The 72,089-nt window shown below is 41.4% G+C and overlaps 2 protein-coding genes across 2 annotated transcripts; both read right to left on the bottom strand.

The window, feature by feature from the left end:
* Positions 1-672: 672 nt before the first annotated feature.
* Positions 673-36,742, bottom strand: LOC149284774 (headcase protein homolog). The gene is made up of 4 exons (XM_089496240.1): positions 36,535-36,742; positions 10,096-11,136; positions 5,804-5,958; positions 673-837 (listed from the first exon to the last, which is right to left on the bottom strand). The coding sequence occupies exons 1-4, from the start codon at positions 36,740-36,742 to the stop codon at positions 673-675; spliced, it is 1,569 nt and encodes a 522-aa protein (XP_089352366.1).
* A 10,488-nt stretch (positions 36,743-47,230) lies between these two features.
* On the bottom strand, positions 47,231-48,039 carry LOC149284775 (costars family protein ABRACL). The gene is made up of 2 exons (XM_089496230.1): positions 47,979-48,039; positions 47,231-47,415 (listed from the first exon to the last, which is right to left on the bottom strand). The coding sequence occupies exons 1-2, from the start codon at positions 48,037-48,039 to the stop codon at positions 47,231-47,233; spliced, it is 246 nt and encodes an 81-aa protein (XP_089352356.1).
* Between the last annotated feature and the right edge of the window lie 24,050 nt (positions 48,040-72,089).

Genomic DNA, 72,089 nt, shown 5'->3' on the forward strand with positions numbered 1-72,089 from the left:
ACATTTTTTTTAAAAAAAGAAAATGTGTAAATAAACATCATTTACTTATAAATGTGCACATACTATGTATGTATGTATGTATGTATGTATGTATGTATGTATGTATGTATGTGAAACCGCTTATGTTTTCATTAATTTACTCAAAATATAAAAAAAATAATTTTAAAATGTTTTTAAATAATAAACCTTTTGTTAATACAAACAAAGCTAATTAACAATACTTTCCATTTTGTTCCAATTTTTCAGACACAAAAGAAACAACTAAAGGACTTAAAATGAAAACATGGGAACAAAAATCAAAACTAGCTTTAAATTATTATTATTTTTTAAAAAAAATCTAGATTTACTTTGGTGATTTGTTTTTCCTTAAGTGCTGAGTCAAGGGTGTGAGCTAGAGTAAAAGCAGAATGCATGCCAAAAAACAAACTGGACAGGAAAAAAATACACTTTGCTGGCAAAAGATTTACATTCACTCGTCACATTTCAATGTAATATTTCCAAGGGAAAAGGGTAAACAAACTATTTGCACATTTTAATGAACCAATATAAAGAAAAAAGCTTCAGTTGCTTTAAGTGGAAAATAAGTTTTTTTATATACAATATTTCCTATAAAATATACGTATCAAAGTAGTAATACCTATAAAATGGCTATTACTAAAACAAAAGCTTTCATCAATAAGCCTCAAGAACTTTAAATGAAGAGAATGGCTTCACAAAATGGTAGTCTAGATTCCCGCAGTGAGGGCATTGCTGAACATTGCTGTACTCCGAAAAATACTGCATTCCGATGCGGACATCTATGACTGGCTTCCCACAGTGTTTGCAATTCAGTCGGGCCTATGGAGGACATGCATAAACAGAGTGGTAAAAATTTTGAAATAAAACAAACAGCAACAAAAGATAAAAAGGCTTACAAAAATAATTATACTTATTAAAAACTGTATACGGTAGTGTTCAGAATACTATATATGCTTTGTGCCGTTAGCATACCTGATTAAATACTGCATTACCTACATTGCATCTTCTTTCATAGAATTTAAACTGATGTGAGTAGAGCCTAAATTCCTTAAAATAAAGTATTGTATATAGTAGTGCTCCTCACATGTTTGGCCCACTCAGTTGGTTGATCTCTCTATACGGCCATAAGATATCAAGTACATTAACAGATTTTTGCAACAGGCTAGAGGGGTACTACATGACGTTAGCACTGGGTAATAGGTAGTCTTGTACCTTGAGGAAGTAAACACGCAGATTGCGTATTAGCTGCATATCTTATCAAAATATTGTGACAATATACAAGAAAAACACTGTTACAAACTCATTAATGCAACATTATCATAATACATACTTGTGCAAATAAATAACACTAAACTGTAACAACCGATAGAAGGTCTCAACATTTATGTTGTCTCTAACCATGTCATTTCCAAACATGCATCAGTGCAGCCTGTATTTCTGACAAAACCATTGAGCAGTTTTCCGATTAATACATTCCTTATTTCTCGCTGCCTCTCCTTAGTGCCACCAGGAATGGAAAGGAAGCATAGAATTTTTAAATGTTTCCACGTCCATTCCATGGTGGCACTAAGGAGAAATGGCTCCGCTTATCAGGTAGAGCAGGAACAAATAAATTAAGGCCTCCCTTTACATATATATCTTCCAAACAGAGTCTTTCAATAAAGCTATATCTAGTCCGTAGCGTCTGGTAAAGATGTGAAGACTGCTCCAAGTGGCCGCTTTGCATATGATGGCTTTTTCCACTCCGACTGATTCTGCCCATGATGAGTAAACTGCTCTGGCAGAGTGAGCTTTTAACTCGGTAGATAATTTCTTCCCCGCTGCTATGTAGCTTTTAAAAATTGGAGGTCCCATGTAACTACGGACAAGGTGGATCTGGGTCTAATCCTACACACACCCTTACAGAATCTTCGGATCCGTGTATGATCAAAAAAGGAAGCGTCTACGGCAGCACTCAAAGCAGAAATCAGAACCTTGATGGTAGCCAGGCTAAGACCCACGTCAAACCTCTTCTGAAAAAAAAAATCCAGCAACTTGGGAACTGAAGGTTGCAATGTGTGTTGTAATTTGGAACCAATTCTGGGTGAGAGCTTCCAATCCTAGATGATTTCCGATAGGGCAGAGAGAAAAAATATATATATTTACCTTTGCATTTAGATGGGAAGCCATGAGATCCACTTGCGGTATTCGTCACTTGTCTGTGAATTCTGAATGTAGACGCCATTCTCTTTGAAGAACAGGTTGACGGCTTAGAAAATCTACCTTTATGTTTAATGATTCCCCATTGTGGATTGTGGAAAGGTCTAGTAGATTCTCTTCCGCCCTAGCAAATTCAAGCTGTGTGGCGTTCCACTCATTTGTTTTTGATGCCACGGAGTCTGTTTAAAAAGGCAAAAAGTGGAGTTGTCAGACAGGATGCGTACACCTTGATGGTTCAGTAAGTTTCTCCAGAGCTTTCAAACTCTCCACACCACCAGAAGTTATAGGTAGTTTATACGTAGGTTTGTTTCCTGTGTTGACCAAGAGCCTTGAAGGGAGCCACTCTTCCAGAGTGGCTCCCCAACCTTGGCATCTGTATAAACTACACTTCAGTGAGGGGAAGACCTAGGTTGACCTCAAAAGAGATTAAGATGGTGGTTACAAGAGAATAAAGAGGCCAGGATCTTCAGAGGAAGGTGCACTTTGTGGTGCAGGGTTAGAGACATTCGGTTCCAGCTGTGGAGCAGTATCTAGGATCATTCCTAGAAAGATGTATTTTGGATGTATTTTTCGAGATTACTTTAGATTTATGATTTCCTGGGCAGAGCAAGGGTTGGTGTAGTAGTTGAGGCCAGTAACCAATTATCCAGATATGGAATGACCTTGATGCTTTCTAGTCTGAAGCATGCAGTTAAATCAATATTTGTGAAGATATATTGAGGAGATGCCGAATGGCAAAGATGAAATTGTAAATGTCAAATCCCTGTAGTTGGAAGGTAGAGTAAATTGAAGAAAATTCTGGTAATCTTTCCTGATGAGGACATGTAGATATGTGACCTGAAGATCAATGGACACCATGAAGTTATCTGCTAACAGTTTTTATGGACTCATCATGATTACCGTATTGGCTCGGATATAGGCCGCCCCCGTGTATAGGCCGCACCCTAAAAGTTTGGTGCTTTTTTAAAGAATTTTTTTTTTTCATAGACATGCTGCCACTCTGTCTCGCCCCCCCCCCCGAGATATGCTGCCACTCTCCCCCACCCGAGATATGCTGCCACTCTGTCCCCCCTCGAGATATGCTGCCACTGGCCTTCCCCTGAGATATGCTGCCACTGCCCCCTCCCGAGATATGCTGCCACTGTCCTCCTCCTCCTCCTCCCCCCCGAGATATGCTGCCACTATCCTCCTCCTCCTCCCCCGAGATATGCTGCCACTCTGCCCCCCCGACTTACCAGAGCAGACTCCCGGGTGTCTTGCGGGGCCGGTGGGCGACATCTACGCAATACGTGTATACAACGTCCGGTGCCGGGACTCAGCGGATGTGCCGGCACCGGAAGTTGTATACGCGTATTGCGTAGGTGTCCCCCGCTGGCCCCGCAAGACACCCGGGAGTCTGCTCTGGTAAGTCTTGGGGGCAGAGGTAAAACGCATCGTGCGGACGTTCACCGCTGCCGGTGAACGTCTGCACGATGCGCTTAGACAATCTCCCGTGCCAGCACTCCCCCCGTGGGAAGTGCTGGCAGGGGAGGCTGTCTGAGCGTATCAGAGAGTAGGATACGGGTCCCCTGCACCGCTGCGGGGGATCTGTATCCTAACCCTGCTGCCTGCCCGGCGCCCGGAACTGCATGTCCCGGGCGTCCGGCGCTAGACCCCGAATATAGGCCGCACCCCCACTTTAAAGACTTAAAGTGGGGGGGAAAAGTGCGGCCTATATTCGAGCCAATACGGTATGTGATCTGAAGGGTGCGTCCCCTGAAGTTTTGGGAACAAAAACCAGGAAGGAGGTGCCCAAACCACTTTAAAGGGTAGGAACGTGTGGGAGAACCGTCTTGACAAACTCTTTTATGACTCAACACAATCACCGTTTGAAAATGTCTATCGTATAGCCACAAAGGATGATATTTAATATCCATGGGTCTGGGGTGATAAGAGCCCATTAGTTGTAAAAGTCTACCCTCTACTGGGATGAATCACCTCTTCCTGTGCCTCTTGTTGTATCCCCAGAAGTATAGTTTGTTATAAAATGAACGATACATGGAGCCCTCATCCGGAAGACTGTGACAGTCGGTTCGTATCTCCTCCACCTCGGCACTGAATACGTTCTTCCCTTGACATGGAATTCCACTAAGCCAGTTCTTGGAGAAATTTTCAGCTGCCCGTTACTTAAGCCAAACAGCCCTTCTGGACATGGCAGACAGGGCCGAAACTCTGGCAGTACTGCACAAGTATTCCATGACAGTGTCTGAAGTCTACTGGTACGATCGTGTCTGCTATTGTCTTAGCCACCAGGAATAGAAACTAGTTCTTCTAAGGCTTATTGTAACCAGATTCTGACAGCTCTGAAGTTGAAGCAATAGCAATCGTAGGGCCCAAATTTGAACCTGCTGCGTCAAATAATCATTTATTAGCGTCTCTGCTTGCTACTCTACTACACTAAGGATTGAGGGGAGCGAATCCAAAATAGATAGGAGAAAACACTGTAGAGCAGGGGGTCAACAATCATGGCTTATATCTAGGAGTCAGCCAATGAAAATCAAGTTTTTATTTTCATTTATTTTCCCCCTGGTTTGCAGTTAAATGACGTTTATTGAGGCAGTACAACATAAATACACACCTTTCTAAAGTGCTGCAGTTAACCCTAGTTAACTAGAAGTGACTTCTAATCTCTGCAGGAGCATCAGGGTTCAGCGCACAAGTTCCTGGGGAACAATTTCTGGTTTTGCCGTGACCAACCAGTCATTAATTGTCAGGATACCAGAATCAAGACAGAGACGAAAAATGCTAGAAAACACGCCTTTATTAAAAAAAAATTAAAAAAAAGTCAAATAAAAAACAGAAGGGAAAACGAGAACAATGCAGTAGTCAGGAACCGGAGCAGGTAGTCAGACGAAGCAGGAAAAGGAGTATGGAAAACCACAATGTCAGGAACAAGCCAAAGTCAGGAACCTAAAGGATAATCAGCCAGGCCAGGTCATACACACGAATCCACAGAGAGATAACGGGAATGTGCTTAGAGGTCTGAAACTGCTTAAGGGCAATGAGCAACTAAACCAGCAAGTTAAATATAGGCATAACTGGAAGGAAGAGGAGGGGTTTAGCTAGATTCAAAAGCTATAACTGGTAATAATTATGGTTTGCTTTAAACAGTTAATATTTGGTAGAAATGTTTTTACAAAATGCGCTTTTAATAGGTTAAACATTGACTAATAAAACTGAACTAGTGAGTTCAAAATTAAGTTGCCAAAATTTGTGTTCAAATTAGCATAGTGTTTTCAGAGCTGGGTTTCATAGCGCTTACCTTCTAACTTCATGGCACACAACAAATACACTATCACAGCGATATGCTGAAGACTTGAACCAACAAATACACCAAGACTGGATCCATATTAAATTTCAGACAACCCATGTACCGCTGCCCAAGTTTAAGTTAGATGTTTTGTGGTTAGTATAGCTTTTGCCTTGATAAAGGGAGCTTGATATTCTGCTTAAAGGATGAGCTTTCAATAGTATTATATTCATTATATAATTAGGAATATAAAAAATAAACATTTGCGTGCATTACAAAACTTTTTACAATACTAACCTGACAGCATGGAGAAGCAGCCAATATATCATAAGTATACATTGTTCCCAACTGATGCCAACTTCCATCCCATCTCGATTTGCATTTAATGCAGATGATTTTATGAACTCCTTCTAAGCAGTCCACACAGACAGCATATAAGTGCATCAGTCTGCCTAAGGTGAAAAATAGGAAAACATTCAGAAACAAACAGTCAACATAAACTTTTAACCCCTTTGTGACAATGGCTGATTAAACATTTCTGTGGTGCTCGTGTTTAGCTGTAATTTTCTTTTTTCCCCGTCTACTGAATCCACACAAGCTATATATTTGTTTCAAGACAAGAAGGGCCTTCTTTAGATGCCATTATTTTGATTGTATCATTTACTATAAAAAAAAAGTATAAAATATGATGAAAAATTTATATAACATTTATATCATCTATAAAAGCTAATGAAAAGAACCTGCTAAACAGATTCTATTTGTCCTGAGTTTACAAAAAACTTTTTTCTGCATGTTATGGGGCAATTAATACAAGTAGCGTTTTGCTATTTCAAAACCATTTTTTCCAAATCTGGTAATTCTTCCCCCATGTGCTATTTCTGGTATCTTTGAAGCTGGCCAATGCAATTTACCCCATCAAACCATATATTTTTGAAAACTAGACACCCCAGGGTATTTCAAATGCTAGTATTTTAACTCTTTCCATGCACCAATTCTACCACCAGTCTCATCCAAACTTTGAGGTAGTCTTTTTTTCCCACACACATTTTAATTTTACTTCAGGTATGAATAAACAGGTCCTGGTATATGTCATTTTCACACAACACCCCAATATGTGTTGAGCAACATCTCCCGAGTACAGTGATACCACCCATGCATGGGTTTGCCTGGTTGTTTGGGGGCACAAAGGGCCACATTTGGGGCATGCACATTTTTCAATGTTGAACTTTGACATTTGGTGATCCACTGCCCATGCTCTATTTAGTACATCTTTGAGCCTGACCAATTCAATGTGCCCAACAAAACCATATATTTTTGAAAACTAGACACCCCAGGGTATTTCAAATGCTGGTGTTTTAACTCTTTGCATGCACACATTTTACTACTAGCCTTTGTCAAAACTTGCAATAGTATTTTTTGTGTGTATTTTTCCCCTACACATGTTGTACTTTAGGTATGAATTTTCAGCTCCTGGTATATGTCACATCCACACAACACCCCAGCAATATCTTCCGAGTACAGTGTTACCCATGCATGGGTTTGTCGGGTTGTTGGGGGGGAGGGCTAAAAGGCCACATTTGGGACTTGTGCATTTTTCACATGACCTTCTGGTGCTTATTCATTGAAGCTCCGAGTGAAGTGCAGGCAGCAGCAGCTAAGGTCCTCCACCAGCTGCCCCACTAGACACCAAGGAATCTGGAGCATGGGGAGAAGTCTAAAGAAGCACTGGTAAGTCGGGGGAGGGTAAGAGTGGCATATGGGGGGGCTTTAAAGGGCTTTCTGGAGGCAGAGTAGAATATTGTTTTTAGAAAGATGGGCTCCATTGACTTGCATGGAGAGACCCTCTGTGAAACTTATCGATATCGAGGCATTATAGCAACACTGTTTGGGCGCAGAAAGTGAACGTAGATCGCTTTCTGCACCCGTTTAAAGCCATCAAGGGGTTAAAAGTAAAAAAAAAAAAAAAAAAGTGCTTTTCTGTTAAAACATCTATTTTATGCATAATACAACATTTTCAGATAGCTGCATATATAGCTTTGGTATCATTGTCAAAGTCAGCTCAGAGTGGTGTTTGTGCAGGGAAAGCCAACCAAAATATAACATAACTGACAACAATGGGACCTCTAGGTCTACAGATTATTGGAGTTAAATGTGATAAAACTAGGTTTTCTTCAATGTTAACCTTAATCATTGTATATAGCACTGTATTTAATGGTCAAAGAAAAAGGTCCTGTGGAAAAGCCCCATACAAAACACATTCAGATAGTTAGTATGATGTTTTACTCTGAAGCAAATAAATTGAGAAGTAAAATTAAAATGGGAAATAACATTTTAATAATATTAGTTTGTAAACAGCCATCTAAAAGCTCCTATCATACTGCATTGCATTAACTGTTATGTGTGCCTCAACTTCTAGGCCAAATTGCAAAGAACGTTCTTCTTTAACACGTTACTGTGGCTCCTCTAACTTTAATAAGTCTACTGGGTAGTCATTTATTCTCACTGACTACACATATCAATCGATTTGATATTTTCTCCTGAAGAAGCCAGCGGACTACTGGCGAAACGCGTAGAGAGTTTCCTTACCACTACAACAACGAATTTGGGACTGATTCTGGTTTACATTGCGTTTTTGCACACTATTTATGTATAGCTGTGCCTCTTCCAACTGTAAGTGTCACCAGACCTCCCTATTCCTGTTGTGACGATATTGCACCATTTGTGGTTTCCTTGTTTTTATAGATTTTAGAAGCCATTAAATTCTGCTGATATTCTACTGAACCTCTGATGAGCTTGCTTTATCCAACGTGTTTGTGAGTGGATCTTACACCCCTTTTTTATTTTTCATTTGTGTGTTCATACTACACCATTATTGTTGTTTCTTTTCTCCCCATATATATGCGCTCCATGGTTGTCATATTGCATATTTCCCCTGCAAGGGCCTCATACACTCCTCAAAGCACTTGAGCGTCCCCTCTTAGGTGCTACTTTTTCTAAAGAAAATAGATCCAATTTAACTAAACTGATTGCTAAGTTTTGAGTCAATTGGTACTCGCAACATTTTTTTTCAGGTTATGATTTTCGTCAATGTAATCTCAATTTTGGATCATAATTAGCATGTGTTTTTGTGCCCAAATGCATTAATTTACAGTTATCAATCCCATTCTAACCATTTTCCAATGTAATCAAATTATTCTATTACAAACATGAGCTGATTTCATAACCCCAATACAATTTTATGTATTGTTTGGTAGGATCTGTTTTTCATAACTAACACCATGTTCATTAATAAATAATTATGTTTGCCTCGGTAGTCTAGTACTGCATTCAAAATTATTTTCTTACTTAACACACCCATTTCTAATGAACAATTTACCAACCTATAGTTTTCTCAGTTGTGTTTGTTATTGTTTTTTAAATAACAGGATCACATTAGCATTTCTTCAGCCCCGTGACCATGGTATAGCATGAGGCTTTGCAGAACTTCCTTAAGCTCCCAAAGAACTCCTATCTGACCATTTAAAAGGTGCAATACTTAACCATCTGTTTTTGCTAATATATTTTAAGAACTGTTTAAGGATTGACTTACATTGGTTGGCAATCAGTTTTATTCACTGTTTTAGCCGATTGTGTTTTCGTATGAGAAAATGAAAAGCAAGACGCCAGCTCTGGAAATAACAGAGCAAGCACTCTGAACAAGCAGAAGAGGTGCAAAACACGTCAAAGCGTGGATTCATTCCCACAAGTCTCTCCTATATGCTGTGAATTTGTCATCATCCAAGGACGCCAATAAGGTTCTTTGGTTTTATTCTACTTCGCCCTGTCATTTCTGGAGCCAGTGTCTTCCTTTTGATTCTCTACTGCGTAGCGGTTCGGGACTTGAAGTGGTCAGACAGTGTTAAGGGTGAACCTTTTTGTTACACGCAGGATTGCTGGTCATTTTTGTTTGATTCTCTCTTTGCATGATTTCTTAAAATTTTTATAACGCCCAAGAGCAGGGGATAGCCCTGTTTTATGTAAGCTTAAAGCCCAATGCTTTTTTGGGGTTTTTCCCACCAGAGATTACAGTTGAGCCAAACTGGCATTGCTCAATTTCTTTTGGCTTTTTTCCTGAAAAGGTATTTACTTTTTGGTATAACTATTCAACCAGATATCAAAATTATGATCTTTCTACTCACTGTTTTCCATTTAAAAGTTAATTCCAGTTTTTCTTCAGAGAAGCATATTTCAGAGGAGCTCGAGCATTGCCTTTTTTAAGGTTAAGGAAGGCTCTACCTCCCTGTTCAGCTCCATCAACACTTGTAACCCAAAAATGCCCCAAAGTCTCCTTTTCACTGGTTTCAAAATGCCAACAGATTTATGTGTAGTTCTAATCCTCATGATTATAACCTGCTTAAATCGGACAGCTCTGTCTGGTCTGGTTTAATGTAATAACACTTTGGCAAATGTAATTTTTATATACAATTTCTAAATGAAAATGTAATGATTGGTACATTACAGATTGTCAAATACTACATCATGCATAGAGTAACAAGGGTGCTACCAAATATGTAAAAGGCAAGTGGTTAATAATTTAGCAAATATTTTACCTTGAAGGTGGCATGGTACATCATACTCCATTTCATCATGCCGGGATGGACTAAGAAACAAGGTTCCATCTACAAGTGGGAACTGCTCAAACACAGGGAGTACCCGGTGGCACAATGCACAGTTCACAACATTCCTGTGACTAGCACTAAGTGCTGAAAGGATAAACTTACGAAGATCCTCTCCCTGCCCAACCTGCGCATCATCTTCCATGCGCACATGGAACGTGTTAAGCTTATGCCGTGGTATATGGGCTAAAAGTTCAGAAAGGTCGAGTCGCCGAAGAAACTGTACTGGCGCATCTAAACGTCCAGACCTGTGAGACTGCAGACTAGACATGCTGTAGTCCAAGTGCACATTTCTGAGTGCCCCTCCTGTTGCCATATTCTTCTTGTGAGGCTCTAAATGGATTGCGTTCTTTAGAAATTCACCTAAGTATCTAGAGCTACGTGGAACACTAAAGTGAGAAGGGGAAAGTATGGGATAACCAGCGGGAGGAGACTGTCCTGGGGAAACACAAGGAGAGCGCAGGCTGTGGGCATTTCCACTTATCCCCTTCTCTTGAGAGTTTTGTCTGTCCACTGAATGCCTACGAGGAGGATCATAAGTAAATGCTTTCTGAGGTTTAGCTGCACCTCTGCATTTCTTGACATCATCAGAGGACTCTGACATGGATCTACCAGTGGGTTTTTCTGTGACAGATTTCTTCTTTTTGTCATCCTGCATTCGTTTCACCTGGTACCAATCTGTATCTTTTTTTAAGTGGCCCTGCCCACATCGACATGAGCAAAACCGAAAAGCTAAGTCATAACCTTTCTTGGTCCACATGTTTTGTCGACATTGTTTCTCATTCCAGCTGCGGGCTCGTCCAATACAGTTGAACTGCACAAGAATGCTGCTCTCCCATTCATAGAAGCACTGCAGATGCATCCAGGTGCTGTAGGGGCAGTGTTCGTTATTACAGATAACCTTCTGGTAGTCATCTTTCTCTAGGTCAACAGGTCTAGCTAAGCTACAAAGAAGTGGAGTGGCACATGTTGATTCTGCACAAAGAAGAAGAGGAAAAAACCAAAATTAAGTTTAAATCTGTAAACCAAATAATAGTATAACTACTACATTGAGGGTTATTAAACATATGTGGCAAGTAGTCTGTTTTGTCCATGGCTTATTACAGAGTCATCTTAAGTTGCTGCCTGAATGTTGAAAAAAAAGTCTACGTACTTACAGATGTGTACTTTCCTCTGCTGCCAAATTGCTTCTACAATTTCAAACTGCATTGGCTATGTGTTACTCTTAATATTGATGAAACAGTCCACAAGTTTGATGTTGTACCGACAATTTTTAAAGACGTATATATGGGAAGTACTTCCAACATAATGTTAGGCATAAACAGAATTACCAGTCATTACACATACGAATGCTATAGCACACTTTACTGCGGTGGATGAGATGGTGTGGCTATGGTATAGATTAGGGCTGCAACTAACGATTATTTTCATAATCGATTAGTTGGCCGATAATTTTTTCGATTAATCGGATAAAAAAATGAATATACATTTTTCATTTATTTAAAATAATTTAATAAACAAATGATGTTAAATACAAACGCAGAATAAAAAAAACAAACTGATAAAATGCATTTCTTGTCTTTATTTCCCAACCAGCCCCCCCAATTTATGCACATTTCAGCACAGGCTTGCCACGCTGCCTCCCAGACATGCCACTCCACGCTGCCTCCCACATATGCCACTCCACGCTGCCTCCCACATATACCACTCCACGCTGCCTCCCACATATACCACTCCACGCTGCCTCCCACATATACCACTCCACGCTGCCTCCCACATATACCACTCCACACTGCCTCGCACATATTCCACTCCACCCTGCCTCCCACATATGCCACGCTGCCTCCCACATATTCCACTCCACGCTGCCTCCCACATATGCCACGCTGCCTCCCAGACATGACACGCTGCCTCCCACATATTCCACTCCATGCTGCCTCCCACATATACCACTCCACGCTGCCTCCCAAATATACAAATATACCACTCCACGCTGCCTCTCACATATGCCACTCCACGCTGCCTCCCACATATGCCACTCCACGCTGCCTCCCACATATGCCACGCTGCCTCCCACATATACCACTCTACGCTGCCTCCCACATATGCCACGCTGCCTCCCACATATGCCACGCTGCCTCCCACATGTGTCACTCCACGCTGCCTCCCACATATTCCACTCCATGCTGCCTCCCACATATGCCACGCTGCGTCCCACATATACCACTCCACGCTGCCTCCCACATATTCCACTCCACTCTACCCCCACATATGCCACTGTGCCTGATACGCCTTATACCCCCTGATACACCACTCCATCCTCCCCAGACATGCCACACTGCCTCCCAGACATGCCACGCTGCCCTCCCCACATATGCCTTATATATCGTATAGCCTTATACCCCCAGATATGTCACTCCATCCTCCCCAGATATGCCTTATACCCCCAGATATCTCATAGTCCCCTCAGAGTCACAGACCTGTTCGCATCACACTGACACCATACTTTTATAAATAAGTACTGGGTTAATCTTCACTGCCCCCAGGATTTAGATTCCCCTTAGTCTGCCCCCCTTTACCTCTAACTGCGCCTTAAGTTAACTTTATTAAATTAACCCTCAGTCCTCATCATTAAATTAACCCTAAACACCCCATTAACCACAGCATCCCCTAAATTAACCCTAAAGAGCCCCATCAACCACAACAGCCCCTAAATTAACCCTAAACACCCCATTAACCACAACTGCCTCAAATTAACCCCAAACACCCCATTAACCACAGCTGCTCCTATATTAACCCTAAACACCCCATTAACCATAGCTGCCCCTAAATTAACCCTAAACACTTATTAACCATAGCTGCCCCTAAACACCCCATTAACCATAACTTCCCCTAAATTAACCCTAAACACCCCATTAACCATAACTGCCCCTAAATTAAACCCCACCTCCCCTAACTTTCAGCAGCCCAAATATTAATTTTATACTTACAGTTAGATGAGTGTCACAGCCATGTGGTTCTGGCCTTCTGGGAGAAGGAAGGGGGCGGGGCCAGTTGTCACAGTGATTACAGGGAGGGACTGGTAAGTAGGAGCTGCTGCTGTGAGTCACTGAAACGGTTTATATAATGAGGGGTATTTTTCAGAGCGTTTGCTCTGAAAAAACCCTCATTTTATAATCGATAAAAATCGATTCAACTAAATCGATAATGAAATTCGTTGGCAACGATTTTCATTATCGATTATCGATTAGTTGTTGCAGCCCTAGTATAGATGCAATGCAACAACATAGGAATAAATCTGTTAATTTTATTGAGCAAAAAAATGGCAAATATGTAATTTTAAAGTGGCATCCAAGTGAAACATTAACACACCTAATATATAATAGCCTTGTTAATGTGGGAGTTGTTTGTCAGACAGGGCAGGGCTTAAAGTAAGGTCCAATCAGAGTGCGGCGTCCCATCCCATCCAGTGTTAATTCCTGCAAGGACAAATGTTCTCTGTAGCCTTCCCTGTCCCTTTGCTGCCAACTGCAGCCTTACCCCAGCTCTTCCAACTCACCCTCCTATCTTTCCAAAACCTTCCCACCCTCTCTGCTCAGACTTACTACTTTGCATTCATCTCTGCTCTGACCAACTCAAGACCAACGCTTCCCTGTATTCATACCACATAGATCTGTCTATATCAGGGGCGTCCAACATGCGGCCCGTGGGTCAAATGCGGCCCGCGAGACCTCGAGGTGCGGCCCGCGTGAGATCGACAGCCAGGGCAACCGGGATCATAAGAGCCGGGCTGCTTACCTGTGGGGGGGGTCTTTTGTACTGCACAGAGGAAGCGGAACCCAACAGAGTCACGTGAATGTACGTGATATCACATCACTCTGCTCCAGTCCTGCTTCCTCTGTGCAGTACAAGAGAACGCAGAGTGAGGCCGCGCCCCCTACTGAAGTCTCTGAGCGGCATCGAGAGAGCTGTCGTGCAGGTAAGGGGGTGGGGGAGGTTGTTTGAATGAGTATGCGTGATTGAGGGAATTAATCTGTGAATGAATGAGTATATGAATGAATGAGTGTGTGTGTGATAGCATGGATGTGTAAGTGCTGGAACCTAGGCATGATGGGACTGTGATTGCTGTTAGCAATCACACTCCTATCATGCCACGTCAGCCAGTGCATGCTGAAACCTGGCTAGCTGCTCCCCTTGTGTATTGATGCTGCCAGCAGTATGGGGTCTGCACATCACTTACAGCCACCCTGTACCAGCATGTGCTGGCTGACTTGCCTAGGTTCCAGCATTTACTGGCTGCCTGGGTATGATAGGAGTGTGATTGCTGTTAGCAATCATACTCCTATCATGCCAAGTCATATTGTTGAATTTTTTATCCAATTGTGGTGCTTCGCTTTACTAACTTTTATTAAAAGTGTGGCTTTTTTTTATTATTATTATTTTTAAAGGTGGGGGGTCATTTTCGGTTCGGCTAAGTGAATTTTCGGTTTTGGTCCAGAATTTTCATCTTGGTGCGTCCCTAGAATAAATAGAACTATTTCATTTTTAATTATCCTGAATCCTGAATTTGTAGTCACACAACTTTCTAGGCCCAGAAATCAGTGAGCGGAAAAGTAAAGGTTTTGTGTCATTTACTTTATTTTAATCTGCATATTTTATTAAAGGCCATATTTTCTCACAGTGAAAAATAAGTGTGGCTCGCGCACGTATACACTTCTGATGAAGTGGCCCACTGCAGAAAAAACTTGGACACTCCTGGTCTATATGGTGCAAATTAAACAAATCTTTAGAAATACAGTTATATTAAATATGGGATTGTGATGGAGACCCGTAACTTGAACTGAGCAGCTCCTCCGTAGAAACTGAACAGAACTGAGTTTATTGAAGACAGCACAGATATTTATACACACAAACATGATAGGATTAGGGGTATAATCTCATCAACCACTAGACAGCCAGCATCACCACACAGTTCTATGGCCAGCAATGTTCAGGCGACAGAGTCACTATTTTGGGGCGATCCCGAGGGAGCAGCATCAATCCCAGGGGACCAATGGAAAACTCAGGGTTGTTATGGATGTTATGTTCCAAAAAGCGACGCGATCCGATGTCGGGACCCTGAGCGACAGCATCGGAAACTTCCCCGGGAATAGTCAGCGTGGTAGATGAGCCAGAGCTCAATAGCCGCAGCTGGGTAAACCCCGGTCCTAAAGATTGGTAATAAAACCAAGGTTCCTAAACAAGCTCCTTTTCCGTAACCACCACCGAGTTTTGCCCACCACCAGGGCCAGATTAAAAGCATCATGGGCCTGGTTCTGAGGATTTTGGGCCTTTTTATGGAAATAAATAAAATAGACAGAATCTTAACTCCTCTGCATCCATGTGTACTGGATAAAGAGAACATCAGTGCTAGGCACATAGCATAAAATAGAATTTTATGTGATTGGGAGTACATCAGTACACCAAAAAAAAGCCATCATACATGGGATGCCTGAAGCCACAATTTAGTGCCGTTTTAATAAGATATGCAGATTGAAATAGAGTAAATAACACAATACTTTTAATTTTCCTCATTGATTTCTGGCCCTAGAGAGTTTCGTACTCTGAAGTGACTACAAATTCAAGAGTGCGTTTTATCTCTGGATAAGTAAAAATTAAATAGTTCCATAGTTTTATTCCTACAGTAAGTAAAGTACCAGGAAACATGACCAAATACACACAGCAGGACAGGCTCTGCCACACCGACACCCAGACACACACAGCAGGACAGGCTCTGCCACACCGACACCCAAACACACACAGCCACACCAACACCCAAACACACACACCAGGACAGGCTCTGTCATACCAACACCCAAACACGCACACCAGAACAGGCTCTGTCACACCAACACACACACACACACACCAGCACAGGGTCTGCCACACCGACACCCAAACACACGCCACGACAGGCTCTGCCACACCGACACCAAAACACACACACACCAGGACAGGCTCTGCCACACCGACACCCAATCACACACACCAGGACAGGCTCTGCCACACCGACACCCAAACACGCCAGGACAGGCTCTGCCACACCGACACCCAAACACACACACACGCCAGGACAGGCTCTGCCACACCGACACCCAAACACACACACGCCAGGACAGGCTCTGCCACACCAACACCCAAACACACACCAGAACAGGCTCTGCCACACTAACACCCGGACGGGGTAAACTAACAATGTATATTTTTTTTTAAATTTACACACTGCTCATGTCTTTTGTGTTTTTGCCCCCTTGTTTATTGCCCCCAGCCTGCCCCACCCTTGGGATTGATTTATGTGATGGCCCCAGCTGCCTGTGGCATCTTTGCCCCCAAAAAAGCCTGCCTGTGGCATCTTTGAACCTAAACAGCCTCCCTGTAGCATGCCCCTTTACACATCCATGCTATCACACACATATTCATTCACTCATTCAGATACTCATTTACATATACTCATTCACAAATATTAATTAGTAGTGGGCCCAATTTGCTCGCCCAGGCCCCCTAGGGTGGTGGGCCCGGACTCAGCTGCGGTGACCGTGATTGCTGCGGGCTCAAGGGGCAGCTGCCCTTTTTGCCCTGCGTTGAAGGCGGCCCTGGCGGCGCTGGGCCTATTTTCAGGTAGGGGCCTGGAGCTGCAGCTCCATCAGCCCCTACGTTAATCTGGCCCTGCCCATTACAAACTTAATGTAACAAATGAGTAATGTGGTGGGACAAAGGATGTCCATAGCAATATAGTTGCAATGGTTTGCAGCATTGACGCAGTTCCTAGCCATTGTACAGGTCCATGAATCCATGGCTAGGTCACGGTGAGAGACCAAGCAGGAGGAAGGTGTAATTCGTCCAGCCTTAGGGATACACAGGGTCCGTGAGCCCTTATTCCTTGGGAAAAACACAGGGATGGGGCCAAAACAATATAGGGAATAAACAGAGGGGCTGTCACAGGGATGAATAATTGTTTGTGTTACATGAATTCTGAAAGTATCTTAAAAAACGGCATGTGTTTTGTTTTATTTTGTTCTTTTTATTAAATCTATCTACCCATCATGCTCAGCGTAGGTCTGCCTCTATTCAATTTAATAGCACTTAGAGTAAGTACTAACCTAGAGGGTCTATCTGAAACATTCCGAAGATGTAATGGTTATTAAATAGGGGAGCAGAGATAAATAACAGATATGCACACTAAAAATGTTACAAGTATAGAAAACGTATTAATGAGCCAAAGCATAAAAACAAAGCCTGACGTTCAGTACACTCAAGCTCAAACTATGTGAAACTATATGAGCAACAACAAAGCCAATAGCACAACAACTACAAAAAGATGTAGACATATGTTTCAGTGAGTGGAGGAAGACCCAGTCAAAACATTCTGAGGATGCCCATACTGTGATGATGTACAGAAAAAAGTAACATCCATAGGATTCTGGTACCACCAACCAGGACAACTTATCAATATGTGTTGAGCCAAAAACCTTTTGAAAATTAACATTTTAATAGCTAGCTCTAAATGTATAATCACCTGATGAGTCTAGAAAAATCTTTAAATTACTAAAAATTTGCATTTTACATTTGGTAGTTTGTCATTTTATTGCCCCCACTTGCTCCAAACTAAATGTATCTCATATATGGTAGGATTTCTATGAATGGACGCTAAAGACAACAATTTAATATAAATAAGGTGACAAACATGAAGAAGCTAGGAGTGTCACTTTAAAACTCTGGTCTGGCTTCAGGCCATCTTATGGCTTCTCTTAATACATAAACCTTGATGGTAAGGAGATTTAACATCTTCATCCTTACTCCTTAGCATGTTTGTACTCTCAGCTGGGCTCATCACAGCCTGTTTACATCATTATCTGACTAAAAAGAAACAAAAAATACAGTGCTTTATGTGACCCACTAAAAGGGGAAAGAGAAAAAAGGGGAATAATCAAAAACTAACCCCACACGACAATAAGTGACATATGGAATTATATCAATTATAGTTACCAGCCATATGTATATAAATAAAAAAAATGGATATATAGACAGTAAAATGGTTTCAAAACCAATAGAGAACAAAGCTGCTAGTCTTGATTAGTACAGGTTCTCCAACAGGTAGAGAAAGCCTATAAAGATAAAAACAGACTCAAAAAAGACAGCGCTTAACCTGCTTGTTTTTTCGCGCCAGCCTGGCAAGGCACAGTCATCTCAATATATATATATATATATATATATATATATATATATTTATTTATTTTTTATTTTTTTTTAAATTCTCTCTCTGTGTATCTTTTAACCTTTGGTGGGGCAGGTTGAATACTGCTCTACTGTTTTGATTTTGTATTAAAATTATTGGTTTTTAGGTCCACTTAAGCGCTGTCTTTTTTGAGTCTATCATTATCTGACTGACATCATAAAGAGACTACAGACCTGTCCACAGCTCAGCTCATTCTGTAACTGAACACATAAAATGGTACACAAAACGTAACCATAATATAAATCGAGCTGCAAAGATGTATTTATTATCAAATATTCTAGGGGGTTAGACACTTGTTTATCAGCCTCACTTGTATTTCACAATTGGTGGACCAACCATAGTTACTCCTTAGACTTAATAGTGAAAAACAATCACGTGCCAGAACATGAATGCAAATATTTGAGGATTAACCTGGAGTGTCCCTTTAAGGGTACAAATTACACTGTTCAACTGATCAGGCATTTATGTTTACTAGCTATTTGGAACTCCACCTCTAAGCATTTCAAACATAATCTGAACATGTATCATAACATCAAAATGGAAAACCAGATAGCAAAAAGTAATCAAAGATGCATTTATGAACCTTTGACAAGAACTAGATCCTGTTCGCACATTTGGGAGATTTTTTTTTGCAACAACAGATTTAACATAACAAAATTGGAAGCATTCATACTGACAAAAAATAAACTGTTCGGCAACATCTCCAAGTACACCAATACCCCACATGCATAGTATTTTTTATGTTCCAGTGCAGGGGTCTCTCGCAGACCACAATGTTTTTATCCGGCCTGTAGCAGCTGCCAGACTGACCTTCAGCATAACTACCATGGTCACAATTGCAACCGGGCCTGTCACTCCAGGGAGCCCAGGCCAACCCCGACCGGTGCGGCACCGCTGCTAGCCACTCCTCCTTCCGGCTGCAGTGTAAGTGCGTGGGATCTACACGCTGCCCCAGCTACATGACAGGGAAGTCAGAAGCACCAGTAAGTTGGGGGGGGGGGGGGAGTGTTAAAGGGGGGGCATAAGGCATTTCTGGAGGCAGAGTGCTCTGTGAAATGCCTTTTAACCCCCTTAATACCACTCTGCCTCCAGAAATGCCTTTTTAACCCTCTATACGCCACTGCCTCCTGAATGCCTTAAACCTCCCTATATGCCACTCTTCCCCATAATATGCCTTTTAACCCTCTAAATGCCAGAGTGGCATATAGGGGTATAAGGCATTTCTGGAGGCAGAGTGGCACATAGGGGGTCAAAAGGCATATCATGGGGCACAGTGGCATATAGGGTTAAAAGGCATATCATGGGGCACAGTGGCATATAGGGGGTATAAGGCATTTCTGGGGCAGATGTGCATAACTGGGGGGCAGTTTGGAAAATAGAAGGATATAAAGCCAAAATAGTTTTCTCAATCATAGCTTTTATTAAAAAAAAAAAAAAAAATAGTTTAGATGAATTAACATTTACTGGTAAAACTTTTTTCCTATAGGGTCGTCTTATATTCAGGCTTTTTTTCCTAAATTAATATTCAGATTTGGGGGGTCGTCTTATAATCGAGCAAATACGGTAAAAAAAAATCCACTCACAGGAGGGGTACAGGGACTTTACATTAAAACATTATTTGTCCTACTCTGTATCAGAGTGCATTGCAACAAGGCTACTAATGTGCTACAGATGTACTAATCGGCGGCAAAAGGGTCAAGGTGATTAGTATGAGTACATCTAGTGTTTTTCTTCAGTAGGGACAATGACTTAAGTGGTGTCCACAGACCTGAATGTAGCTCCTTTAACCCCTTCGTGACAAAGGCTGATTTTACTTTTTGTACCCTTCGTGACAATGGCCGTTTTAACATTTCTGCGCTGCTCGTGTTTAGTTGTAATTTTCTTCTTTCCCGTTTACTGAACCCACACACATTATATATTGTTGTTTTCAGGACAAGAAGGGCTTTCTTTAGATGACATTGTTTTGATTGTATCATATTATTTACTATTAAAAAAAGTATAAAATATGGTGAAAAATTTAGAAAAAACTTTTAGTTGAAAAATCTTTTACTCATCTATAAAAGGTAATCTGCTAAATAGATTCTACTATTTGTCCTGAGTTTAGAAATACCCAATGTTTTTATGTTTTTTTGCTTTTTTCTACACATTATGGGGCAAAAAGTACAGGTAGCGTTTTGAAATAGCCATTTTTTCCAAATCTGGTAATTCTTCCCCCCATGTGCCATTTCGGGTATCTTTGAAAGCGGCCAATGCAATTTACCCCATCAAGTCATATATTTTTGAAAACTAAACAGCCCAGGGTATTCCAAATGCTAGTATTTTAACCCTTTCCAAGCACTAATTCTACCATCAGCCTTTGTCAAACTTTATGGTAGTCCTTTTTTTTGCATTTGGTTTTTCACACACATTTTACTTTAGGTATGAATAAACAGGTTCTGGTATATGTCACTATCACAAAACACCCCAATATGTGTTCAGCAACATCTCATGAGCGCAGTGATACCCCACATGAATGATTTTGCCTGGCTGTTTGGGGGCAAAAGGGCCACATTTGGGGCATGTACATTTTTCAATGTTGAACTTTGGCATTTGGGGATCCACTGCCCATGCCCTATTTGGTACATCTTTGAGCCGGATCATTTCAGTGTGCCCAACAAAACCATATATTTTTGAAAACTAGACACCCCAGGGTATTTTAAATGCTGGTATTTTAACTCTTTGCATGCACACATTTTACCACCAGCATTTTTGTGTGTGAATTTTTCCCACACACACCTACTTTATGTATGAATTTACAGCTCCTGGTATATGCCGCTGTCACACGACACCCCAATATGTGTTCAGCAACATCTCCTGAGTACAGTGATACCCCACATGCATGGGTTTGTCATTTTTGGGGGGAACTAAAAGGCCACATTTGGTATGTGTGCATTTTTCTAATTGGAAATTAGATGTGTGGCCATCCTTCCCCCCCCCCCCATGTTAATTGGGACATTGTTGAATCCGGCCAATTCAATTTACCCCATCAAATCATACATTTTTTAAAAGTAGACACCCCATGGGCATTTAATATGCCAGTATTTTAACTCTTTCCATGCGAGAATTGTTTTAAGCTAATGTGCTAATTTTAGGACTTGCTCACAAAAATATATTTTTTATATATATATTTAAATTTTTTTTTGCCTTTTTTAAAACATTTTTAACATTTTTTTTCAACTTGAAGGTTCCCCTGATAGTGACATCAGAGGGAAATAATTTTTACATTTTACTGTTTTTTTACTATTTTTTTTTCTAATTATTATTAATTTCATTTTATTTTTAATTTATTTTTTCTAATCACACTGTGATTAGAAAGCTGGGCTCCATTGACTTGCATGGTTGAATGCAGTACCTGTAATCAACCTGCAAGTGGAGCCAGAGTTCTCTAGAGGGTCAGGAGACCGTCTAGTGAATCTTTTCATCTTTATTATTTTTTTTCCCGGGCCGCCGCCATCTTGCTGATGGCGAAGATCACCGGCAGCTGCGGCCGACATCGAGGCATTACAGCAACACCGTTTAAGCTTAGAAAGTGATCGTTGATCACTTTCTAAGCTTGTTTAAGTGTCAGGCACGTCATAGGTCGTTAAGTGACCGTTTTGCATGACGTGCCTGACCCAGCAATGGACGTTAAGGGGTTAATCATATATAAATTGATATTGTTATTGTATTGTCCTATTTTGGTGTGTTACTTACTTTTAATAAGTGTGGTGAACACACCAAAATTGGACAAAAGATTCAAAAACAATATTAATATATAGATATATATGATTGTTAACAGCAATCACACTCCTACAATGCCCGGGCATACCCAGGTTCCAGCATGTTCTGGCTGACTTGGCATGATAGGAGAAATTTTTCTTGTACCGCACAAAAGGAAGCAGGAATAGAGCGGAGTCATGTGATGTGACGTAAATTCACATGACTTCTGGGTTCCGATTCCCCTGTGTGGTAAAAAAAAAAAAGACACTGACTATTTTTACACTTAGGGACTGAAGGGTTTTGTAACACTTTTGCTTTGTTGTTTTCAATCATAATTTCCTCTCTTATTTAGAATTTTATACTGGGGGTTTTATCAGGACATGTAGGCTTTTCTTCTGAAACTATTTGTCCTATTATATCATCATTTAGAATAAACAAATCTAAAAATGTGGGGAAAATTAAAGAAAATTTTATTTTTTCAATATTTGCTTTTCATCTACACTTTATGACCAAAAGTATCTGGTCACCCCTTCTAATTATTAAGTTTAAGTGGTTCAGTCACACCCCTTGCTAACTGCACATAGGTATGCTATCTCCATTTACAAAACTGGCAGTAAAATGGGTCATTCCTGAAAAACGTGACACTGTCATAGAATACCACCTTTGCCATAAGTCAGTTTGTGCCCCAGCCCACTGGAAATGTTGTTATTGTGAAGTTGAAACATTAAGGAGTAATGTTGCTGATCCTTTGCAATGCAATTGTGCCCTTTTAGGGGTTAATATGTGGGAGAAACCTATCATATTTCCCCAAGTATAAGACGCACCTTAATTTTGGGGCCCGAAATTGAAAAAAAAAAAATAAAAAAAAAATATTATATATATATATATATATATATTATGTACTGGATGCCTGGGCATGATACTCCTATCATGCTCAGGCAGCCAGTACATGCACATAACTTTCAGCTTCCCTGTGCCCCCTCCCTACGGATCCATGCTATCACACACACACATTCATTAATTTACTCCCCGACCCTTACCTGAACTGCAGATCTTCTGGCGCCGCCTGCAGACTTCCGTGGGGGGCGCTGTTTCCCTCTGTGTTGCTCGAACAGGAACGGAGTCATGTGATGTGATGTACATTCACGTGACTCCACTGGGTTCCTGTGTGACCTCGACAGATCAAGAGATGCTGTTGAGCATCACAGAGGTAAGCAGTAGGTCCCCCTATCCGGAAAAAAAAAACAAAAAAAAAAAAAAACACCACTGTATAAGACACACCCAGTTTTTAAACCCCAATTTTTTTGCATCTTATACATGGGGAAATACGGTAAATACATTTTCTTTTGTTTTTCCTCCATTTGCACTGGTTATGTATCTTTTTATAGGTGAAACCTAGATTTTATTTTCATGCTACATTAAAAAGAAAGGCCTACTTGTCCTAAAAAACAACCCAATATATAATTTGTATGCACTGAATGAGTTAGTGGGAAATCAAAGTTGAATAAGGATATAGCAGAAAAGCAAAAACTGATATGGTCCTGTAGTGTAAAATAATAACCATTAAAGCAGTTAACCCCATTGAATACCTTTGGAGTGAAACGGAACAGATTACGAGCAACGCCTTCTCCTCCAAGTGCCTGACCTCACAAATTGTCTTTCAGAAATGCTTTCCACCTTCATGGATCTGGCATATGTCAAATGGTTTTATGGCCCCTCTAACCAGGGAGTAAACTGACCAAGGATGCTTTGATTGAACCATATCTGTTCCATTGGATCTCTGCTAGTCCAGCTAATTTACTGCTGAACAAATTCCCCAATACCTCTGTGTTTATCTAAAGTCTTTGTTAATGTGTGAATTGTGCTTTTGTATTTAGAAAAGTCTGTGTTAGCTTCATTAATGCACGAGGAAGAGACCTAACAACTTGGTCTCGAAATATCGCAATTAAACTCTCAGTTAGCCAATAAATGGTATAATTTTAACTATACTTTTCTCCTGTTTTCTCAACGGCTAACACGGTACAAAACCTTTTTATCATAGAAATACTTTCCAGAAGAATTGAGGCTGGTATAGCCAAAAAATTAGAACCTGCTCCATATTAATGCCCATGGTTTTAGAATGTGATGCCCAACAAGATGTTCAATAAGCTTGGATGTGATGTGCAATAGGTGTGATGGTCAGGTGCTTATATACTATTGGTCATTGTGTAGTTTGGTAGTTACAAGGCTAAAAATGTGCATCATTGTTTCCAAACTAGATTAGATTTATTTTTTTTTAAATCTGGGTTAACGTGATATGCTGGTAGTTGAGCCCTTATAGTCTCGAGAAAAGAAAACTAGAGAATCTAGAACTGTTAAACAAAAGGAGATACTTTTTGAAAGCTGACAACCCAAAGTACATTTCTTTCCAACGGTATGTGCGAATACAGAAACAATTCTTGATTTGCATTCAGCAACAGCCCTGAGTACAGCAATATCCGAAATGCATGGTCATTCCTAAGAACTTTCCGAGTTTGACCCGGATATCTCCAGGTGAAGCACTGCTTCTCCAGTTTTCCGGGAATCCTCCGGGTCGCGGGTCTTCACACACCCCGCTCCCCACCCCTTTTCCCTTTAAATGGGGATGTTTCCTGTGATCTCAACGGGACCGCCCGGGGACGTCAACGGGCAGTCTGGGCCGTGCCCCGCAAGGAAAGGCTCCAGAGTAGGCAGAGCTAAGACGTTCCCAGATATGCACATGGTTATGTCATGTTTTTCAGACATCATGGGGGTCAAATTTGGAATGTGCCATTTCAGCTTTCAAATTTCAAATAGACAGATCACTTCACTGGGTCACATGGACTAAAATACTTTTTTTCATTTTTACCATACGTTTGTTCCCCTTTTCCATTGATTAACCTGCACAAATTATACACATTTGTTAGAAGTAGGGCCTTCTTTTCAAAAAAATATAAATACATAAAACATTTTTGCAATCTTACATAGCGGAAGTGGTAAGGGGCACTTTATGTTACTATTTTATTATATATAATACATTTTGTTTTTACACTGTTCCCAGTAGAGTATCCCTTTGGGGATCTCAGACATTTTTTTTATGCCTGTGACATCACTGTGACCCCACTGGGCTCCCAATAATTTTTTTCCTTAATATTTTGTGATTTTCTTTTATTTTTCGTATGGAAGACACTATTTTTCTCCTCCTCCTGGTCTGTTTATTCTGGTTACAATGTAATAGCTCTGCTCCATAGCCCTGCATTGCAGATTACTATACTTGCAAACAGCCAGCAGGAGGAGCAACGCGAGAGCTCTCCCGTTCTGAAGTGCACATCAGCAGTGATAGTGTACCGCTGAGCTCTGTTACACACAATTAGTTGGCAGGAACCAATCATTTACCTTTTTAGAACACATTAAGTAAATTGCCACTTATTTAATTATGCAAGGTCTGGTATAAAAATGTCAGTGGGAGTTAAGCACACAGGGTGATCTCTTAGATTATCTTTTACACAAGTTAGCTTTAAGACCCAGACACTGCATATTTACCCCTTTTGAGACATGTATCTTTAAATATTTTTGGCAACCCTCTCCTATTTTGTTGTAGTATTACACAAGACACTGTTTCGGAACAATACATATTCATTAAGCGGATGCTTACATAATTGTTCATACAAAATAAGTACCTCTTATTTAGATATGGATAAACCCACAGAACTTTGTTGCCATCTCAAGTAAATAGCATATTCTTACAACATATACCGTATTTTCCGGCGTGTAAGAGGACTTTTTAACCCGTGAAAATCTAATCAAAAGTCGGGGGTCGTCTTATACGCCGGGTACTGAAACTTACCGAGCCGGACTGGAGAATCACAAATCTCTAGGGGAGGGGCGAGCGGAGAAGCCTCCTCCCCTGGGCCGGACTTCAGGGCCGCGCCGAGGTAGGTGCAAGATCACGACCTCCCTCTAACTAGCCCAACATTAGGGAGCTTGAGGTCTGGCAGGGTTAGGATACAGATCCCCCGCAGTGATGCAGGGGACCTGCACCCTACTCTCCGATACGCTCAGACAGCCTCCCTTGCCGGCACTTTCCACGGGGGGAGTGCGGCATCGCGCAGACGTTCACCAGCAGCGGTGATGCGAGTAAATCCCCGCTGTTGGCACGTCTGCTCGGTGTGCTTTAACAATCTCCCTTGCCAGGAATTCCCACAGGGGGAGTCCCGGCAAGGGAGATTGTTAAAGCACATCGTGCAGACGTGCCGGCAGCGGAGGTTGTTTACGCTCACTGGTGAACGTCTGCGCAGTAAGCTTTAACAATCCTCCTTACCAGTGCAGAACGGTATACAACTTCCGGTGCCGGAAGTTGTATACCGTTCTGCGTAGAATAGATGTCCCCTGCAAGCCCCGCAAGACACCCGGGACTCTGCACTGGTAAGTCTAGGGGAGGGGGGCACATCTCGGGACACACACACACAGAGTGGCAGTGTGTGTAAAGGCAGGGGTGTTGGTGAGGGCAGTGTATAAATGTGTATGTATGGACAGGCGTATGTTAGTATGTGTAGATATATGTGTGTGTGTGTGTAAGGGCAGTGTGTGTGTGTAAGGGCAGTGTATGGGCAGTATATGTGTGTTTGTAAGCTGTTGTGTACATGTATATGTGTGTAAAGGAAGGGGTGTGTGAGGGCAGTGTATGTCTATACATGTGTGTGTGTGGACAGGCATATGTTTGGGAGAGCTGACCCACCCAATCCAAGCAGGCTTTGTATACAACAACCAGCCAATCACCAGTAAGGTACATCGCTTGCCGTGATTGGCTGGTTGTTGTATACTGGGTAGAGGGGTAGTCTTATACGGCGAGTATAGCAAACTCTATATTTTAACTGGAAAAGTTGTAGGTCGTCTTATACGCCCAGTCGTTTTATACGCCGGAAAATACGGTATTTATGCCAACCGTGGACCTCTGAGAGGAAATATAGTTTAAGCACCAGTTTGCCCTTTGTTACATTCACCTAAAAACACATCAGCGGAAATATTTTTTGAGGTATACAGTATCTCACAAAAGGGAGGTCATCCCTCACATTTTTGTAAATATTTTATTATACCTTTTTATGTTACAACACTGAAGAAATGACAAAGTAGTAAGTGTACAGCCTGTAGTAAATGTGCTGTCCCCTCAAAATAACTCAAAACACACCCATTAATGTCTACACCTCGGCAACAAAAGTAAGTACACCCCTAAATGTCCCAATTTAGCCCAATTAGCCATTTTTCTTCCCTGCTGTTATTTGACTCGTTAGTGTTACAAGGTCTCAGGTGTGAATGGGGAGCAGGTGTGTTAAATTTGATGTTATCGCTTTCACACTGGTCACTGGATGTTCAACATTGCACCTCATGGCAAAGAACTTCCTGAGGATCTGAAAAAAAGAATTGTTGCCCTACATAAAGATGGCCTAGGCTTTAAGAAGATTGCCAAGACCCTGAAACTGAGCTGCACACCACACAGCGGTTTCACAGGACAGGTTCCACTCAGAACAGGCCTCGCCTCAAAGGAGTTGAGTGCACGTGCTCTGCGTCATATCCAGAGGTTGAAGGGGTGGGGGCTCAGAACATACTCCGCACACCGCATCAAATTGGTCTGCATGGCTGTCGTCCCAGAAGGAAGCCCGCAAACAGTTTGCGGAAGATTACCGGATTACATGTCCTGTGGTCTGAAGCAGAGCATGATCCCCTCCCTTTCGCAGGGCAGTATTCCAACAAGATAACAACCCCAAAACACATCCCTAAGATGACCACTGCCTTGCTAAAGAAGCTGAGGGTAAAGGTGATGGACTGACCAAGCATGTCTCCAGACCTAAACCCTATTGAGCATCTGTGGGTCATGCTCAAATGGAAGGTGGGGAGCACAAGGTCTCTAACATCCATCAGCTCTGTGATGTCGATATAGAGGAGTGGAAGAGGACTCCAGTGGCAGCCTGTGAAGCTCTGGTAGACTCCATGCCCAAGAGGGTAAAGGCAGTGCTGGAAAATAATGGTGGTCACCAGGGGCGTACCTAGAGTATTTGGCACCCGGGGCGGATCCTGTAAGTGGCACCCCCCCACACCAAATGTAAAGACATCTACAAAATTATGTTAAGAATATTTATTGCACCAATTTGTAAACTGTATGTCAACTGTAAACAACAAGAAATCTGAAAAAATAAAATAATAACTTATAAGTAAAATAAATACGTTTAAATAACATTTACTGAACATATAATAGTGCTTTCTTTAATAACCCTCCAAAAAAAACAGCGTCCACATTGCCCACATAGAACCTGACCAGCACCCAAATTACACACACATAGGACGTGCCATCTTTGCCCCCAAACAACCTAGCATGCGTCAGCATTGTTCCCAAACAGCCGAGTGTACCCCATCTTTGTCCCATAAACACCCTGCCTGTGCCATTTTTGTCCCATAAACACCCTGCTTATACCATCTTTGCCTTTTTGACAAATCAACTATACACCTATGATTAACACAAACACTTTTACAGTAACTCACTAATTCACTTTCATTTACACAATCATTTATTCTTTCACACAAATTATTTACACATATTCATTGATGCATTCTCACAAATTCATTAATTCTCACTTATTCAAACAATTCATCCACACATTAATCCATTCATTTTCACTCTCTCATTCTGACTCTTTATTTCAATATTCTTGCTACCCTCCTTTCTCCCTATCTACCCATTCTCACCCCCTTCTGCCCTATCTACCCCTTCTCACTCCCTTCTCCCTATCTACCCCCTATCCCCCCGTCTCACTCCCTTCTCCCTATCTACCCTCTCCCCCCTTTGAAGTTCACTTACCTTTCAGGAGTCCTGCGGTGGGGGTGCAAGGCCTCTGTCTCCCAGCTCTGCCACTGTATGGAACAGTATAGAGTGATGGGAGTTATGATGTACTTTAGAGCATAATTATATAATGAAAAATACATTGGAAATGGTACAGCATAACACCCATCACTCTCACACATTTACCAATCCACAGATTCCACACATACCAATCCACAGATTCCACACTTATCAATCCACACATACCAATCCACAGATTCCACGCATAACAATCCACAGATTCCACACATACCAATCCACATTTACCAATCCACAGATTCCACACATACCAATCCACAGATTCCACACATACCAATCCACAGATTCCACACATACCAATCCACTCTCACTGTCACTCTCACTGAATGCTTTCCTACCTTTCCTCTTTTCTTCTTACAGCAGTAAGCTCCTTTTCTTCCTCTTCTTCTGTCTTCTTCGCTCCTCTTCTGTCTTCTTCCGGTTCAGAGGGCACGGACGGCGGTGGGCGCGGCTTCAGTGTTGTGCGCCGGGATCTGACAACAAACCCCGGCGCACAGCAGCAGTTGCCGCATGGATCGCGAGGGAGCGGTACCGGAGGTCTTTAACAGACCTCCGGCTCCCTTGAGTGATTTTAAGCCGGTTCAAGGGAACCGACTTAAAATCACTCAAGGGAGCCGGAGGTCTGTTAAAGACCTCCAATACCGCTCCCTTGCGAGCCTTCTCCTCCAGCGGCGGACATTACTAGGGCTGCAACTAACGATTATTTTCATAATTGATTAGTTGGCCAATTATTTTTTCGATTAATCGGATAAAAAAAATTATATTTTTCATTTATTTTAAATTATTTAATAAAGTAACATAGGATGTTAAAAACAAACGGCAGAATAAAAATTTTTTCTTGTTTTTATTTCCCCAACCTGCCCCCCAGTTATGCATATTTGAGCCCAGGCTTGCCACACTGCCCTCCCCGACATGCCACACTGCCCTCCCCGACATGCCACACTGCCCTCCCCACATATGCCTTATATACCCTATATGCCTTATACCCCCAGATATGTCACTCCGTCCTCCTCAGGTATGCCGTATACCCCCCCTGATATGCCATAGTGTCCTCATAGGATTTGCAGACTCGTTCACAGACACAATACTTTTATAAATAAATACAGGATTAATCTTCACTGCCCCCAGGATTTAGATTCCCCTCAGTTTGCCCCCCTTTACCTCTAACTGCACCTTAAGTTAACTTTATTAAATTAATTAAATTAACCCTCAGTCCTCAGCATTAAATTAATCCTGAAGAGAAGACCCCATTAACCACAACTGCCCCTAAATTAACCCATTAACTATAACTGCCCCTAAATTAACCCTAAACACCCCATCAACCACAACTGCCCCTAAATTAACCCTAAACACCCCATCAATCACCACTGCCCCTAAATTAACCCTAAACACCCCATTAACTATAACTGCCCCTAAATTAACCCTAAACACCCCATTAACTATAACTGCCCCTAAGTTAACCCTAAACACCCCATTAACAATAACTGCCCCTAAGTTAACCCTAAACACCCCATTAACTATAACTGCCCCTAAGTTAACCCTAAACACCCCATCAACTATACTTGCCCCTAAGTTAACCATAAACACCCCATTAACTATAACTGCCCCTAAATTAACCCCCACCTCCCCTAACTTTCAGCAGCCCAAATAATAATTTTATACTCACAGTTAGATGAGTGTCACAGCCATGGCGATGCTAAAGAAATGGGCGGAGCCAATCTTCCTCCCTGTCCGTCCCTGCAGTCACTGCCGATTGGCCCCGCCCCTCTCTTTCTTCTGCAGGGAGGGACTGGAAAAAGGAAGTGGGCGGGCCAATCGGCAGTGACTGCAGGGAGGAACTGTAAGTAGCAACTGCTGCTGTGACTCCTGTGAGTCACACTAACGGATTATAACACGAGGGGTATTTTTCAGAGCATTTGCTTTGAAAAAACCCTCATTTTATAATCGATAAAAATCGATTCAACTAATCGATAATGAAATTCGTTGCCAACGAATTTCATTATCGATTATCATCAATTTTATCGATTAGCTGTTGCAGCCCTAGACATTACTGTCCGTCTCTGGAGGGGTGCCGGCAAGTTGGCACCCCCCTGATGAGCGGCACCCGGTGCGGACCGCCCCCCCGCCCCCCGCTAGGTACGCTACTGGTGGTCACACAAAATACAAAATAGACACTTTGGGCCCAATTTGGACATTTCCACTTAGGGGTGTACTCACTTTTGTTGCCAAGGTTTAGACATTAATGGCTGTGTGTTGAGTTATATTTGAGGGGACAGCAAATGTACACTGTTATACAGGCTGTACACTCACTACTTTACATTGTAGCAGAGTGTAATTTCTTCAGTGTTGTCACATGAAAAGATATACCGTCTTTGCTCAATTATAAGACGAGTTTTTTTTCCAGAAAAATAACCATCGTCTTATATTCAAGGTCATCTTCTGATCAGACCTCAAATAGAGGTCTGATCACAAGACTAGGATCCAGATCCCCGCAGCGCTGCAGGGGACCTGGATCCTCCTCTCTGGCAGCCGGTGGAGGTCTGTGTGATGCACGCACACACACAACCCCCGCTGCTACCGGCACTTCTGCCGGCAGCAGCGCGGAGGTTGTCTGCTCGCATCTCACAGACCTTCATCGACTGCCCCACTACACACCAAGGAATCATGGGGAGAAGTCTAGGGAAGCACTGGTAAGTCGGGGGAGGGTAAGAATGGCATATAGGGGTTAAAAGGAATATCAGGGAGGCAGTGGCATATACGAGGTTAAAATGAATATCTAGGAGGCAGAGTGGCATATAGGGGGGTATAAGGCATATCTAGAGGGCAGAGTGGCATAACTGGGGACAGGTTGAGAAATAAAAGGAGATAAAAACAAAAATGCATTTTTCTCAATCATAGTTTTTGTTAAATATGAAAAAATAGTTTACATGCGAATATTTACTAGTAAAACTTTTTTCCTATAGGGTAGTCTTATATTCAGGCTTTTTCTTTTTTCCAAAATACTCAAAATTTGGGGGGGTCTTCTTATAATCAGGGTCGTCTTATAATCGAGCAAATACGGTAATAAAATATTTACAAAAATGTCAGGGGTGTACTCACTTTTGTGAGATACTGTAAATTTCTGCAATTTTTGACTAAAAGCAAACAAAGGGATGATTTTTCAATAACTTAAAATTGTAAAGATGGGCTGACAAGTGTTTTGTATGATCATTAACCCCTTAAGGACAGGGCGGTTTTCTTTTTGTACCCTCCATGGCCGAGGCTGTTTTAACATTTAAACTGGGGCAAAAAAGTATTTAGTCAGCCACCAACTGTGAAAGTTCTCCCACTTAAAAAGATGAGAGAGGCCTGTAATTTTCACCATAGGTACATATCAACTATGAGAGACAGAATGGGGGAAAGAATACAGGAAATCACATTGTAGGATTTCTAATGAATTAATTGGTAAATTCCTCGGTAAAATAAGTATTTGGTCACCTACAAACAAGCAAGATATCTGGCTCTCACAGACCTGTAACATCTTCTTTAAGAGTCTCCTCTGTCCTCCACTCATTACCTGTATTAATGGCATCGGTTTGAACTTGTTATCAGTATAAAAGACACCTGTCCACAATCTCAAACAGTCACACTCTGGCCAAGACCAAAGAGCTGTCGAAGGACACGAGAAACAAAATTGTAGACCTGCACCAGGCTGGGAAGACTGAATCTGCAATAGGCAAGCAGCTTGGTGTGAAGAAATCGACTGTGGGAGCAATTATTCGAAAATTGAAGACATACAAGACCACTGTATCTCCCTCGATCTGGGGCTCCACGCAAGATCTCACCCCGTGGTGTCAAAACGATCACAAGAACAGTGAGCAAAAATCCCAGAACCACACGGGGGAACCTAGTGAATGACCTGCAGAGAGCTGGGGCCAAAGTAACAAAGGCTACCATCAGTAACACACAACGCCGCCAGGGACTCAAATCATGCAGTGCCAGACGTGTCCCCCTGCTTAAGCCAGTACATGTCCGGGCCCGTCTGAAGTTTGCTAGAGAGCATTTGGATGATCCAGAAGAGGATTGGGCGAATGTCATATGGTCAGATGAAACCAAGGTAGAACTTTTTGGTAGAAACTCAACTCGTCATGTTTGGAGGAGAAAGAATGCTGAGTTGCACCATACCTATGGTGAAGCATGGGGGTGGAAACATCATGCTTTGGGGCTGTTTTTCTGCAAAGGGACCAGGACGACTGATCCGTGTAAAGGAAGGAAAGAATGGGGCCATGTATCGTGAGATTCTGAGCGACAACCTCCTTCCATCAGCAAGGGCATTGAAGGTGAAACGTGGCTGGGTCTTTCAGCATGACAATGATCCCAAACACACCGCCCGGGCAACGAAGGAGTGGCTTCGTAAGAAGCATTTCAAGGTCCTGGAGTGGCCTAGCCAGTCTCCAGATCTCAACCCCATAGAAAACCTTTGGAGGGAGTTGAAAGTCCGTGTTGCCCAGCGACAGCCCCAAAACATCACTGCTCTAGAGGAGATCTGCATGGAGGAATGGTCCAAAATACCAGCAACAGTGTGTGAAAACCTTGTGAAGACTTACAGAAAACGTTTGACCTCTGTCATTACCAACAAAGGGAATATAACAAAGTATTCATATGAACTTTTGTTATTGACCAAATACTTATTTTCCCCCATAATTTGCAAATAAATTCTTTCAAAATCCTACAATGCGATTTCCTATATTATTTCCCCCCATTCAGTCTCTCATAGTTGAAGTGTACCTATGGTGAAAATTACAGACCTCTCTCATCTTTTTAAGTGGGAGAACTTGCACAATTGGTGGCTGACTAAATACTTTTTTGCCCCACTGTATGTGGTGCTCGTGTTCAGCTGTAATTTTCTGCTCTCTTGTTTAGCATACTAACACAAGTTGTATATCCACCCCCCCCAGAACATGAGATCTCTTTAGATACCATTATTTTGATTATATAATCTAATTTCCTATTAAAAATCAATACAATGTGGTGAAATTGAATAAAAGCACTCAATTTTATTCATCTAAAAAAAGCCAATGAAAAAAACTGCTAAATAGACTAATGGTATTTCTAAACTCAAAACTCAACGTTTTCATGGGGTTTTTTAGCACGTTATATGGCAATAAGTTCAAGTAGTGTTTTGCTATTTCAAAACAATTTTTTCCCAAATCTGGTGATCTTACCCCATGTCCTATTTGGGAAATATTTGAAGTCAGTCAATTTACTCCAATCAAGCCATATATTTTTTCTCTTGGTATACGTCACTCTCAAACATGACCCCAATACGTGTTCAGCAACATCTCCTGAGAACGGTGATACCACCTATGGCAGGGGCGTCGAACCTGCGGCCCTCCAGCTGCTGCAGGACTACATCTCCCATAATGCTATTTCAGCTAAGGGGCTGGCTGAGGAGGATGGGAGATGTAGTGCTGCAGCAACCACAAATTATGGTGCAGCACCTCCATCTGGCTGGCACTTGGACGCTACCAATCCATTCTACCAAGGAAATATTCACAATGGGTAAAGTCGTATTTAAAGCATAAAAATTTTAAATATGAAATCCAAACCTTGTAGCCTATAAATGTGAATGCAAACTTTTAATAGTGGATTTTTGTGTACAAAGCATTTAATAGACATGTGTAAATGGGCCAAAAACAATTTGGACATGTTTTTCCCCCATTTGTTTTTGGGCAACAAATTTAAATTCCCAACTGACACAAATGAAAAATGAAAGCCATACAGCATAATCCTCAGGACCATAAACGGTTGTGCCAAGGAGAAGAATTATGGGGTAAATTTTTTTTTTTGGGGGGGGGGGGACTGTCTGCGCTTCTCACCCTAGTAAGGTTGGCAACACACATATATAAACATAATATAAATGAGAGGTTTTGGTTATATTAAGTATGTAATGATGCATAAATACAACTTACAAGCCTATATAACACACTACATCTGCCTCTCAATGTCAGAAAGCCAATGTTCATTTACATGGCTTTGCGATGTGATCTCTATGATTATGCAATCACAGTGATTACACCACATAGCTGTGTCCCTATTGGCCCCCTTCAAAACAGTCCCTGCACTCTGAACCAGTATACAGCAGCGCACACAAGCGTCCTCACCCCTACCATGATGTTCCATGCCATGGTAGGATTTAAAATCCATTCTTTTCAGAATGTCACTCAATGAACGAAGGGCTCAATCAGATTAAGTCTTCACAATAAAAACATGTAGATTAAACTGAAAGTGAAACACAATCATGCTGCTTCCAGCACGCATTGTTACAAAGATGATACATGTTGGAGATTTAACCAGGAGTACCAATTATAGAGAACTAGCATGTAAGGTGCATCAGAGGGTCTTGTCATTTACTACACAAGTGTCATAATACCACTAAATAACTTCTGTAGTTTTCATTAGCGCATAAACCTATTAAAGCCTATCCATATACTACCTTTAGTTTTTCAGTCTGTGCAAAATTCTGTAACCAGATTTGTCACAAACTCTACATTTTATAGTCCTGCATTATAAAACTGCTTACATATAACAATATGGTATCAACTTAATGTTCTGTACTGTTCCACCCCATTATGCCATCGCTGCCCTGTTGTAAAGTTCCCGACTGGGTCTGGCAGCCTTGGCCAAGTTATGTGGCCAACTTGCTTTCCTTTTTTGCTACAGGAAATTTACTTTGCCACATCTTCTCCACTTTAATGAGATTAATGAGCAACAAGACAGCTACAGTTGTCCCTGCGGATTATAACGGCGGCATATAAACCAACTACCATGAGCCATGATAATGTAATAAAAGTTTTGCATTTTACTGATCCTTTTTTGAAAAGTAGCAAGTTTGCAGTGTTGCCAGTGTTTTATCTCACCAATGGGGCTGTGGAAGGTTGCCAAGAGCTAATAGGTGTACATTTCTACCACTAGCATGAAAGTCAACATACTGTACGAATACACTCATTTGTTTTCCATGGGCTAAACCAATGAAATGCTTCCTGCAAGGCCTTTCTTTGACAAGCTGACAGCCGTGTTTATGCTGGACGACTGTATGGCCTGTTCAATGGAGGGCTTAGCTATTTGACATGTTATCATCACTGGTCTCGTGTGATTTAATATTGATAGGCCCACGGTAAGGATTGCTTATGCTTTTACCGAGCGCACGGGCCGTTGCAAACAAGAACTTGTTCATGACTCCCAAGAAGCAAACACAGCAACACTGATTGACAACTCCTGGAAGTCTACGCTGCGGCTCGCTGACAACAAAGGCGCTTTACGTTTCTACGGAGTGGAAATACTAATGGGTCCACTTGTCAAAACACCAACCGCGGACGTTACCCTTCATCAGCCAGGGGCAGAAGATGCGGCCACACCGTGAAGCAGTACCCACCCATTGTGAGCACCATGTGAGGGGGAGCGACCTTACCATTCTTGGTGTCACTGGAAGGTGCGGCCGATGCTACTGGTGCTGCCGCCGAGGATGCACACACTGCGGCTGCAGATACTGCAGTCGCTCCTGCTGTGGCCGCTGCCGTGCCCCCCGCTGCAGCTGCCGCGGCTCCATTTTCCTGCTCATCGCCACTGCTGTTAGCCCTTTTATTTTTCTTTCCCTTGTTGTTTTTCACGTTCGGCATCGCGCATCCACCTCTTCAGATCCTCCGCGGGCGCTTTCAGCTGCTCGCCTCTCCGATCCCCATAGTGCCTGAGCCCAGGAAAGGGAAATAATGCTCAGCGAAAACACCGATGAGTATAAGAGACTCGGGGAAAGCAGAGAACAGCGTCCTTGAGAGCTGCAAAGCTTGCACATGAAAGAGGCTGCATTAACGAGCCTTGCAGCTTAGGCGTGTGTACTCCGCATGCTATCTGCCCCATGCACCAGCAGCCCGTGTACCCAGGCAGGCTGCGGCCAGGATTAGAAGGCGTGCCTCGTTGTTTTGATTCTGCTTCCCGAGAGAAGCCATGGACTGGTTACTGCCCTCCGCCAATTCCCGCCCCCCTGTCTCTTGTGACGTTACAGGCCGAACCCACAGCGCGCCCTGTCACTGGGTTCCCGTCATAGTACCCTCCCGCGCCCAATCCCACAGCGGGAGCGAGGCTTGCGCTGTGAGGGTTCGCTGATGATGGTTATGCATATGGCAACGGAGAGGACCACTTCTGCTGCAGTAGCAGCAACTTGTACCGTGTTGGCTTGCAACGCGTTTTGGTCTTAATAAATATATGGCAACACGTAGAGGGTCAGAGGCTTAGACGTTTTACTTTTACTGAGAGGGTGGTAGATAAACAGAATAGCCTCCCTGCAGAAGCGGTAGAAGCTAATTCCTTGAAGCAATTTAGACATGCACAGAAAAGGCATACAGCCTGAAGATGGTTACGAGTTTTAAAGCAAAACCAACGCAAGGAACAATGTTTTGTTACTATGACAAAAAATTTGCCAGCAGCTCTTTTTATTTTTTTTACGCTGCCAGAACTAGAATATTACCGTGTTAGTGAATAACCAGGCGTATTATGAAATGCTTCCTCCTTCACATATCTACACTTGTGTCTGGGTAAATAATTGGGGCATTAACCAGGGTGTGAACCTGTAATACGATCCTTTAGCAAAGCTGATGTTGGAAAATGTACATTGAAAAATATTTGTTTTCTCCAACTGGAAGGGAGTGGATTACAAACATGATAATAATTACCCAATTTATAAATAGGGATGCCAAGAATCAAACAAAGATATGTATGATTGAGTGGGTTATGCCCTCTATCCTTTACCCATTAGGATTCTCGCTTTTCATCTATGTATTCCTAGATTTACACAGAGAAACTCCAGCCATCATGTCCGCTTTAACGCATATGATTAGCTGAGTGTCATAATCCTTCCTATACATGAGTGGTGTATGTGTGAATAACCTAAATAAACACACAAACAAATGAACTTGGATATAAAAAGGCTGTGGTATTTTATTGAGGCTTTAATAAAAACCCAATTACAATTAACCGTTTATTAACCATAACTTAACCATAATGTCATACATAATAATTTAACCATTAAGTCAGCTCTACTAACCAGACTTACAACCAAAATTGAAAAGCTGGCCACCCCCCTCTAATGGGCAGGTGACCCATACCCTCAATAAAACCACGACAAGCCAATAATAAAACATTTTTTGGTGGGAAGCTCAGCCAGTGGCGTCACTACAGGGGGTGACGCCACCTCCGTGCGGAGGAGAGGGGCATCTATGAGCCGCTCGGCGCCCCTCATTCTCGTCGTCATATTCCTGCGCTCAGCAGTGAAGCAGCGGGCACCGCAATAGAGCAGGAAGACAGAAACCTCATGCTCCCGTCGCTGGACGTAAAAGTGAGAGAACTACAAAGGGTAGATAGTGAGTAACGAAAGGGGAGGGAGAGGGGGTAGAACGTGACAAGGGAGGGAGAGGGGGTAGATAGTGAGATAGAGGGTAGTAAGAATATTGAAATAAGTAAAGAGTGTGAATTAATGTGTGGATGCATTGTGTGAATGAAGGAAAGTATGAGTTAATATGTGGATGAATTGTCTGAATGAGGGAGAGCATGAGTTAATATGTGGATGAATTGTCTGAATGAGGGAGAGCATGAGTTAATATGTGGATAAATTGTCTGAATGAGGGAGAGCATGAATTAATATGTGGATTAATTGTCTGAATGAGGGAGAGGGCATGGGTTAATGTGTGCATGAATTGTCTGAATGAGGGAGAGCATGAGTTAATGTGTGGATGAATTGTCTGAATGAAAGTGTGAATTCGTGAGTGACTGTAAAAGTGTGTGTGCGTATCATAGATGTATAATTTGTGGCAAAGATGGCACTAGCAGGATGTTTGAGCCTTGGGGACAAAGATGGCAAATCTTATGTGTGTTATCTGGGTACTGGTCAGGTTCTATGTGGGCAGTGTGGACGCCAGGGCTGGCTTTGGGGTGTGCAACCTGTGATCTATGCTTGCCGTGTTTTTATGTGAATTCCAATTGATCTACACCTGCAAATCTGGGTTTTTGTGTCATTCTCTAGATCCATATCTGCTATGCTATGTTTCCATACATTATTTATGGATACCTGCAAATACAGGGTTTGTATGTCTTATTCAGTTGATTAATACCTGCAATGCTGTTTCCATGTATTTATTTAATCTATACCTGCAATGCTACGTTTCATATATTATTATTATTGTATACCTGCAAATACAGGATTTGTATGTCTGATTCTGTTTATTTGATATATACCTTCAATGCTGAGATCACAAGTGAATTTCAGTTGATCTATGCATGCAAAGCTGGGTTAGTGTGTTAATGTGTTGATCCATACCTGCTATCGGCAGCAGGGTCTAATATTTATATATATATTTATATATATATATATCGGCAGCAGGGACATGGGTGTAGAAACCCCTAAAAATCTGGGGGGGACAGCATTTTCCCCCATCAGATCCCCACTTTCTCCCCATCTCTCACACTATCTACCCCTCTCCCCCTTCTCACACCATCTACCACCTCTCCCCCCTTCTCACACTATCTACCCTCTCCCTAACCCCCTTCTCACACTATCTACCCTCTCCCTACCGCCCCTTCTCACACTATCTACCCTCTCCCTACCCCCTTCTCACTAGCTACCCCCTTCTCACTAGCTACCCTCTCCCTACCCCCCTTCTCACTAGCTACCCTCTCCCTACCCCCACTTCTCACTAGCTACCCTCTCCCTAACCCCCCCTTATCACTAGCTACCCTCTCTCTACCCCCCTTTCTAGTTAACTTACCCTGCAGTCCTGTGGTGGGAGCGCGAGGCTGCTGCGTCATATGCCGCCGCTCAGCATGAAGCGCGGGCACCGAGACAGACGCCTCACGCTCCCACAACTGCAGTCGGGGCAGAGCTGAGGCAGGCCGTGGCGGCAGGGAGCAGAGGAGACAGAAGGACGCCGAGCAGTTGTTTTCAGCACCTCTCTCTCCTCCTGCGGCATTTCTATTGGGGGGTCCTACAGCCCTGGGGGGGATTTCTTCATTATCGGTCCCCCCCGCATTAATTACTGGGGGGGATCTGTCCCCCCGGTTCCTACGCCCATGAGCAGGGACTAATATTAATATATATCGGCAACTGGGGCTTATATTAATGTATATGGGCAGCAGGGGCTAATATTTATATATATCAGCAGCAGGATCTAATATTTATATATATCGGCAGCAGGGTCTAATATTAACGAAACTGCCAGTTCAGCTGTAATTTGAAATCATGTTTCAATCATAGTCTTTACTTCAAAGAGATAAGTACTCATTATGTAGTTAAAAATGCGTGTCTAACGCCTATATGCGATGGGGCCATCACATAAATCAATAATAAAGGGAGGAGCTTGCTGGGGGCATTAATACAAATAGTGGTGGCTAGAGGCGATCATACAAGGGTGTGGGGGCATCAATAGGCAAGGGGCAAAAACACCAAGGGGGGTATAAACAACAATTCAGTGTGAAAAATCCATCCTGATGTAGATGTCTGTGACATAGATTGTGTCCTGCTGTTTGTGTGTTTTTGGTTATCAGTGTAGCAGAGCCTGTCCTGGGGTGTGTGTGTGTGTGTGTGTGTGTATGTGTATAGGTGTTGGTGTGGCAGAGCCTGTCCTGGTGTGTGTGTGTGTTTGGATGTGGGTGTGGCAGAGCCTGTCCTGATGTGTGGATGTGGGTGTGGCAGACCCTGTCCTGTGTGTGTATTTGTGTGTCGGTGTGGCAGAGCCTGTCCTGGTGTGTCCGTTTGGGTGTTGGTGTGGCAGAGCCTGTCCTGGCGTGTGTGTTTGGTCATCTATTTCCTGGCACTTAATTTGCAATAGGAATTATTTCATTTATACTTATCTGGAGATAAAATGCCCTTCTGAAGTTGTAGTGACTTCAGGGGACAAAAGGTTCAAGGCCCTGAAATCTTTTAGTGGAAAAGTTAAGGCATTGTGTTATTTACTCTAAAATATTTATTTCAAGGATTAGTTGTACTAAATTTTGGCTTCAGGCTTCCCATGTTGAATGATGAAGTATTATGTTAGTCCAATAACAAAAGTATAATTCCATAGCACATTACTTTTGGCAATATATATATATATATTTATATGTTTTTTCAGTGGTATGATTTAATGGTGGAAATTAATAATGCCCCCCCATTTTGTCTGTGGTATCTTGTGTGCCCCCCTATATATTGTTTCTAGAGTCGCCACTGAGCTCAGCCCAACGCAATATAAGCTGGCTAGTTACCTCAGATTTGTGCAAATAATTTTACTAGCGTAGCGCTATTTATATTAACCCTTCCCGCCTTGCCGTCTCGTGCGCGTCCCATAGCCAATCAGCGGTTCACCTAACTACCACGCACAGCTAAAATAAAATTCGCTTGTGCTATTAGCCCCTACCTGCCCTATTAATCCCTACCTGCCCAACACCCTCATGCAACATTAAGGGCTATGCGCCCTCATGTTGGTGTTTTTCCTTGTCTTGCAGGAGATGCGTTCGGTCAAATACATCTCCTGCTCGCAGTGCTCATACTTACTGCGCGATCCTGCTCTGGCGCACACAAGAATGTGTATAATCTGGCACATTCCGCATGCATGTGCAGAAAGTACTCCCATTGATTTATTTTGAAGTGCTTTCCTGCCAGTGATTGGCAGGTAAACGTGGCGTGACACATGTGGTACCCTGTAGCTCTGAAGCTGCAGTGGTTTCAACAGATTTCTAGAGGTAAGGAAATGGCATTTAAAGTACTTAGTGTGCTTTAACCCCTTTATGACCAGGGTTTATTCCCACCCTAGTGACCAAAGCTTTTTTGATGTTCTTACTTTATGGTTACAATATGTTTGTTCAATCACAATTCAACCTTTTTATATTTAGTGTGCCCACGCAATTTAGGTACCGTTTTTTTTTTCAAGGATATACAGAGCTGTGTGTATATTCCATCACTAAATATGATTAATATGTATATATTTCTAGTGGAAGGGGTATGCAATTTATGGGCACCTATTTTTACATGGTGTCATAGTGACTTTACTGCGGTCAGTTTATAAATTTTTCTGCTTTAAAACAATATATATTTTGGTTTATTTTTCTATGTTTATGAAGAAGGAGAATCTCTTACTTTGATCCCCACTGTAGCTGATCGCAGATGGCAGGGCTCCATTCCTTTGCATTACTGTTTGCAGTACATGTGATTGATTACATTTTGGGAGGCAAATAAGAGGTCCCGCAAGAGTCTAGAGAGACACTCTAGAGAAAAAAGTTCTAGGGAACTTTGATATGTTTGACACCATTTCAGTCGGGGAGCACCAGTTACACCAAATCAGTCAGCTGGGTGACAGCAATGTTGGGTCCTGCTGACAGGGCAGACCCCTAATCTTCCGAGTACCAGTGGGGAAATATGTACCAGTGGGGAAATATAGTAATAATACATCTGAATGTTGGAGCTGTGTATAGAGCATTAGACTGTCACTTTAATGAATGCTGTCAGCTAAGCAGCCCTGCTCAATAAATGACAGAACTTTGGATGAACAATATATTATGGATTCCTAACCTAGTGCAAAGGGCATTCACTCTCTTCTTGAAAGTATTTACTTTATTTAATACAGTTTTTGACTCTAGATTAAACAATATGCATAAACACTTGTCTTATCTGTAAGCACTGATATGATTACTGGTTAAACAGTAAAAAGATTTGATGGATTAATAAACAAAGACTATTGTGTGACACAACTTTATGACATTTCTTAATATGGGTTCGTAATTTTTCTAAATGTAAAATTACACTAATCATCAAATTATCGTATCATACAATATTTAATTGTGTTTATAATTGTTAGTTAAGGGTAAAATGTTTTTTTTTGTATATGGCATACTTATATTATATTTAGTGTGCATAGTTATGTGTCAACCCACCCTGTAAAACTAAAACCTAGTCTTTAGTTCTATTCCTAACCATTAATTGAATATCCATAAAAAAAAAATACATTGATTCACTGGTCTCAAATATACTACGTTATTACTGCCTGTAACCTATACCATCGGGGCATTGACTCCACTAGACCTCTGAAAGTGTGCTGTGGTATATGGCACCAAGACGTTAGCAACAGATCCTTTAACACCTACAGTCCCCTATGGACATACCGGTACATCCAAAAAACGCATCTCAAGAATCTCCTATGGACGTACCGGTACATCCTGCCTTTCTTGCAGCCGCAAGAATGTTTGACATCAGAAGCCAGCATCGTTGGCTTTCTGCTGCCCAATCTCATGTAACAGCTTCCGGCACAAACGCCAGAAAACTGTAAAATTTTTAATTGGGCATTCCCTTCCGGATCACATCACTGCTGACGTCACCCGGAAAGTCATCGGAGGACAGGATATTTCCTGCAATATACGATGGCTCTGATCACAGTGTGACCAGTGCAGGGGTACGATCGTGTACCATGTTTCTCACTCTTCTCCCATGCTGAAAAACAAAACGAAGAGGAAAAATTGTTAGTGATTTAAAAAAAAAAAAACTAAAATAATACAATAAATAATAATAAAAAAAATAAAGTGATCTAAGTGATGTCATTGTGACATCACTAGCATTAATGGTTAGTATGGTTAGAGGTCCCTAACCCAGGTCCCAGTGCGTAAAAAAAAAAATCCTCCCCAAAAAATTAAAAAAAATAATTCACAACCCCAAAACCCTTTAAGCCATAAGCATAAAAATTCTATGAATAATAATACACCTAGTATGTTCCCTATAAGTGCTGGGAAAGTATGGAAAATCTATATAAATTAGGTATTTCTGAAATCAGGACACATGAATTGATAAACCTGGAGGGGATTTTCCATCACTTTACCTAATTTTGTGAGGATTCAGAGGGAAAATATATAAAAAATTAGGGTTTTTTCTAATTTTCGCTAGTTTGTACTAAATTTCTCATCCTAAATTTTCAGCTAATCATCTAACTATGGTATCAAAAGAAAGCTCTATCTCTCCTTGAAATAACAACATATAGTTTATATGGGTACACTATTTGCAGGAAAGGAGAATAATCGCTGAACATACCGTAAAAAGCCTTAACTTTTCCACTAAAAGATACCGTAAAACATACCGTAAAAATGGCAAAATTGCTCCGGGACTTGAGGAACCAAAAACCCCTGGGACTGAAGGGGTTAAGTCCTGTAAGTTGTGAGGTTGGCCTCCATGGATGCATTCTGGTGCCATGCGCTCTCCAGGTTAGCGACATACCTGGCCATCCACTTGATTCATCAGGTCAGACCTTCCATTGCTCTGTGGTCTAGTTCTTATGCTCACATGCCCATTGTAGGCAATTTCACCAGCGGACAGGGGTCAGCATGGGCACCTTGACTGGTCTGCGGGTATGCAGACCCATACACAACAAACTGTGATGCACTGTCTGTTTTGACACCTTTCTATCACAAGCAGCATTATTTTGTTTTCAGCAATTTGAGCTACAGTAGCTCATCTGTTGGATTTGACCACACTGCTGCAAATGAAACCTGTCACCTTTTCAGCTTTCCATTCCTTGGACTGCTTTTGATAGGTGCTGACCACTGCAGACTGGGAACACCCCTTCATCAGGGGACCAGACTTATTTAGTAGAGTGTTTGTTAGTTTCCTGTGCCAGGGGCCACTTAGCTTTACCTGTAACCCCATGCCAAAGGGTGCAAGCCTTCCCCTGTGTGGCACCAGATGTGTTTTGTTATTTTTACATATGTGTGGGTTTTGTAAGGATGTTTAAAGCCGTAGTGTTCCATTCTTCAAAAAGCTTTGAGGACGCGAGAACTAGTTTCTGTAGACATAAGTTAATGTTACTATTTATGCAATTTGGTTTGCAACAAATATTACATACGTAGGCATTACAACCATAGAAAATAACAAAATGGCATAAAGGTATGGTGTGAGTTCCCCTTTAAGCACTCTTTCAGGACCTGTATGTCCTTAAAACCTATAGCAAGAAGCCCATTAGGATGAACAGGTATGTCCTGGCTTTGTTGCAGCGACAGGGACATCTCCCTTCCCCTACACAGGAGTTTAGGCTTTCTATTGACAGCCTGGAATCCAGCATGCCGACTGATCGTGTGCAACTGCGCTCACCAGAAGCTGTTTCACCATCATTCAAGGAGAAAACAAACATGATCTTTTTTTATTCAGGACTTAAAATATGATCCCTAAACCATTACTAAAAGATCTGTCAATCAAATCAAGTTCCCAAAGTACTCAAGGATGAATCTATTCTGGTCTCTTTCTTTTGATACCATTTAAGGATGTGTAGTCCATCATTAAATATTAATAATACATTAAAATAATGAAAATATTTGTGGGTTGTAATATTTAGCAATGATAATTGTCTCCAAACTAATTCAAATGGCCAAAATATTACAAACTATAATAATGTAAAAGTCCTGGTTTTGAAAATACCCAACATATGTGTACGTATTTATGTTTTGGGGGATTTTTTGGAAGTTTGGGGGCATAGCCATTCCTTTTTCTAAATTTGAAATTCAGATTTTATTTTGTGAGGCCTCATTTGGGACTGTTAAGGAGCCCACCAGCTCAAAAGTACCCCCACAAAAAGTATATATTTTTGGAAAGACAAGCTAGGGTATTTCACTAGGAACATTTGGTCACCAATCTATGGGAAAGGAAGCCATATCCACATTTTGTTGTTGCTTCCCCCCACTCCAACCTTTTGTCAGATTACATGCAACTGCACAGAAACCCACCAAAATGTATTCAGATGCATCTCCGGATTACAGAAAAATCCCACATGCATATGTTTAAAACAAAAAAAAAAATAATTACATCTACATGGCACATTTAAATAACATGACACTATACAAACAGTTCAGGGAATTGGGGGGGGGGGGGGAATACAATTTCACATGCATTCCAGCCTTTTTTCATGCTTCAACTTTTGTGGGCCACAACTCCCATCACGCTTATCAGCCTGACCTGACATATCAGAAGTTGTAATCCAGTATTTTTTTATTTTCTGTTTTATTATTTGATTTTACCTGCAGGTGTAGGGGTAGCTGGCTATGATATATTTGAAGAATGTGTTTGGATGCGTCCTGCATTCCCTTTCAATAATTTTCTGGTTCTTTAATTTAGCTATCCAGATTGCTTTTCATTTTGTAAAACTTTGAAAGGAAGCCTTAGTCCTTTCTAACTTTTAAAAACTTTTTTATTGTATTTTTTACTTTCAAAAAGGTGCTATTCCACCTAGGGTACATCATAAAATGAAACTAGATATATGTAGAGAGAAGGAAAATAAGCAGACGTTTTTGTTTGGTTTTTTCCCCCACAATCCCAGTCTCATAAAAGCAGTATTTGATTGTAAATGAAGTTACCAGCATTACTTAGCAACCAAGTCCTGCCCTGGATGTTACATTGCTTGAAGGAGCTTTGCTGAAACCTATCATATGCTAAAGCACACTTATGCGATGTCAGAAATAGGCAAGCTAAGCAGAGCAGAGCGGATTGGTTTCATTGCAGATTTAAGAGTCCTATAGGAAATTATTTGCACCGCAAACGACAGAAAAACAGCAGTGCCTTTTAAAACTATGGCTGTGAAGAGGACAAAACCATTGTCACAGTTGGTGTCCCTACATCTCTTAGGGGCCTTCTGCAAGCTGCAGAAGTTTTAACTTGCAATTAGGTAGAAAAAAAATAGTGCCATCCTCATTTAAATGTAAGCTACACCTAAAAAATATGCATGGGGAGAAAATTGTCATGATTAAATTAATCTTTATTTAACCCTTAGCATACCATAGTGTTGTGTAGAGTATTTGGTCCTGCAAACATTAGAAGACGGCAACATCACCATTAAACTTGCTTGAGTGGAAAACACAGATATTACTTTAGTAATAGTATTCTTGAATAATACTATTAACAATTAAAAAAAACAGAAAACATTACAAAGTAAATTGTTTTCAATAATCAGACTGACTTTATTACCCATTTGAACATTTTACAATATAAAATGTATCTCCAAAAATAAAGCAAAACAAATGCTAGTAAAGACACCCAGTATAAAAATAACCCGTTTGGATTTTGCATGTGGTTCACCTGGAAGAGACACCGAGGTCCCTGTGGAAAGAAAAGCTTTACACTAATCTTGGAGTAGCACAATGTCAACATTATCATGAACACCTTGTAAAAGTAGTTCCCCTTGGTACGTGATGATCTTCCTACGTTTGGCAGCTTTAAGTGTCCCTACTAAAGCCTCAAAGAGGTTGGCACACTTGTCATCTGCGAACAACACACCAAACTTAACGCTCAGCTTCCCATCTTCCCCTGCAAGTAGAAAAGCAACAGTTATATGCAAATAGCGTCCAGATAATAATCAGAAGTAAAGCAGCATTGTATCATGAAGATATTACATTAATCATTAGGGCAAAAACTATGCTGAAATAAAAAGGTATTGTAACATTTGCTATTTTCTAAGATGTAAAATTTAACACAAACAAAACATACTGGTTGAAGTTAAAGAGTAAAATTGCTAGAAAGAGCTATGTCTCAGGGTGAACAGCGAGACACACATGTATATTTCTCTAGGTCCATAATTATTATTGTGCATGTCAATTATTTTTTTCTAGTCATATAAATTAATCACAACAATTTAAATTGAACGAAAAAACTAAATTAATTATTTCAGACAGGACCCTTGTAGCTGACTGGTAGAAATTCTAACTTTACATGTGGATATTAGGACATTGAATATTTGTAATAACTTACTCCATAAATTGTCAATTAGTTATTCCAAATAAATCTAATTTGTACAGTCTTCATATTACATCCAGATGGACTAATGTTTCAGACAATGTCTCTATAGCCCAATAAATTTCTAGTGTTCTTACCTCTAGAACCAAGGCGGCGTATCTCTTCCACCAGAAGACCAACTTCATGTTCCACATTCATTGTTAACCTGGGCAAAACATTAATCTGTTATATGGTACTTAGGTACTTAAACTGCAAACTGTTTGCCTACGGCCAAAAGAATACAAGCGATATTGAAATTTTACAAAATTATTCTTGTTTCAGTTTATATGCTCTGTTTCTGTGTCAGCCAACTCCTGCTAGGAAACACCACGACTATGCACTGTGAGGCACTATGCTTCATACTATAGTTCTGTTGGATCTATTCATATAAAATAAAAAAAAAATGTGCATTACATCACATGATAAAAGGTACCAGTGGAAAAAACACAACAGTTTCCCAGTATGAAACTAGATGATTAAAACTAAATACCTTATTTGCCCAAATATAGGCTGCACCCCCCACACACACTTTAAGTCTTTAAAGTGGGGGTGCAGCCTATATTCGGGGTTTAGCACAGGGATGCGCAATTCGTATCGCCCGACGCCCAGGTGCCGGGCGGGGGTTTCTTTTCCCCATTTAGGTTAGGACTGCAGGAGACCTGGATCCTACTCTCCGGCAGCCGGTGGACGTCTGCGATGCACGCAGACAACCTTCACTCCGTCATAGAAGCCCCGGCGGAAGTGCCGGCAGCGGAGGTTTGCGTGCATCGCCGTAGCCGGTGGCAAGCCGGCCCTGCTAGACACCAGGGAGTCTGGGGGTGCATTGGTAAGTGCAGAGTGGCATATCTATAAGTAAGGTGCATTATGAATTAAGGGGGGACCTTAAAATGGCTATTGGTTTTCCAAATGTCTGTTTATATATAACCTATGCTGCATAATAGATACCAAATGTTAAAATACATGTATTTCCTGTGTATTAGGTAAAATACAGTTTTACCATTCCACTAATGTGTATTCTTTAAAAATATTTTTTTTTCTTTAAAATAGCACCAAACTTGTAGCGTGCAGCCTATATTCGAGCCATTATGGTATGTTTTTTTTTTTTTTCTTTCTGAGTAAATGCATCCACTTATGGTGGTTGTAGTTACATGTAGATAGCATAATATGCTGATGTCGGGGACAGTACAAATATATTGCAGGGTAGACACATAAATAGCCATACTAAATAAACATAGTCTACATATAAAATACTTCCGCTGGTGCACAGACTTTTGTGGACTGTGGCTCAAATCACACTCATAGTCATGACTGCTTTGGCCCAGAGCCTTGCATCCCAACCTCTTAACCAAGACACCTTAAATAAAAGACAAATGGGTACTGGCGTTGGCCATAGCTTTATTAAATCCCGAGCCAGGGTAACCATATAAAGCATTATACATATAAACAACGCAGCAGCTGATTGGCCTTGAGCCTAGCAGACAGGTCACACCTTGTAAACCAAGAGTTCTACATGACAGGGGCCATCAGACACCAGAACATGCATACTGCGCACACACATAATTGTGTGCATTCACGATAGTGCTGCCAGTTTGAGCAACACTACCTCCCAAGCTCCATCCCCTAGCATCCCAGTTCACCTTGGGTAAAAGTTCGGAGGTATGCTAGGATTTTAAAGTTGGAACCAATTTTATGCCATTTAGTTTTAACCTTTATGTTTTCACACCCTTTGGTCTTATACAAATAGATGACTCCTAAAGTTTTCTTCCTGCAAAATCATATATAATGTCTAGCCCATGGATCACATCAGGACAGTCTAAAGACAAACTTGTGGACCCAGAGCAAGTTACATGCTCATTTGCTCAGTATTATTCTACTTTTACAATCCTAAAGCTAAAAAACCTGGTATAATCAGCCATCTGAGTCCAAAACATACTCCTTCATTGTAGATGTTAATGTACCTTAGATTGTGAAGGATCAAATCAACAGGCATTACTAGATTGGCCTATAAACCTGATTGAAGTGAAGCTTCCCGCGGACTTTCCCAAACCCCACAAAGCTCCAGGCCCAGATCATTTCTCAAAACATTTACTATACCACCATTAAAGCCATGCTGATCCCACAACCAGTGAATCTCTGGTGCTACCTATGACACTTTTTAAATAAAGTTTTCTGGCTACATTTTCCAAAGCTTTGTTTTAACCCCTTCAGGACCGGGACATACCTGGTCATAGGTCACCGGTAGTGATCGCGGGGTGATCGCGGGGGCGCTGCTGCTGCTGTCTGCCCAGGAGTCTGGGCAGACCAGCACAGCCTCTCTAAGCCCGCCCCCCAAGCCTACGATCACTCCCACGGAGTGATTCTGTAGGCTGAAACCACAGGCAGCTTCAGGGAAGGGGGTGGTGTGTTAATTGGGTCTCCACACAAGTGCTGCGATCGCGGCATTGAAGGGGTTAATTCCCGTTTTTTATGGGGCTCTGCTGCTGCAAAAATGAGCCCCCACAGGCTGTAGGACTGATCAAAGAGACTCCTCCCCTGCAATCTCCAGTCTATGGGAGATTGTGTCCCAGCTTCAGGGACAGGGAGACAGGGTTCTTTGGTCTCCACATGAGTGTGGAGACCAGCCCCCACCCCCTCTCCCTTGCTCAATTAACCCCTTCAATGCTGCGATTGTGTATGACCCCCATCGCAGCATTGCAGGGGTTAACAAGCTTGTGGGGGACTAAATATCAGTCAATGCTGTGCTTCAATGGAGCATCAGCACTGAGAGTTAAAAAAAAAAAAAATGTAAAAAATAAATAAATATATAAATATAGTCCAGGGTGCTCCCAGGTCAAATGCTGGGCTGATGATGATCAGATCACTCCTGACCAATAGGAGTGATCGGATCATTGTGGCAGCCCAGGGTCTGCCCTACAAAGAGAGAGGGGTCATCTAGGGTAATTATGAAAACACACAAATTATTAATTTAAAAAAAAAAAACATAATTATTACCTGATCACTTGTAGGTGACATTTTTAAGTCGCTGATTATTGATCGGTCTCCCTGATTGATGTCAGCGGCCTAAACCTGTTACTTACAAGTAATCTGATAAAAAAAAATATTTAAAAAAGTTTAAAATTGAAATGCGCATGTTCCAGTTTTGCCTTCATAGCTTCCTCAAAAAATGGAACCGGGGGATGTTGGGGAATAAAATGTGGTGTTTTCTTCCATTGTTGCACATATGCTGTGCAAGAAATAAATTGCAACATTGAAATGTATTCGTTAAAAACGCAATAAAATAAATTTTCCGTGAACTTTGGCAGACATCAATGAAGAAATAGCTGCCTGAAAACTGTCAAAATTACCCTAGTTGAATACCTTGACTTGTCTGCTGTTCATAAATATATACTTTTATAGGGTAATTTACAGTGGGGGGGCTTCCAAAATCTCCCAAATGGGATATGGGCCCAGTAAACCAATTTCTGAAAATTCCAAATTTGAAAACTAAAATGCGCATGTTCCAGTTTTGCCCTCATAGCTTCCTCAAAAAATGCATGAACCATGCATGCGAGGCCTTGTTGGAACTGGGGGATGTTGGTGAACACAATTTGGTGTTTTTTTCTGCAGTTGCACATATTCTATACAAAATATAATATGAAATCTAAAGCAACACTGCAACATATGCAAAAAAAACCCCATAAAAATATAAAAATAACTCAAAATTTGGCAGCAATTGGCGATAAAATCCCTGTTTGAAAAGTGTCAAAATGACCCTAGTTGTACACCTTGACTTATCTACTATTCATAAACATAAATTTGAGGGGATAATCAGTATCTGTGACAACTATTGCAGTTATTAGCCTACCATGCCAAATTTGAAAAAAATTACATTTTAAAAACGTGATGCATGCCTTGCAATATTTGCCCTATACTGGTCAAAAAAGATGAAAATCTTGGCTTTATTGGGTGGTTTCCAAATCAGGACAAGTTAATGAATATATTTTGGATAATTTTTTCCCATTGGTTCAATGTATGTACAATTTGTATGTATACAAAACTGTAAAAAAAATGAATTTTTTTCATTTTCCCCCCACTTTTTCCAGTTTATTTCAAACAAAACAATGTACTACCTAGCTTAATATGGTTTCAAATGAAAGCCCTACTTGTGCTGAAAAAAACAATATATGATTTGTGTGGGTGCACTAATTGATAAGAGAGAAATTACAGTTGAAGAAAGACATAGCAAAAACACAAAAAACAGCTCCGGTCCTTTAGCGACACCTTAGTATCAAAATCCCGGTCCTGAAGGGGTTAAATTCACCCACGGCAGGACACTTTTATAATGCAAGTTTCTTTAATGTTAGCCCCCCCTCCCAGGACACTTACACACACACACACACATATATATATATATATATACTGCCCTTACACACACGCCTACAAATACCTATAAACCTATCCATACACACACACAAAGCTTACAAACACACATATACATACACTGCCCTTTTACACCCCTTTCTCCCCATCTCTTACCTCTGTGGTGGGAGTGTGAGATCTGTCACTTCAGACCTCGTTTTACTGCTCCCTTATCACGACGCTCTGCATTATTTGTGTAGTGATTTGGGAGCAGTAAAGCGATGTCTGAAGTGACAGACCTCGTGTTCCCTAATGTCGAGCCGACTAGCGGGAGATTGTGATCTAGTCCTGCAGGCTGCAGCTGCTGTGCACCCCCCTCCCGAGGTGAGTACCGCTCTCGCCTCACCCTTCCTCAACCCCTGCAAAGTGGGACTGAGGTAGGGATAGGCGGGACAGTGGGACAGAGTCCCAAAATCAGATTTCAAACTTTCCACCATGGCCAGGACCAAAGAGCTGTCCACAGATGTGAGGGACAAGACTGTAGACCTACACAACACTGGAACGGGCTACAGGATCATTGCCAAGCAGCTTGGTAAGAAAGGTGACAACAGTTGGTGCCATTATTCGCAAATGGAAGAAACAAAATAATCTCCCTCAGTCTGGGGCTTCATGCAAGATCTCACCTCGTGGAGTTTCAATGATCATGAGAACGGTGAGGAATCAGCCCAGAACTACACAGGAGGATCTCACTGTTCAAATAAACCTGACTAATCATGTCTTTGTGTACGTTTGCCAACTGACAATCAGCAGTGCATCAAATACTTCCTTCACTGTAATCGCCCGGGAATTGCTATATTTTTTTTTTTTTTTTTTTTTTAAAGAACTTATAGGTCGTACCTGGCTCCAACAAAACCTCATTCAATGTTCTTGTCCTATCCAGCAGACTGATGGGGACAATTTGCATGGGTACATTGTAAAATCCTTTAAGTTCTTGGGTACAAACTACCCTCGTTAAGGAAAGGGTTAAACATATTTCCCATAGCATTTCCAACACCGTATATAAGATTTGGACAGGGTCCAGCATATAGTCTCCATGTACCAATCCACTTCATATATTAATATACTATGCTAAGGGTAACTCCTGATTACCAAATCCACACCAAACAATTGCAGAACATGTTTTTACTCTAACTTATATTACCGTATTGGCCCGAATATAGGCCGCACCCCCCCACACTTTAAGTCTTTAAAGTGCGGCCTATATTCGGGGTCTAGCGCCCGACGCCCGGGACATGCAGTTCCGGGCGCCCGGCAGGCAGCAGGGTTAGGATACAGATCCCCCGCAGCGGTGCAGGGGACCTGCATCCTACACTCCGATGCGCTCAGACAGCCTCCCCTGCCGGCACTTTCCACGGGGGGATTGCCAGCATGGGAGATTGTCTAAGCGCATCGCGCAGGCGTTCACCGGCTGTGGCGACGCGCGCGTAAACAACCTCCGCTGCTGGCACGTCTGCACGATGTGCTTTAACAATCTGTGCAAGACACCCGGGAGTCTGCTCTGGTAAGTTGGGGGGGGGGGGGGGGGGGGGGGGGGGGAGGACAGAGTGGCAGCATATCTATTAAAAAAAACACCAAACTTTTAGGGTGCGGCCTATATCCGAGCCAATACGGTATATGTAAACGGTATACAATACATCATGCTTTGTATCTTACATATATCAATTTGAGAAATAAGCAAGGATAGATTATGCATGGACATAAATCATAATATATATACTTGGTCTTATAATTCCTTTAGTTATTTTAGCTGCATACCAGAACATACAGTCTATTATACTTACTTATACATAATTTATTTTAGGAATGCACTTCTCCAGATTTTATGTTATCTCTGAACATACTTGACTCTTTCACAATCATACACTAACATGCAGCCTAAAACAGGAAGCAGTATTTACAAATAAAATCTACACCCACACATTCCTGCTACCAGTCACCTTTTAGCAGGGGCTGTTTTAATGCAGGCCAGGACTTCAGGGGTTATTTTCTGTAACCTATCCACTATTATTTTGCACAAACTTTAATATCATTGTCTAACAAGGTCACCAGACAATAAGAAGTGACTTTGGAGGTATCTTTATTGGGTTCAAGCAGCAACAAATAAAAAATAATATTCCTTAGTATACCCATCAGGGCCTTACTACCAAACTTGTTTGATTGCCATTTCAACATCACCCTCTATCATTGGGCAGATATGCTTACCACCAGTGCTATCTCTTTAATCCCCTTCGTGATGATGGATTTAAAAGTTCATCCCAGGATTCCAGCAGTTGACACAGTAGGATGTGTTATTACAGCATGTTGCTTTTAAGCATTGGCAGGACTAAATCCCTGCAGATGAACAGGAGACCAGGTTGTCCCCCATCTCCCTCCTGCAAGCTGGAGCCAAAATGTTTGACCTCAAGCTCAGTGCCCAATATTCTTATAATTCTAGACAACATATTACAGCTTAATGTCTTAAAATTGCAGCGTCTCAGGGCAGCTGCCTCCTGGTCATGTATATTTTGCACCACAGGCAGTTAATTTTACCCATACTGTGCCACTGGAAAATGAATGCACCAGCTATACTAGAAAAAACAACATACACTGGCTTTTAAACTATGTCCTAAAATCTCAAAATGGACATTTTCCCTGTGACACCTAATAAGGAACATAAAGAATGAGATGTGGTGCATTAAGGAGTACCCAGCAAATAATTACATGTAACCTGAAATAAATGCACAACTTACAAACAATCTCTATTGTATAAACTATATGCAAAAACACCTCAGTACATAGCATTTGGTTACAAAGCACGTTTGATATCTGTACTTCAGTCTCACATTATTAGACAATTAAATGCACAACTGACATACATTAATGTAATTTGAAACACTAAATCAGTCACGTAATAAGACATACATTTACCTTATATTATCTGGGTTAGTGGAAAACCACTATTTATATATAATGAAATTATATATATATATATATAATGAAACTATAACATGTGACAAAAAACTGCATATGCAGCTAACTCTGACACCCATCTTGTGATCAGCTGCTCTTGCCACACACTAGGGGGTGGGAGCGCCCTGCTTTTATTAACCAGACATTCAACCATTGTTGCTTTTTTTTTTTTCTTCTTCTTTCATTTTCTTATTGTTTTGTTGACCTAAGCTCACCTGGAAACTTTCCTCTTGTTATCTTGTATACCAGTGCCAACAGCTGGGAGGGAGGACAGCAGACACCCTGTTTTACCGATTCAATGAAGAAAGAGAAGCAGGAAGGGAGGGAAAATGCTTTGTGTAGGATGGAGTTAATTTTATGAGGCTGTTCCGCCCATAGGACTGTGCAGAAGCCTATTAGATGAAAGCCGGGAGGAAAAGGGGAGGAATATGTATTTATACACTAGAAATAGGGAACGAGGTAGTCTACAATCTCTCACCGATCAAGCTATATGCTCTAGAGACGGCAGTTGGGGGAATCTGCATTGTGTTCCAAGGTCATATGGAATCACTAACCAACATGACGAGATTGTTAAAACACCGAGGTATATAAGCAGCGTTTGAACCCTTAAGGCGCCAATACTTATTTGACCTGACAAGAATTTTCACTTCTTCCGGTGTGTCCTCCATAACAATGTTACATCATGGTGTCTGTTTAACCCCTTAAGGACCGGGCTCATTTTTCGTTTTGTACCCTGTGGGACCGAGGCTGTTTTGACACTTTTGTGGTGCTTGTGTTCAGCTGTAATTTTCTCCTCACCCATTTAGTGTACCCACATAAGTTATATATTGTTTTTTTCAGGACAAGATGGGCTTTCTTCAGATACCATTATTTTGATCGTATCATCTTATTTACTATAAAAAAAAATAAAAAAACATGGTGAAAAATTGAAAAAAAACACATTTTATGACTTTTATTTGAAAAATCTTTTACTCACCTAAAAAAGCAAGTAAAAAAACTAGCTAAATAGATTCTACTACTTGTCCTGAGTTTAGAAATACCCAATGTTTTTATGTTTTTTTGCTGTTTTTTGTAAGTTATAGGGCAATAAGTACAAGCAGCGTTTTATGATTTCCAAATCTTTTTTAACAAATCTGCTCAGTCTGCCTCCATCTCCTCTTTGGAACATCTTTGAAGCCGGTTAACTCAATTTAACCCCCTCAAACCATATATTTTTGAAAACTAGACACCCCAGGGTATTCCAAATGCTGTTATTTTAACCCTTTCCATGCACCAATTATACAACTACACTTTGTCAAACTTTGTAATAGTAAATTTTTTTATTTTTTTTTCCACACAAATTGTATTTTAGTTATAGATATACAGGTTCTGGTATATGTCACTGTCAAACAACACCCCAATGTGTGTTCAGGAACATCTCCTGAGTACAGCGATACCCCACATGCATGGGTTTGTCAGATTGTTTGGCTGGTAAAAGGCTACTTTTGGGGCATGCGTAATTCAGGTGGTCATTTGGTCATTGTGCCTCCCTCTCCTCTTTGGAATATCTTTGAAGCCGGTTAACTCAATTTAACCCATTCAAACCATATATTTTTGAAAACTAGACACCCCAGGGTATTCCAAATGCTGTTATTTTAACCCTTTCCATGCACCAATTATAGAACTACACTTTGTCAAACTTTGTAATAGTAATTTTTTTATTTTTTTTTTCACACAAATTGTACTTTAGGTATAGATATACAGGTTCTGGTATATGCCACTGTCAAACACCCCCCCAATGTGTGTTCAGGAACATCTCCTGAGTGCAGTGATACCCGACATGCATGAGTTTGTCGGGTTGTTTCAGATTTAAAATGCCACATTTGGGAAGTGCGCTTTTTTTCTCCATTTTGGTCAGTCTGTACCTATGCCCTATCTTTGAGCTAGGCCACTCCAATTTACCCCATCAGCCATTTTTTTATATATTAGACACCCCTTGGGTATTTGAAGTGCTTTTATTTTAACTCTTTGTTGAGATTTTTGAGAAATTTTAGCACTTGCTCAAAATAATAAACTTTATTTTTTAATTTTATTTTATTTTTTTAATACTTTTTTTTATTTTTTTTTTATTCACATTTTGCTGGTACTGGATGGTTCATCTAGTGACATCACTGCATAATTATTTTTAAATGTTAGCACATTTTTTTTTATTTATTTTTTCCATATTTTTTTTTTTTTTGAATATTTTACTAATCACATAGTGATTAGAAAGCTGGGCTCCATTGACTTGCATGGTTGAATGCAGTACCTGTATTCAACCAGCAAGTGGAGCCAGTTCTCTAGAGGGTCTGGAGACCCTCTAGCGAACTTTTTCGTCTCTATTGTTTTATTTCCCGGGCCGCCGCCATCTTGCTTGATGGCGAAGATCACCGGCAGCGGCGGCTGTGACCGCTCTCCGGAGCGGTCACAGCCCACCTAGAGGTAAGTGTTTGGTGTCGCTGGATGCCTCCTGATCGAGGCATTCCAGCGACACCATTTAAGTTTAGGAGGCGATCGTTGATCGCCTCCTAAACGCTTTTAAAACGGGCGTCCGCCGCCATACAATGTATGGCGGCTGTTGACGCCCCGGGGAGGGGCCAGACATGGCCCCCGATGCCGATCTCGGCCTTGCTGAATGCCTCGACATCGAGGCATTGCAGCAAGGCCGTTTAAGCGAAGAAAGTGATCCTTGATCACTTTCTAAGCTTATTTAATTTTTTGACGGTTCAGGACCGTCAAAGGTCATTTAGTGACCTTCTTGTTATGACGGTCCTGAACCGGCAAAGGTCGCGAAGGGGTTAACAGGGTGCGTACATTCTGAATCGCGGACCGTTTCACGTAGCACCCTCTTGTGTATGATATGGTTATATACATAAAGCAATGTTACCGGTTTAGTTAATCATAGTAAGTCTATTTGGTGGGTAGTTATGGTTAGTCCTGGTAAGTTATTTTATTTTTATAAAGTTCTGTGGCATTTTTAGGAGGTTGATTTTTTAAAAACTGATGTTTGCAAGTGTCGTCCCATTATCATGCCAGGTGGTACATTGCTAGCTAAACTAAGAGGATGTTGCCAAATGTAGTCTTCATGTCTATTTTTTTAAGTTTTAAATTGACAACCACGCGGCCTAAAATTGAGACAAGCACCAGGTAAATCCAGTACGTTCCAAGCTTAAAGCAGAGATGTGCATTTTCCAGTTTAGACACCATACGTACCTTTTATATACCTTAAAACAACTTTGTCCAGGGAATGTTGCAAACGGGAGTTTTTTTTCCATGTTTGCACGTATTCTGCTTGAGAAATCCACTGCAATGTGTTTGAAAAAATGGCGAAAATTTTTCACCAAGTTTGGACAGATTGGCTATAGAATTTCTCCATAAAACGTGTTAAAATGCCCTCAGCGAAACCCTATGTAACCTACTATATACTTTGTTGGGTAGTTTTGAAATATGTAACTGCTGATAAAGCTCTACATGCATCATACTACAAGTTTTAGATATTTAAATAGAAATACACTTTTTATATTTGACCTATAGTTACTGAACTACATTACAATCCTAGGCATATGAGCAGGGCCAGTCTTAGGTGTTCAGGTGCCCTGCGCGTGCCACCCCTGTGGTCCCCTTCTTAACCCCTTAAGGACCAGGCTGTGTTTTACCTTTTGTACCATTGGGACCAAGGCTGTTTTAATACTTTTGCGGTGTTCGTGTTTAGATGTAATTTTCTCTTCACTCATTTAGTGAACCCACACAAATTATATGTTGTTTTTTTCAGGACAAGAAGGGCTTTCTTCAGATACCATTGTTTTAATCATATTATCTAATTTCCCATAAAAAAAAATAATAAAATATGATGAAAAATGTAAAAAAAACCCACATTTTCTGACTTTTACCCCAAAAATCTTTTACTCATCCAAAAAAGCTAATGAAAAACCCTACTAAATATATTCTACTATTTGTCCTGAGTTTAGAAATACCCAATGTTTTTTTGCTTTTTTCTGCACGTTATGGAGCATTAAGTACAGGTAGCGTTTTGCTATTTCAAAACCATTTTTTCCAAATCTGGTAATTCTTCCCCCCATGTGCCATTTCGGGTATCTTTGAAGCCGGCCAATGCAATTTACCCCATCAAATCATATATTTTTGAAAACTAGACACCCCAAGGTATTTCAAATGCTAGTATTTTAACCCTTTCCATGCATGAGATTCTACCACCAGCCTTTGCCACACTTTGTGTTAGTATTTTTGGGGTATTTTTTTTTACACAAATTGTACTTTGGGTATACATTTATAGCTCCAGGTATACGTCACTATCAAACAACACCCTAATATGTGTTCAATAACATCTCTCGAGTACAGTGATACCACCCATGCATGGGTTTGACTGCTGTTTGGGGTTAAAAGGCCACATTTGGGAAGTGCGCTTTTTTTCCCCTATTTTGGTCAGTCTGTGCCTATGCCCTATCTTTGAGCCTGGCCACTACAATTTACCTCATAAAACCATATATTTTTGAAAACTAGACACCCCAAGGTACTTAAAATGGTAGTATTTAACCCTTTCCATGCATCAGATTCTACCACCAGCCTTTGCCACACTTTGTGGTAGTATTTTTTTTTTTATTTTTTTTTTCACACAAATTGTACTTTGGGTATAAATTTATAGCTCCAGGTATACGTCACTATCAAACAACACCCTAATATGTGTTCAGGAACATCTCCCGAGTTCAGTCATACCCCACATGTATGGGTTTGTCTGGTGTTTGAGGTTAAAATGCCACATTTTGGAAGTGCGCTTTTTTTTTTTTTCCCCCATTTCGGTCAGTCTGTGCCTATGCCCTATCTTTGAGCCCGGCCACTCCAATTTACCCCATCAAACCATTCATTTTTTTAAATTAGACACCCCTTGGGTATTTGAAATGCTTTTATTTAAATTTTTCCACGTCAGGATTTTTGGGAAGATACAGCGCTAATTTTAGCACTTGCTCATAATAATAAACTTTTTATTTTATTTATTTTACTCTTTTTGGACTTTTTTTTTACATTTTGCTGGAACTGGATAGTTCCTCTAAAGCATAATAATTTTTAAATGTTACCATGTTTTTTTTAAGCTTTTTCTTTTTTTCTTTTTTTAATTTTTTTATTTTTTTTTTAAATATTTTACTAATCACATAGTGATTAGAAAGCTGGCCTCCATTGACTTGTATGGTTGAATGCAGTACCTGTATTCAACCAGCAAGTGGAGCCAGAGTTCTCTAGAAGGTCAGGAGACCGTCTAGCGAACTTTTTCAACTTTATTTTTTTTTTTCCCGGGCCGCCGCCATCTTGCGGATGGTGAAGACTGCGTGCAGCTGCGGCTGTGACCGCTCTCCGGAGCGGTCACAGTCCATCAAGAGGTAAGTGTTTGGTGTCGCTGGATGCCTCCTGATCGAGGCATTCCAGCGACACCATTGAAGTTTAGGAGGTGATCGTTGATCGCCTCCTAAACGCTTTTAAAACGGGCGTCCGCCGCCATACAATGTATGGCAGCTGTTGACGCCCCGGGGAGGGGCCAGATATGGCCCATCATGCCGATCTCGGTGTTGCTGAATGCCTCGGCATCGAGGCATTACAGCAACACCGTTTAAGCTTAGAAAGTGATCATTGATCACTTTCTAAGCTTGTTTAAGTCTGATGACGTGTCAGGCACGTCATAGGTCGTTAAGTGACCGTTTTGCATGACGTGCCTGACCCGGCAATGGACGTTAAGGGGTTAATTGTGTTACACCTCTCCTTTCCTCTCCCATGTAATTCAGGTATAGATCTAAAACACAGCATTGCACGTATAGATCTACTCAATAAGACATAAAAAACCTGTAAATGCAGGTATAGATTAAATAAATAACACATGGAAACATAGCGTAGATTGTATACATCAACTGAATAACACACAAATCCAGCCTTGTGGGTACAGGTCAACTGAAATGTCATATGCAGATTCAGCATTGAAGGTATGGATCAAATAAATAATGCATGCAAAGATCACAGGTTGCATACCCCAAAGGAGCCCTGGCACCCACATTACATCCACAGGACTTGGGCCAGCACCCATATTGCATCCAGAGGATTTGCCCCAGCACACAGATTGCATCCAAAGGCCATCCCTGGCATTGCACACATAGGACTTGCCTCAGCACCCAGATTGCATCCAGACTGCTTGCCCCAGAACCTAGATTGCATGCACAGATTTGCCCCGGCACCCTGATTGCAAGAATAGGAGTTGTTTGCCCTAAGGCATACTTGTCCTAAAATACAAACACAATCTTTATTTTTGAATTCAGGTGTATAATATCAAGCACCTAGCCATGCAGTCTGCATTTACAAACGTGTGGAATACTAAGAGCGGGGCCACTGGGTACTGAGGTGCTTGGTGTCTAAAAGTCACCATAGCTGAAGACTTCCAAACTTCAACTGGCGTTAATAGCAGTGAAACTGTGTAGCAGGAGCTTCATGGAATGGGTTTCCATGGCTGAGCAGTTGCATGCAAGCCTCCCATCACCAAGTACAATGTCAAGTGCCGGATCAAACAGGACTCTGGAGCAGTGGGAACGAGTTCTGTGGAGTGATGAATCATGCTTCTTTGGCAGTCTGATGGGCGAGTCTGGGTTTGGCGGATGCCACAAGAACTTTACCTGTCTGACTGCGTTGTGCTAACTGTAAAGTTTGGTGGAGAAGCGATAATGGTATGGGGCTGCTTTTCAGGAGGAACAGTTTGGGGAAGGCCCTTTTCTACCCAGCATGAATGTCCCCCAATGCACAAAGCAAAGCCCATAAAGATATGGTTGGATGAATTTGGTGTGGAAGAACTTGACTCACCCACACAGTGACTCCCTCTCAAACCTACCCCTTTGTGTCCTCAGCCTCAGGGGGTTACCAGGAGGATCTAGGGAGACCCTCTTGGGAACTTGTTAATGGGCGCCGCCATCTTGCATGTTGCAAAATCTCTCGCCCTGGGGTGGGGTTTCAGTGTCGCTGAATGCCTCGCTAACTAGGCATTTCAGCAAGACCATTTAAGCTAACTGTACAGTGAAAAAATAATTTGATCCCCTGCTGATTTTGTACGTTTGCCCACTGACAAAGACATGATCAGTCTATACTTGTAATGGTAGGTTTATTTGAACAGCGATAGACAGAATAACAACACAAAAATCCAGAATAACGCATTGCAAAGAAGTTACAAATTGATTAGCATTTGATTCAGTGAAATAAGTATTTGATCCCTTATCAATCAGCAAGATGTCTGGCACCCAGGTGTCTTTTATACAGGTTACGAGTTGTATATGAGTTTGAGTGAAGAAAGCGACCCTTGGCACGTCATTGGTAGTTAAGCAGAGGGGGCCATGCCCCCCCTACATCATGACTTCTACAAGGTAAGTTAACTTCAAAGGGGGAAAGGATGGATAGGGAGAAAAGAGTGAGGAGGGGGTAGATAGGGAGAAGGGGGAGAGTGGGTAGATAGGGAGAAAGGAGGGTAGCAAGAATATTGAAATAAAGAGTCAGAATGAGAGAGAATGAATAGATTAATGTGTGGCTGCATTGTGAATGAGAGAGAATAAATTAATGTGTGGATGCGTTGTGTGAATGAGAGAATTAATTTGTGAGAATGCTTTAATGAATATGTGTAAAAAATTTGAGTGAAAGAATAAATGAATTGTAAATGAAAGTGAATTAGTGAGTCACTGTAACAAAGATGTATGCTGGGCTGTTTGGGGACAATGTTGACTCATGCTGGGCTGTTTAGGGACAAAGATGGCATGTCCTATGTGTGTGTAATTTGGGTGCTGGTCATGTTCTATGTTGGCAATGTGGATGCCAAGGCTGGTCTTTGGGGTGTGCAACCTGTGATCTGTGCCTGTAATTTAGGGGGTTTTGTCTATACCTTTTTAATGCTGAGTTTTTATGTGAATTCCAATTGATCAATACCTGCAAAGCTGGGTTTTTGTATCTGCTATGCTATGTTTTCATACATTATTTATGTATACCTGCAAATACAGAGTTTGTATATCTTATTTAGTTGATCTATACCTTCAGTGCTGAGTTTACATGTGATTTCCAGTTGATCTATACCTGCAATGCTATGTTCCCATACATTATTTATGTATGCCAGCAAATACAGGGTTTTATGTCTTATTCAGTTGCACATGCTATTTCCATGTGTTGTTTATTTGATCTATACCTGAACTACAGGGAGTAAGTAAAAGAGAGCTGTGGTTTAGTGAATAAGGGGACAAAGAGACTCTGGGGATGATTACGGGGGAGAGGACCTCTCAATGTCACGGTGCAGTCAGAAGGAGGGGAGACTGCACTGACTCTCACAGTCTTCCCCTGATCTGCAGTCAGTGCGGCAATTTTTTTTTTTTGGTGTGGTAGCAGAGGGAGCGATTGCATGCTGTGGAGCGGGGCCCAAGGAAATGCTTGGGTAGGGTCCAATTTTTTTTTTTTTTTTTTTGGCAACAGGGTCTAATATTTATATATATATATGTGGCATTGGCTAATAATATATATTGTCAGCAGGGGCTAATATTAATATATATCGTCAGCAGGGGCTAATATTAAAGAATGAAAAATAACTGCCAGTTCAGCTGTTATTTTTAAATCATATTTCAATCAAGGTCTTTACTTCAAAGAGATAAGTACATATTGTGTAGTTAAAATGCATATATATACATGGTGTTAGTGTATATGTAGTGTTTTACTTTGGTCCCTGTTCCCCCATGTGCCCCTCCTAAATATGAAAGCTGGAGACACCACTGTAGTTAAGGGGTTAAAATTAAGTACTGGCACTGTGTGTACAGTTTATAAAGATTAAAAGTGTGCCGTTCTTTTTCACTTTATGCCTACTTTTGTTCTTTTTGGGGGTTTTTTTTTTTACATACTGGCTGATAATAGGTGAGACAGATAAATCATCAGTGGCCTAAAGAATCATTGATCAGATAGCAATGTATTGGGTTAAAAATTAACTTCTTAAAAATAAAATATTGTAAAATGAAGAAAATATGTAGCTACTGTCAGATCACTTGTAAGCAGCAGGTTTAGGCAACTGACTTTGATCTGTAAATTTGCTTAATAGTGACCTAAATTTTTTTTCTTATCAGCGATCGGATAATATGATAAAAATTTTAAAAAATAGAATATAAATTTTTATCAATAATTAGTGTGTATGTGTTTTTGTTTTTTTTTACTTTATGACCTGTCATAATGGTTAGATTGGTTAGATTACTTCTGACCAATAAGAATGGTCTGATCATTAGGAGTTCGGACTATTATAGAATGTAACTGACAAACTGTCAAAGTACCCTTTGACTTGCAGGTCAGTACTGTTAAAATGTTTAACTTTTTCAATGGGAGCACAGCATTGATCTTTACTTGATCTGAAGACACAGGTGTTAACCCATTAAATAGCGCATTCATGTCACAGGTCGCAATTGCATAATTGAGGGGGGTGAACGCAGCACGATCGCTCCACTAGGGGAAATCAGGGCTGGTCCCTATACCCTTGTAAGGCAGCTGGGACACGATCAACGTTAAACTGGTGATCATGGGGTTGAAGCTGCACAGTCACTGTAATACATATTTCAACAAATTTTTACTCTGGTCTCATATGCACCTCCATAAAGGGATGGACAGGGTCAGCAACAATACACGACAGGTAGGCTGTTGTGTTTAAACAATGCTCAATTGGTACTAAGGGGCCCAAAGTGTGCTAAGAAAATGCCTCCATACCATTACACCACCAACAACCTGAACTGTTGATACAAGTCAGGATGGATCCATGCTTTCGTGTTGTTTACGCCAAAGTCTGACCCTGCCATCTGAATGTCGCAGCTGGAATCGGGACTCATCAGACCAGGCAACGTTCTTCCAGTCTTCCAGTGAGCCTGTGCGAATTGTAGCCTCAGTTTCCTGTTCGTAGCTGACAGGAGTGGCACCCGATGTGATCTTCTGCTGCTGTAGCCCATCTACTTTGACGTGATGTGCATTCAGAGATGGTATTTTGCATGCCTTGGTTGTAACGAGTGGTTATTTGAGTTATTGTTGCCTTTCTGTCATCTCAAACCAGTCTGCCCATTTTCCTCTGACATCGACAACACATTTTTGTCGGCACAACTGCAGCTCACTGGATATTTTCTCTTTTTCAGACCATTCTCTGTAAACCCTAGGGATGGTTGTGCGTGAAAATCCCAGTAGATCAGCAGTTTCTGAACTACTCCAACAACCATGCCACGTTTAAAGTCATTTGAATCCCCCTCCCCATTCTGATGCTCTGTTTGAATTTCAGCAAGTTGTCTTGACCACGTCTACCTGCCTAAATGCATTGAGTTGCTGCCATGTGATTGGCTGATTAGCTATTTGTATTAACAACAATTGAACATGTGTACCTAATAAAGGGGCCAGTGAGTGTATAACCCCTTCAGGACCGGGACGTACCTGGTACTTCCTGGTTAACAGTCACCTGTAGACCGGGACGTACCAGGTACGTCTCCTCCAAAAACCGCCCCCACATCGCCACAATCGTGGGGGCGCTGCTGCTGCTGTCTGCCCAGGAGTCTGGGCAGACCAGCAGAGCCGCTCAGAGCCCGTCCCCAAGCCTACGATCACTCCCACGGAGTGATTCTCTAGGCAGAAACCGCAAGAAAAATCTGCAATCGGGGTCTCAGCTGCCACAGGCAGCTTCAGGGAAGGGGGTGGTGTGTTGAATGGGTGTGGGGACCTGACCCAACACCCCCCTGCTGCCTGATCGCTCCATGAGCGCGTCAGTGCAGCGTTAACCCCTTCAATGCCGCATTGAAGGGGTTAATCCCCGTTTTGTAGGGGGCTCTGCTGCTGGTGCCAGGCACACCAGCAACAGCAAAAACGAGCCCCCAGAAGTCCTTTGATCAGTCCTGTAGGACTGATCAAAGAGACTCCTCCCCTACACTCTCCAGTCTATTGGAGATTGTGTCCCAGCTGCCAGAGGCAGCTTCAGGGACAGGGAGACAGGGTTCTTTGGTCTCCACATGAGTGTGGAGACCAGCCCCCACCCCCTCCCTTGCTCAATTAACCCCTTCAATGCTGCGATTGTGTATGACCCCCATCGCAGCATTGCAGGGGTTAATATTAGTCCCCACAAGCTTGTGGGGACTAAATATCAGTCAATGCTGTGCTTCAATGGAGCATCAGCATTGAAAGAGTTAAAAAAAAATTTAAAATAAATAAATAAATAAATAAAAATATTAATAAAATAATAATAAAAAAAATAACAGCACTGACCTGAAAGTCCAGGGTGCTTCCAGGTCAAATGCTGGGCTGCGCTGATCAGATCGCTCCTGGCCTCTACAAAGAGAGAGGGGTCATCTAGGGTAATTATGAAAAAACACAAATTATTAATAAATGAAAAAATCATAATTATTACCTGATCACTTGTCGGTGGCATTTTAAGTCGCTGATTATTGATCGGTCTCCCTGATTGATGTCAGCGGCCTAAACCTGTCACTTACAAGTAATCTGATAAAAAAAAAAAAAATATTTAAAAAAATTTAAATGCACATGTTCCAGTTTTGCCCTCATAGCTTCCTCAAAAAATGCATGAACCAAGCATGTGAGGCCTTGTTGGAACCGGGGATGTTGGTGAACAAAATGTGGTGTTTTCTTCCAGTGTTACACATATGCTGTGCAAGAAATAAATTGCAACATTGAAATTTATGCGTTAAAAACGCAATAAAATAATTTCCCTGTGAAGTTTGGCAGACATCAGTGAAGAAATGGCTGGCTGAAAACTGTCAAAACTACCCTAGTTGAACACCTTGACTCGTCTACTGTTCATAAATATATACTTTTATGGGGTAATTTACAGTGGGGGGCTTCCAAAATGTCCCAAATGGGATATGGGCCCAGGAAACCAATTTCTGAAAATTCCAAATTTGAAAAGTAAAATGCGCATGTTCCAGTTTTTCCCTCATAGCTTCCTCAAAAAATGCATGAGCCAAGCATGTGAGGCCTTGTTGGAACTGGGGGATGTTGGTGAACACAATTTGGTGTTTTCTTCTGCAGTTGCACATATTCTATACAAAATATAATATAAAATCTAAAGCAACATTGCAACATATGCAAAAAAACCCCAAAAATATAAAAATACCTCAAAATTTGGCAGCAATTGGCGATAAAATCCCTGTTTGAAAAGTGTCAAAATGACCCTAGTTGTACACCTTGACTTATCTACTGTTCATAAACATATAATTTTGGGGGGATAATCAGTATCTGTGACAACTATTGCAGTTATAAGACTACCATGCCAAATTAGAAAAAAATTACATTTAAAAAACGTGATGGATGCCTTGCAATATTTTCCCTATACTGGTCAAAATAGATAAAAATCTTGGCCATGTTGGGTGGTTTCCAAATCAGGAGAACTTAATGAATATATTTGGGATAATTTTTTCCCATTGGTTCAATGTGTGTACAATTTGTATGTATACAAAACTAAAAAAAGGCGTTTTTTTTCATTTTTCCCCCACTTTTTCCAGTTTATTTCAAACAAAACAATGTACTACCCAGCTTAATATGGTTTCAAATGAAAGCCCTACTTGTGCTGAAAAAAACAATATATGATTTGTGTAGGTGCACCAATTGATAAGAGAGAAATTACAGTTGAGGAAAGACATGGCAAAAACACAAAAACGGCTCCGGTCCTTTAGCAACACGTTAGTATCAAAATCCCGGTCCTGAAGGGGATAATCTACACCTGGGCAAAACTCAGCTGGCAAGAGGGATACAATGCAAGATGTAGCCAAACCAGCTACAGCACCTCCTGGTATTTTACTCTGTACAGATGTCCTTATGGATGTGCACAAGGACTTTCCACATGCATCAGGCTGGTGCAGTTTTAATACAATTAGTTATAATACTCTAATTCATAGGGAGGCTAACTGCCCAGCAACAGATAGCGAGAGATTGCAAGCCTCCTGAACACTATTGTTTGTCCAAAGCCAGAGGATGTGTGCACCCACTTGCTTCTAGCACGCACATGACACTTGCAAGACTTTTTTTCAGCACTACATGATGGAGGACAGGTGTTCTATTGCCGGCACTGACTTTCTGATTTTCTCACCAGTCACAGAATTCACAAAAAAAAAGGTCAGATTTTCCTCAGCTTCTTCAGAGGAAGAAGGTGTAGTGACTCAAAAGCAAGGGAAAATTTTCCTCTCAGGGATACAAATCTACATCAGGGGTGTCCAACCTGCGGCCCTCCAGCTGCTGCAGGACTACATCTCCCATACTCCTCAGCCAGCCCCTTAGCTGAAAGAGCATTATGGGATATGTAGTACTGCAGCACCTGGAGGGCCGCAAAGAGGATGACTTCTACTGAAGTCCCACATGGGTATCCCAGACATGAAGGCTATTTGTAGTTCTGAGATAAACCCTGCAATCAGTTCTGTTTTTAATAATACCTCTAATATGTTGAACTACTCAGTCTGCAATATTCAATATTGTTATGGGTTCAAAAGCAGGGAGGATAATTTCTCCACTGCTTTAGCAACACTCCCCAGCTTCCAGTAAATAAATCTGAACAGTCTATTTAGTAAGCTCCCAATGTAGTGGACAAAACCACATTAGATTTAAAAGCAGATGAACATTTATTACAGCGAAATGCAGGCTTTTAGGGCTGCAACTATCGATAATCTATTAGTTGGCTGATTTTTTTTTTTTGATTAATCGATTAAAAAAAAACTATGCACATTTTTCGTTTATTTAAAATAAAAACTTAATTTACATTAAAATGTGTCATTAACACTTTTATCTCTATCACAATGGCATTTCTCTATCCGCCTTCTTATTTTACTGACATAATAATTAAAGCTATATTTTAATATACAAGAACCCAAAACACATTTCTCAAACTAAGTTTTAATACCAAAAAAGTTTTACTAGTAAATATTCATGTAAACTATTTTTTCATATTTATTAAAAACTATGAGAAAAATGCCTCTTGTTTATATTTTCTTTTATTTGCCAACCTGCCCCCAAGTAATGCACATCTCACCACCAGCTTGCCACTCTGCCCCCAGATATGCCTTATACCTCCTATATGCTACTCTGCACCATATATGCCTTATACCCTCCTATATGCCAGAGATGCCACTGTGCCCCCTGATAACCCTTATACCTCCTATATGCCACTGTCCCCTGATATGCCGTATAGCCCCCTATATGCCGCTGATATGTCACTCTGTCCCCGTATATGCCACTGTGCCCCCTGATACGCCTTATAGCCCCCGATATGCCACTATGCCCTATACCCCGTATATGCCACTGTGCCCCCTGATATGCCTTATACCCCCCTATATGGCACTGTGCCCCCCTGTTATGCCTTATAGCCCCCTATATGCCACTCTGTCCTCTGATATGCCACTATGCCCTATACTCCCTATATGCCACTGTGCCCCTGATATGCCTTATAGCCCCCTATATGCCACTGATATGCCACTCTGTCCCCTGATATGCCGGCGTTCAGTAATAGAAGCCCCAGCGGAAGTGGAGGGGTCACCGGCTGACAGAGAGGAGAATCCAGGTCTCCTGCAGCGCTGCAGGGGATCTGGATCTCAGTCTTACAGTCAGACCTCTATTTGAGGTCGGATTATAGAAGGAGGGGAGTTTTTGCTCTGAAAAAACTCATTTTATAAATCGATAAAAATTGATTCAACTAATCGATGATGAAAATCATTGACAACAATTTTCATAATCGATTATTATCGATTTTATCTTATACAGAAAAGCATCAGATAACTGGGGTAACACAAATTCTAACAAAACAAGAAGCTAATTCTCCATCAGGTACTCTCATTATGGAGTTACAGGATACAATGGAGAAGGGGAGTGTACGTGACAGACAGGGGGCATAATACAATTACCTTTGGTGAAGATACCTGTACACAAGACATAAAATTTGATTAACGATAGGGAGTTTGCCCATTGTCTGGAAAACAGGGGGCCCCCAGCCTACACACAGTGGTACCCCCACAACCAGCATGTCCCTGGATGCCTCTCAGGGGCACTGATCCCTCTTCAAAAAAGCATACCGATCGGATGTTATTTGGAGGATCGGTGGTCAAAGTATAGGGGACTGTGACATTATTGCAGTCTGCCTGAGAGTTCCAGGGGAAATCCACCATCTCCCGCTTAGGTGCTAGAAGTGTCTGCGGCAGGATATAGGGACAATAGTGCACTCCAGAGACGGCATAATTCACACAGGAAGGATAAATATGGGGTGCAGGCCTGTCCTGTTACAAATATACACTAGCAGGCTCGTGGGCCCATTACTGTTAATGTTATGTAAGGCAGAGAAAGATGGTAATCAGGTTGTTTGTTTTAACCAATGCCTTATTAATAGCTTCTTAACTAGCCTTAATCAAAGCAATTAGTAGAGCTACTCTTTTATCAGGGCAGACCTTTTAGTACAGCTCCTGAGAAGGTCCAGGATATTAAAATAAGCAGGTCTGGCTAATCTACCCCCTAAGGATTTCCTGAACCGCTCCTTTTCACACCTATTTGGCCATGGTTTTGTAGTACAGGTTAAGGCTTTCCACAAGGCTAGAAGATCTTTGTCTATGTTTAAAATTCCTGCTAAGTCCAGGGCAAAGAACCTTTTTAGAACTAAGGGCCAATCCTCTAGACCATAGGATGGCACCATTAAACAATGGGCCAAACTTTCACATTCAGGGAAGGTATTTTAGTTAGTAACCAGGTGGGTCGATCTGGGGTCTTGGTTTGTACAGATAATAGAGAGAAGCATTTATTTTGCCCCCCAAAACAAGGACAGAAGGTGCCTGCAGCATGTGTGTTAAATGAGAAACTTAAGATCATGTATACAACAACTTTTTTTGTACTTACTAAATGCTAAGTTATAAGAGCTGCCAAAGCACACGCAGAAGTGAGAATTGCCCAGTTAGTAAAAAAGAAAGATAAAACGTTTTTTAGATACATAAATGATAAAAGGAAAGTAAAACAAGCAGTTGTTAGATTAAAAACAAAAGAAGGAATGTATGTAGAAGAGAATAAAGGACTAGTAGGCTGCCTCAATGAATATTTCTGTTCAGTTTTTATAAATGAACGTGAAGGAAAGGGAACTCAGGAAAAAAAAAATGCTTTTCTAAATGTTACACCAAATAATGGTATCTAAGGAAAAACCTTCTTGTTGTGGAAAAAACAATATACAACTTAGGTAGGTACATTAAATGAGAGAGAAGAAAATTACAGCTGAACACAACCACCACAGAAATGTTAAAACCATTGCCTTTGCGGGTACAAAAAGTTAACGCTTTAAAGGAGATATATAAAATATGGTATTCTTGGTCTAAGTGACTAAATAATACATAAAAGGTCATGAAATTACTTAAAACGTCCTTGTAAAGCCCTTCTTCTCCCCACGCCTTCAAAAACAAAAGGGTAGCGGCTAGTTCCTACCCAGTAGAAGGACTCTGGGGATGTCAGCAGACCATGTGACTGGTCACATGGTACAAAGAACTACAGGAAAAAGAAGCAGCAGCAGCGCGGGACGTGCAAATGGGCTGTGCTGGGCTGCTGTTTCTTTTTCAATAACATGGGATGTGAGGATGAAGCTTTAACAGAACTCCTGAAAATACAGAATATTATGGAGGCAGAAGAAAACTTGAATCTGTGAAATAATTCACAGTGAGTCTCTCTCTCTTTCTCTCTCTGTCTCTGTGCCAATGAGTGTGTGTCTCTCTCTGTGCAAGTGATTGTGTCTCTCTCTCTGTGCCAGTGAGTGTCTCACTCTCTCTCTGTGCCAGTGAGTGTCTCAGACTCTCTCTGTG

This window comes from Sceloporus occidentalis, unplaced genomic scaffold (assembly GCF_023333645.1).
Source record: "Sceloporus occidentalis isolate IW3139 unplaced genomic scaffold, rSceOcc1.0.p SCAF_88, whole genome shotgun sequence".
Classification (NCBI taxonomy): domain Eukaryota; kingdom Metazoa; phylum Chordata; class Lepidosauria; order Squamata; family Phrynosomatidae; genus Sceloporus; species Sceloporus occidentalis.

Bases quoted from the DNA above. Each gene is read 5' to 3' on its own strand.
- LOC149284774 (XM_089496240.1), bottom strand. From the start codon at position 36,742: ATGCCGAACGTGAAAAACAACAAGGGAAAGAAAAATAAAAGGGCTAAC. The intron at 11,137-36,534 runs GTAAGGTCGCTC...TTCTTTGTGCAG, and splicing joins TTCCAGTGACACCAAGAATG to AATCAACATGTGCCACTCCA. The intron at 5,959-10,095 runs GTAAAATATTTG...TTTTCACCTTAG, and splicing joins TGTACCATGCCACCTTCAAG to GCAGACTGATGCACTTATAT.
- LOC149284775 (XM_089496230.1), bottom strand. From the start codon at position 48,039: ATGAATGTGGAACATGAAGTTGGTCTTCTGGTGGAAGAGATACGCCGC. The intron at 47,416-47,978 runs GTAAGAACACTA...TTCTACTTGCAG, and splicing joins ACGCCGCCTTGGTTCTAGAG to GGGAAGATGGGAAGCTGAGC.